This window comes from Mytilus californianus, unplaced genomic scaffold (genome assembly GCF_021869535.1).
Source record: "Mytilus californianus isolate M0D057914Y unplaced genomic scaffold, xbMytCali1.0.p SCAF_12, whole genome shotgun sequence".
NCBI lineage: Eukaryota > Metazoa > Mollusca > Bivalvia > Mytilida > Mytilidae > Mytilus > Mytilus californianus.
In genome coordinates, this window is record NW_026262604.1 from 64,596,216 (window position 1) to 64,668,304 (window position 72,089).

The window sequence follows — 72,089 nt, forward strand, 5'->3', positions numbered from 1 at the left end:
ATCGAAATCTCTGCCATTTACGGATGACTTTTTTTTTTTCGAAAACCAAAGTTCAAGAAATGTAATGCTTTTTCATTTTTTTTTGTATATCCTGTACACCAAATTTTCATCATCTACATTTCCTCCTGCTTTCAAGTCCTCGTTAGGGTAGGTATTAAATGGACAATTTAAGACGTCAATTTTGTTCTTATTTTCGTAAACCTTTGCCCGAAGAGATCGTCTGTCAGAAACTTTGAGAAAACCAAGTCCAATATAAGGTTCAATTGTTAGATTAGTTGACAAAAGGATGATGACAGTAAGGGTATATATTCGCTCCTCTGCATAATCCAGATCCAGTTCAAAATCATAACGTTCAGCAGAATATATAATAATGTTATCAACGACAGTCGAAACAACCTCAAAACCATCGGTTTCTGTAACATTCAACTTTTGTTGCTTGATATAGTCAAGTCAATACTCAGTTTGTAAGTTTTTGTGGACTAACCTTGGAGTTCGGTGATTTTGTTTTTACTTTTTTTATATAAATAACGGAGAATACACTGTCTTACATTATTACGTCAACCGATATGTTGACGTTCCTATTTAAAATGTTTAATTAGAGCTATTTGTCGCATACCTTGATAGTATCTGGTTTAGTACGAATAATAACAAATATTTTGCAAACATTATTTTCATATAACGATTAAATAGCAACTGATTTTGACTAATGCCGGTAGATTTTACTAAAACTAATTGTAAAGGGACTCCTTAAAGACCTACGATGAATCACGTTATCCATAAAATTACCATAAAATGCCTGACGGTAAAAAGGTATTTCTTTCTTTGTGTTTCAAACTTTTATAAATTAAACAGGACACGTTTGGGCGTTTTGAAAATGTTGAATTGATTAGAAGTTATGAGCAAAATATATATATCTGCTATACAATTGAAAATTTGAGAATACGCAATATTTGAAAACAGGATTGTCAACATGAATGGGAAACAAAATTAAACACGTAAAGTCAACATGTGTATTTTTTCCTAGTATTAACTGCATATCTTAACTTGTATCTTAATAAATATAGGTAAACTTTTCAATTTTCAGAAGCAAATATTTAGAGGAGGATTTGTGATTCGTTCAGATACTTATAAATAAATTGTCGCGGTGATATTTTTTGTTGGGATTTACAAAATCGGGAGCCAACTATGTGATACTGAATAGTGTTCCCTCCCAAAAATCTTGATGGGACAGATCTTGTTCGATGTTTTCTATGTTGCCTGCTATCAAAACCAATATGCTTGTAGTTTCAAATAATTTAAATATTTACATGTAATACGAAGAACAAAATGTGTCCAATCCAATTATGGAGTATTCATTTTCTTCCTTTCACAACAACATGGACAAATTGATTACTTGATTGGTTGTTGATTTTTTGTCCGGGGATAAATATTTTAAGAATGCTTAATTCACAGAAAAAAACTTCGTTAAGTGGACAAAACTACTGAAAACGATGGCATTTAGCTTTGGAATAGTGCTATACACGACACGACAAAAACAAGTATCCAACCAAAAAAGGTCGGAAGAAAACCAGTTTCTCTTAGTAATACAATAGGCGCTATGGAAAGGTGAAAAAACATTCCTTTTACATTTGTTTCGTTCTTTCAATATTTACTAGTCTTAGGGGTGAAAGACATACAGTGCGATAATTATTTCTGGTATGGAAGTTTGTGCACTGGCGTTAGATCCTCAGATTCCTTGCTTTTTCTATAACAAGTGGTCAACAAAGGGATTGATTAGTGTTATAACTTGACTAAAACATCACGTTCATGCACTCCTTTAAAAACACAGAAAGTAGCTCATTTGAAGAAAAATAGAAAAATTACCATTCATGTCACAAAACCAAATAATTCACCCAAAGAGTTGTTTTTTCATATATATATATACGAATAACCTTTCAACCGAAAGTGTCTCGTTCCCGAATATGACATTTTTTTTAAATTTTAACATCGATAACTTACTGTTGCCTGTTTGTTTAATACACACTGCAGCTCTTACAAACAAATAAAATTATTACACTCAAATGTTGAACAAAAATTCAGCTAATGTTAGCTCAGTGTGACAAATTTCAGTGAAATACTAAAATAATATCTTGCATCTTATGTATCGTGTGTTTGTGTGTGTGTGTGTGTGCGTGCGTGCGTTTGAGAATTTTATAGGAATATGGATGCTGACTAATTTACAATAAACCACACATGCGTACGGTAGTGGAGCTTTTTCTGTACACAGCACATACCTGATGAAGAGTATAAGGTAGTGGAGCTCTCTACGACCATAGTTCAAGGTTGCTGACTAATGAAAGAGTAAAAAGTAAAATCACAATACTGAACTCCGAGGAAAATTCAAAACGGAAAGTCCCTAATCAAAAGGCAAAATAAAATGATAAAACACATCAAACGAATGGACAACAACTGTCATATTCCTGACTTGGTACAGGCATTTTCAAATGTAGAAAATTGTGGATTGAACCTGGTTTTATAGCGCTAAACCTCCGTTATATTTACAACGATGCGTGAACAAAACAGACATAATAGGTAAAATAGTCACAATATGGGTACAGCAGTCATCACTGTGTCATAATCTCAAAACAAACAAGTATTAAACAAAAAAGCACAAAAAAGTAAAATCACATAAAAAAAACAACAAGTCAACTACATATGCATTAGGTAGTTGATTTATACAGCGTATAGTAATGTTGCTGACCGATAAAATAGTCACATATGTATAAGGTAGTTGAGATTTCTATTACCGATCAATGTAAGTCAATACCATACATAACGGAGGTACATGTAGTTGACTTGACATGTATATAAACACCACATAATTGCTAACTTTTGACACAGTAAACCACACAGACACATACATGAACTAATGGATCTCTCTAGGACTTTAACACATAGCTACTTCTTGATGTAAGTGTGAATATCATACATTTCAAATGTAGTTGACCTACATAACACTATAGCACATAATTGTTGACTTATGAAAATGTAAACCACACATCTATTGGGTACTGAAGCTTTGTATAACTTTAGCACATATATGCTGACTAATGTAATTGATTGATTGTTGGTTACTTAACGTCCATTGTCTGACTAACTAATGCAAAACTATATCATACATTACTTAAATATTGAAACTATAGTCAGGTACATTTCTTTCAAATTGCTCTTGTTCTATATAAAAAGGAGTTAACATATCGAAAATCAAATGCGCATAGGCAAATATAAATTGGTGAATTTTTTTTTTTTTTTTTTCATTTAAACAACACGTTAGTTCAAGGCTTATAATATAAATTTTTGCTGGATCATACAACTCGAGTGTAGTCAGTTTGAAAATCGACATTATTTACAAGTTCTACACTTAAAGTCCTTATAACATATAGTTATTGTCATATTGGCATAATATGATTTGGAGGTAATTTTTTTTTCTTTCAATTTATTATTTTTTTGGGTCGAACATTTTGAATTTAGGATGTATTTCTTTTTTATTTTATTTAAATTTTTGTGTGAGGGGGGAAGCCAATTTATTTTCCTTGGTATTTTCTTAGGTTAAATAATGCAAAAAAAAAAAAAAAAAAAAATATTTTGGGGGTGGGGGGGGGGGGGGGGGTGGAAGGGGGAGCACAATCTTATTTTTAGAGGTATGTTTTTTCTTCTGACGACCCAAAATTAATGACATTTTGTAGAGTTATCTACTTCCCTCTGGTGGTATCATATTTTTACCTTTCGTACGTCCTGACATTTCTATATCTCACGAAAAATCAAGTTTAACACGTATCGCTGCATGCAGTGAAATGGTTCTTAATAGGCAAAAATTTAGGTGAAACACAATCGAAGTTTCATGACGCTTCGATTAAGATTACATAAATATATCAAAATAAAGGATCCCTAAAACGAGTCTTACGTGTGATTCGTCAATTTATAAGAAAGCTCTAATATAATTAAAACCGGATATCTGACACACACTTATGTAACACGATAAAGACTTTTATTCTGGTTAATATCTAGTGTTTACAGCTAAACGATGGTTTTCTAACTAATGTGTTCTCTTTGAAGAATCATTGTTGTCGGAATTGGTTTGTCTACCAAAGTTGACCTTCTCAAGAAAACATGTTCAATTTATAATGCTCAACATGTATAGAGTCTGATTTCACACAATAATGTAAGGATAACTGCATGTTGTATAAACATGAAGCATCTCATAATTAATACAATTATAGGTACATGTGTTATTTCAAACCCTAACATAAGACCAAATACTGTCTTAAGGTGGTACCCAACACCTTGACTAATATTAATTTGGCTCGTTTAATTTTCATAAAATTTTGACAAAATGTTTACTTTGACCCTTTGACAAAAATATAAAAATTTCAAAAAATTTGAACCAACCACTTTATCAGAAAAATTTCGTTGGTTATATAGCAGTTTGACAAACACTAATTTTGATCATTGAGAAGCTTAATATTTCCTTAACAATACAACGTAATTAAAACGTTTAGCTGATTTTTACAGAGTTATCTCCCTGTAGTGTTAGGTACCACCTTAATGAAGAACAGAAGAACGTCATAACATATACATGAAGAAAATTTGAATTCAAAAGCAGCCTACAGCACAGAAAATTAAGCAAGAGAGTCATGTCCTAACTTAAAAATAGAAGTTATTTAAAACCGTAACAAAAAAACTGAAAACAACTCTTTATGAACTGCATGCGTCCAATGCGCATTTCTGGATTTACCTTCATCAGGAGCGCTCAAAATATTTGAAAGCCTATAATATATAAGAACCGAAACTGATTGAAAACATGTGCCGACCTGCTATTATTTATGGATACAAATACAATATTGACACTTCGAAATCAGCAAAAGAGGACAATATGAAAGTTGTATTGCCTTTGCAATATAATTTTCCAGTATTCATAAATGTAAATAAAAATTGTCCTTCATATTGATTGTTTGTCTATCAAAATGCCGACTATAAAGTATATGTGGGATTAATTACACTGGTAATTATTATAGTATGGTGTGTTAGATCCAAGATGTACATGAGACAATGACGCTACAAATTGAAACTTAATTTGTTTTGAAATGGGAAAATTAATAGGTGAAAAACAGTTGAACGTTGAGAAAAAATATTGTGTTGACGAAATGGGTAGCGAAAGAGAAACGAGACTCAGGGAAAACCCTGTCTAGATAATACAATAGTTGTTTTTAGTTCTTAAGCAATATTTGTTTTCTTTTTTTTTAGAGTTAGACGACAATAGAATAAAGATGTAAAATATGTGGTTTTGAATATTTGCCTTAAAAATTACGACAATTTCATTGTCTTCAAATATTTAACCCCAAAAAACAGTATCCAAATCACCCTTTGGGGTTTTAAACTTTAAACAGTTATATTTTCATGGTATTTCAATGTTCGACCTGCATTATCACCTTGCGGTATGGACAAATGATTTCAAAAACATGTTACTATTAACGGTGACCTGTAGTATACAATCAAATTTTTAATTACTGTACCAGACATTCTTTTAACTTATTTATTCCTCGAAGACAAATCTTCTCATTCTCTCATTTTCTTAAGTTTAAAGTTCGTCCAGCTATTCTCTGTGTATTAAATACGTGCCTTCAAACCTTCAAATGTATATTCAATTTAAAACCTCCACGGCTGGTGAAGTACTTGTTTTAACCGATTATCATGGAAAAACCTTACCGATCATTATGTAAAATAAACTAGTCAGTTTGTGTTGAGTATACGAAATTTTAACTAAGAAAAAGAACAGATGATGTAAATTCTACATATTTCTATGACTGTAGGTAACAAACGAAGTCATGTTGTGTGTGTGTCTGAAGTACACATGTATCAATAAATTAACGAAAAAGAATGAAAGATTTTTAAACCTGTTATCTCTATGAAGCTTCGATTAGTTTGATATCTAATATCCTTCATATTACTCCCTGCATAGTAAGTATTCCTGCTGCATCGTACTTTTATCGTTGATTTATATGTGTTGGATACTAAACAATTATTGGTTCTTTGTTTCACATGTTTGAAATGTATTATACTGTAACAGAATAAAATTAGTATGACAAGTTATATTAATGCATAGTTATTGTCTATATGTTTAAGACATCGTATGCCACCATGTATCTCCAAGTGTACAGATAGAAGGGATGTGCATACGCCTGATAAAAGAAAGAAACAACTTTAATGGAATATTTTGTTGTTTTTTTTTTTATTATGAAGACAACCAACTGACAGGGGTCCTGTATACAGTCTTAAGGAATATAATCTGATTTTAAATTATATTAAAAAATGGAAGAATTATAATCCCAAAATTCAACAGAAACTGCATATAAAATATATATCTCCAACTTAATTAAACATTCCACAGCTTGCGAGACCTATCATGTATTCATTGATACAAGAATGGTTCATACATAGGAGATTTTGAAGCAAAGGTAAAGCAACGACCGTAATGACAATTGGTACCAGATATTTGTTCTGCATGTCGTATTAATAGTCTTGTCTGTCTTTCCTCGTATGTTGCTTCACATAAGATGCAATTAATACATATAGTTGGACTGTTTGTCATCTTGTAAAACAGGATTTACTTTTCCTTCCGGAACACCTGCGTGTTGCAAAATATTTGGTATGTGGTTTTCTGATAATGCCTTTCAGGGTCCAATTGCATAAATATTTTCTAATCAAATCATATAAAATATGGACCAACCTATCTAATCCACAACTCTGGTTTTTTTATAAAATAGTATGCGTATTTAAATCTCAGACGTCAATTCCATCACGTATAGAACTGAGAATTAGCCCCTACTGGTTTATAACATTAAATGAAATTGTGAAAAATCCTCTCAGTGTTGTTGTCTTTGTTCACTGCTGTTTTATGTCTATATTTCAGCAATGTATGTATGTATTTTTTGACTAGCGTGAGGGTAAGGAGATTCTGCTCCACATGTGGCATCCATCATGTTGCTCATGTTAGTACAAACCCTGTGATAAGTCTAAGTAGGTAGGCCACATTCGGGGAAAAGGGGACGGGATTGAAGTTACGACAATTGGAACATATCCGACGCATGATATTTTGAAAGTGTTGTTTTCACTTTTTGTAGCACTGGGTCGATACCTTTGCTAGGGACTATCATCAGCTCAGTAGTCAGTCCTTCGTTAATGACATGATTTATATAAAAAAAACGTTCTGAAATTGTTAAATTATAAAGAAACTAAGATTTCAACTCCCTCGGGCAAAGTTGACCTCATATGAATTTGACTATTATCTCTAGGTCATAAAGCTCTTCAGCCGTTTAGATACATAAATATACTTGGCTTTTAAACATCATGTACATGTAGACCAATACAGCTTGCAATACTTTAATTTATCAAATTTAACGGGAAACACCGCAGGTGCCATACGTGGAGCATTAATTATACATCCCTCCCGGAGCACCTCTTTATAAGTTCTTCCTAGGTTTTCAGTGGGGTTAGAATTGTTCAATCTTTAGTTTTTGGTGTAGTATTTTGTTATTTGTCTTTCAAATGTTTTACCCTTCTGCCATGGTTATGTGTTTTTATTGGTCTGATGATTGTTTAATGAGTATTTTTTCTCTCTTTGTTAGCGTGTATTTTTTCTGTTGTCTTTTTAGACCTTGTTATATATAAAGGCAACCGTAGTATACTGCTGTTAAAAAGTCATAAATCGATGGAGAGAAAACAAATCCGGACAGCAAACAAAAACCGAGGGAAACACATCAACTATAAGAGGAAATCAACGGAACAACAGAAACACTGAAGTGCAACAAATACAAACGCCAAAATACATAAAAAAACAAACTATTTGATAACAACTGCCATATTCCTGACTTGGTACAGGACAGTTTAAGAAAAATGGTGGGTTGAACCTGGTTTTATGGCTAGCCAAATCTCCCGCTTATTTGGCAATGTTAAAAAATAACAGGCATAATTTTGGACTCTTCTTCGCGTGCCTCTTTCTTTCTTTATTCTTAAATATGTGACAGAAGGGAATCTTTTCATATTTAATTGTCTTTTCCTTGATGATAATGCTTTAAGAGATTTATAACGTACCTTTCTTATTTAGTTGATTGATTGGTGTTTCACGCAACTTTCAACACTATTGTGCTATTTCATGGCGGTCAGTTTTTATTGGTGGAGGAAGCCGGAGTGCAAGGAGAGAACCACCGACCTTCGGTAGGAAAACTAACAATTCTTGTCAATTAAGATTGGAGTCGATTGCACTTGCCACGTGCGGGATTCTAACTCACAACCTCAGTGTTGACTGGCTAGTGATACAGTAGGTCGACTACTAAGACCACTCGGAGGCCCCTTATTTCGTTGAAACCTCAAGGTACCCACTGGGATAAAGAGTATAGACATATGGTCATTTTGCGGCCTCCAATATTCCAGAGGTTAAACTCTGCTAAAGGTCATCTTGCTTTGGGGAAGTATAAATACGCATAACCGCCGTGTCCAACTTGGAGCGTTAAATTCAATGCATCATGTTGAAAGAGTTCCATGCTCTCTGCACGTGGAATAACCATTTCAACAACTACATGACAGGCATAAAGGTGGCCTGCTTAATCCACATATCCTCATTCTCCAGTGGCAGTTCAAAAGGGAATGTTCATGATAGGTCAAAATTGCCTCAACAATTCTGAGAAATTTAATTTTAGTAACATAAGTTAACATTTGATGAAAAATATGTAAGAGTATCTTACGAAAACAGCAGGCTTTGACGTATTAGCCCACTTAAGATTTCACGATAACGTTATAATTATATATGCACTCTTATGAAGAAATTATAATATGACTAATTGTTTGATGAAAGTTCAATAGTTATAAAAATAAGAAGAGGTGGTATGATTTCCAATGAGACAACTCTCCTCAAGAGACCAAATAATACAGAAATTAACAACTATAGGTCAATGTACGGCCTTCAACAATGAGCAAACCCCATACCGCATAGTCAGCTATAAAAGGCCCCGAAATGACAAATGTAAAAAAATTTAAATGAGAAAACTAACGGCTTGATTTATGTACAAAATAATAAACAAAAACCAATATGATATACAGCAACAAACGACAACCACTGAATTACAGGCTCCTGACTTGGGACAGGCACATACAGAATGTGGCGGGGTTAAACATGTTAGCGGGCGCCCAACCCTACCCCTAACCTAGGACAGTGGTGTAACAGTACAACATATGAACAAATTATAAAAATCAGTTGAAAATGGCTTAACACATCAGATAGATACAATGCACAAACAAGTAACAAAAACACAGAGTGGACGTGGTAGGGTGCTTATACATCCCCACAACAAAAAGACACTAAGTACAGATCTGAGAGTACTCGTAGTTACTGGCAGCTAGTTCAAAGCCAATAATAACTAGTAAATATTATCATGCATCGAAGAATAAAAAATCAATCAGTACATATCCAACATACTTCAAACGACATTGGTCACATGCATGGATCCCATTTTTTTTTAATAGTTTCTACATCTGACCCATATTCATTTTTTATAACAAATGTATGTTTTGTCGAAGGTTGTGGACAGTGTTTTTAGAAGGAAAGAGACCTTACATATGCATGAAACATTTATTTGGCTAGAACACTGTGATATATCATATCATTGAATTCGTCAAAATCGTTAAAACAAACGACAGACAAAAATTTAAACGGTTACATACTATCTAAATTTCCATACAGGTTTTAAAAAGTAAAATAAAAAAATATCAGACTCCAAGGTAATTCAAAACAGAAAGTCCCTTAACAAATGGCAAAGTCAAACGCTCAGACACATCAAACTAATGGAAAACAAATGTCCTGACTTGGAACAGGCATTTCCTTATGTAGAAAATGGTGGATTAAACCTGGTTTTAAAATATTATAATCGGAAGTTCGATGTGTTAGGCCAAATTCATTCCATCGTAGCCATTCTCATTTTCCGTCTTTCATGTTGACCCATACCTTGCAGATTATACCTATGGTATAATAAGTTAACATTTTCTCACCTTAACATTGCATCAAACATTTGCGATTGAGACGTTCATTAAATGACAATTAAACAATCAATTTATTTGTTTAGACACAATCGTCTCCGTAATAACATACCGTATGAACTTTATATTTCCATAACGTAATAACTTGTACAAGGGCTTTTGATGTCATGAATAAATCAACCTGTTTACCAAATGTATCCCAAATATAGATTTATAAAAGGAAGTATTGTTTAATTCTAAGTTCAGGTATTTCAAGTTCATTTTAACTAGGAAGTCGAATGGATCACGCGAGAAGTGACACTCAACATAGTACTTCCTGCTTTAAATGATTTTAATGCTGGATTTATTTCATTGAAACTGCAGTTACTGTGATAAAATGCAAGTACGTATTGAATATAATGCAAAAATAAATTCTGCAATTTTGCGACTTTAGTTTCCACGCCCCGTTGACGGCTTCTGTTATTTTGCTTGCTTCTATTTAGTGAAATGTATATCATACAGTTTGTTTCTAATCTATAAGACTGCAATGATTAACTAGGTTGTAGGATAGAAAAACAAAAATAGACTCAAAAGTTAATTAAAATATGGGAAATCCATAAAAACTGACAAAATCAGACGTAATCAAAACATTTGATTATGAAACATGTCAGCGTTCCAATTTAAATCAACTTAGCTTAAATAGAATAAAATACAAAATTGTATTTATTCATGCTGATATGAAAATGAATGTGTATGAAAATACAGAGAGAATACATTAAAACTAATGATTCATTGCCTAAATACTCAGCGAACAGTTCTCTTAATTGATATATATATATATATTAGGTTTAGGATATTTGGACCGTGTTCAGTATCTTATAAATGTTACTACATGAATATGACACCGGCGTATATTTGTGTGGCGTCCATTAACACCTTGATATTAGCTCTAATTATATGTAATAACTGTACTTAACCAAATTATTTTTGTAGCTTTTGTACATCAAAGTTTGTCAACTTGTTATTCAGCTATTGCTGTCATATTTGTTTTTCGTTATTATTTTTAACACAAATCAGACTTTTTATTTTCTCGTTTGACTTGTTTAATATTATTTCATGTTTTGACATTAAATAGCTTACTGTACAGTATGGGTTTTTCCTATTGTTGAAGGCCGTACGGTTACCTAAAGTTGCATTAATTAACGTCATTAAGTCTACGATATATAGTGGTCGCATTGATAATCATTACACATCTTATGTTTGTATGTATTCTCTCTGTATTTTCATACATATTCATTTGCATATCAGCATGTATAAATACAGTAACTGTTTTATTTTATCTAACTGAAATTGATTTAAATGGGAGCGCTGACTTGTTTCATAAAATAAACCGTCACGGTATTATATAAGTGCATTTCATTGTAGTCAAAGCAAATTTCAAACAATCGTTCGACTTTCCTATATTTAAAAAGCAGATTACATAATGTGATAAACCAGTAATTATTTTGGAATTTTATAAGGATATATATAAATAAATCCTCACTTTTTTTTTATATAAATGTACAGTTGTTTGATATGTTTTAAAGTGTCTCATAAGTCTATTCTAAGGCTTGATTATGAATTGTTGTATATATATATTGTTTGATCAAATATGTGACACTATAATAAAATACTTATTTATTTATTTTTTATTTTATATTATGCAAATTTAATATAGCGGATTGAACTTCTATCATGCATATTACGAATTTACACAATAAACTATTATAGGCTACCTTTATTTATATATGTGTATTTTAATTCATTTAAACAATAAAGGCTTCGAAAGATCTTAACAAATATTTTGTTAAAATCCATTTTTACATACATTTAATTGTGTCAATTCTAGTATTTTTAGAAATTTCAAAAAGACCTTTACCTCTTTTTTGTTCTTTTCTTTTTTTTTTTTTTTTTTTTTTTCCATTACCAATTTCAAGTTTTATATTTCAGATTCACGTTATTCTGTCTACTTTGTTTTTTGGCAATATATTATCTATTTCCCTGAAATTTACATCTTTTCGTCTGAACAATGAATGGAGCCTCTACAAGAAATCATATAATAAAATATATAAGGATGACAATGAAGAATTGCGACGGTAAGCTTTCAGTGTTTCGAATATTCATAATATAGTGTTGCATTTGATATTTCTAACATGCCAAAAAGAGAGGCGAAAGATACCAAAGGGACATTTAAACTTATAAGTCGAAAATAAACCTACAACGCCATTGGAAAAAAAAAGACCAAAAGAAAAACAACAGTATACAAAACACTACATAAAAAAGACTGAGTAATACGTACACCGACAAAAACATGGGGTGATCTTAGGTGTTATGGAAGGGTACACATATCATGCTTCATATGTGACACCCGTCGTGTTGCTCATGTAAGTACAAACACGGTGATGAGTCTAATTCGGTAGGTTACATTCTGGAAAAGGAAAGACGGGATTGTGTTTACGACCAAATTATCATTAACCAATAGATATAAGAAGATGTGGTATGAGTGCCAATGAGACAACTCTCCATCCAAGTCAAAATTTATAAAAGTAAACCATTATAGGTCACAGTACGGTCTTCAACACGGAGCCTTGGCTCACACCGAACAGTAAGCTATAAAGGGCCCCAAAAAATTACTAGTGTAAAACCATTCAAACGGGAAAACCAACGGTCTAATCTATATAAAAAACGAGAAACAAGAAACACTTATGAACCACATCAACAAACGACAACTACTGAACATCAGATTCCTGACTTAGGACAGGTGCAAACAAATGCAGCGGGTTTAAACGTTGTAATGGTACCAAACCTTCATCCTTTTTCTGAAACAATAGTGTAACATCACAACATAGAAAGACACACTATAAAATATCAACTGAAATAGCTTAACTCAATCAAAGGACATATTAACACCATTGAACATACACTGAACAAATAAATTTGACCTATGATACAATGTAAATACAAAATAAATAAACTAAGGGAAGAATAATAAAAGTAACATGTTATATCGGTAAGAAATGTAAAACAATTAAAGAAAAACAATATGCTCGAACAAAAATACCATCCATTTGCAATAACTTTAAACACAGGTAAATGAAAATAATTTTGTTGTTAGGTATACCTGTACAGTACCAATAGAGAAAGGAAATATTTTTACAAAAAAAATAATTTTGAATACAAAATAAATAAACTAAGGGAAGAATAATAAAAGTAACATGTTATATCGGTAAGAAATGTTAAACAATTAAAGAAAAACAATATGCTCGAACAAAAATACCATCCATTTGCAATAACTTTAAACACAGGTAAATGAAAATAATTTTGTTGTTAGGTACACGTGTACAGTACCAATAGAGAAAGGAAATATTATTACAAAATAAATAATTTTGATGTTCATAGTACGAAGTGAAAATTTATAGTTATACCAAACACTTATCAAAGCTGGTATATAGACCAGATATAACCCTGAATAACATTAAATAACAAAAAAGCAATACAATTAGTATCAACAGGTCAAATAAACAAGAAAGTACGATTTGAGAGTACTCGCAGTTACTGACAGCTAGTTAAAAGCCAAAACAATTAATAATAAAAAATCATGCATCAGAGACTAAAATCAACTAAAACACATCCCAGGGATTTAGTATTTTAACGTCATGGACAGTCAAGGAAGACATGACTAGTGCAATGCCAAAAATAAATGTATCGACAGACAGTAGGATAGTTAGGAGTTTTACCTCTTTATAGATCTAAACGAACGTGGGTGTGTGTTTTTATGTCCATTTTATTCACATTTATACTTAAAACATGATAATACAATTGGTAACTATGCAATTTGCTTTAACGAAGCAATACACGATACACGTTGCTTTGAATAAATGGAAGACACACAATTAAGGGTAAACGAAAGACTTCCAATAGGTGGCAACATACTATAGTAGGGTCACTCTTTCTTAATGTTTTATTTATTGTTCGTCATCTATGATCATAAACTTTAAGGATATAAATTGCCACATGTTCATTCCATACATATATTGATAAGAATTAATTTTTTTCTTGATATATAAACAGTTGTTCGTGTGTATTGTACGAAGTGTGATATTGTTCATTTAATGTCATTAAAAGCCATTTATTACAACCATTGTAAGCTATATCGTTTTCATATTTGATGAGTATTCCATTTGTCAATTTAGGAGTTTGGAGATTATAACGATCGAAACAGAAGAGAAAGGCGTATCATGTGCTCGTGATACAGATTATATATTTGGGTCTTTGTATAGCTAAGTTGAATTTTTATCCCATATCTCTTCTTTTTTGTTTTGTATTTGTATTTTTTGTCACTCCCGATCGGGACAGAAATGTTCCGTATAATTTATGTGTGTTTGGCCGTGCAAATAGTGCACAAATTAAAAAAATATGTCTCCAGTCAAATTGGCAAATAATTAATTAACATTAACAGAAAAATGTTTTTAGACGAGTGATCTGGGAAGACAATGTCCGTTTTATCGAGCATCACAATATGGCAGCAGATCGTGGAGAACATAGTTACTGGCTTGGAATTAACCATTTTGCTGACTTGGTAAGTGATTTATAAACGCCAAATTTAAAGTGAAATACAAATTTTGATTAAGTCAGAAAATATGTTTTTTAATCGACAAGTTTTTCCTACATGGAAAAAACACAAAAATCGACTAGTGCTAAACACGTTATGTGTTGAATTTGTCATTTAGAAAAATTACAAGACATGTTTCGTCGTAATCATTGATTATTCCAAATATAGAAAAGAACGTAGCTTCTAATAAATCGAAAAGAAACAACAACATCAAATTAAGTTTTAAAAAACAAAGTGTTTTGAAAAGACTATTATTCTATGGCCTATGCGTTAATTTTTTGTCAGTTACTATACATTGAGTATTGATGACAATACGACCGTCTATTGCATTCAAAGCATCTTGTTTAACAAAAACATAATGTCAACTTGTATTTTTCAATTTCAGTCAGAGGCAGAAGTGACTCAAAAAATGAAAGGATACAAAATGGCGAACGATGTCATAAATTACAGCTCTACATATCTGCATCCAAACAATGTCAAACTTCCCGATAAAATTGACTGGCGACAACAAGGCTATGTTACTCCAGTAAAAGATCAGGTCAGTATAATTTTCCTATATCAGACTTGTTTACGTGTTTGTCGTTTTCCTTTTCCTGAAACCTTTCTTAAACCTAAATGTCAATTATCCTAAACGCATGAAAGCAAACAATAGAGCTGATAAGAAGTGTTGTTCAGATTAATGGGTTATTGCACTGATATTAAAGAGTGTTGTTCCGGTTTTAAATGGGTTATTGCACTGATATTATGGATGTTATTCCGAGTAAATGGGTTATTGCATTGATATTAGGGAGTGTAGTTCCGAGTAAATGGGTTAGTGTATTGATATTAAGGAGTGTTGTTTCGATTTTAAATGGGTTATTGCACTGATATTATGGAGTGTTATTCCGAGTAAATGCGTTATTGCACTGATTTTAAAGAGTATTGTTCTGAGTAAATGAGTTATTGCACTGATATTAATGAGTTTTGTTCCGATTTTAAATGGGTTATTGCGCGAATAATAAGGAGTGTTGGTCCGAGTAAATGGGGTATTGCACTGATATTAAGGAGTGTTGTTCCGATTAAATGTGTTATTGCACTGATAATAAGGAGTGATGTCCCGAAAAATTGGGTTATTGCACTGATATTCAGGAGTGTTCTTCGGATTAAATGGGGTATTGCACTGATATTAAGAAGTGTTGTTCTGATTTCATGGATTATTGCACTGATATTAAGGAGTGTTGTTCCGAATAAATGTGTTATTGCACTGATATTAAGGAGTGTAGTTCCAATTAAATGGGTTATTGCACTGATATTAAGGAGTGTTGTTCCGATTAAATGGGTTATTGCATTGATATTAAGGAGTGTTGTTCCGAGTAATATACCATATTGCATCAGCTAAAAATTAGTCAAAAAGCACTTTTCTAATATATCATTAAACGATTTTAAATGTAGATACGTCTAAGTAAATCATAGGTTAATACAAAAATCCTTTATCAGTATCAGTTTTCCGGTTACAAAATGCAACTTAAGAATAAAATGTATCTTTAGAAACCCAATATTGCATACAAAATAAAATCTTGATAACAATATATGTTTAGAGTGTGAGATAAAAGGTGTTTGTGTTTGTTTTTGTTTTTGGTTTTTTTTTCTAACGTTAAGAAAAGTAAAATCTATAAGCATTAGAAAGAACATTTTTCAAGTACCTTAACGTGCGCTTTGTGTATTGTGGCAAATATCATGGGGACACAACACAGACGTTTTCTGCTTATTCTTTCTTCGTAGTTTCTCGCACACCACTATACGTTTGCTATTAACATGATTAAACAATTAACTCCTTCTTAAATAAAACAAAAATACATGCCGATCTCGATAAATAATTATTCAAAGGATTTGAAACGTGGTAGGTGCGTCAGATGTCATTTTTTCCAGCAAAACGTTTATTGAATATAGTTCTTACATTTTATCGTGAGTCAATGTATGACATTTTTGCAGGTGCATTGATTTTGAATTAAAATGTGTACTAGTATCTAACGGATAAGTTATATCATCCGTAATAAATGAAAGTATTAGATTTTAGAAAAAACCCTGGCGGACAAATGAAAATATATCATATAATTATTTTTGATTATCTATTGAATTTTTTGTTAGAAATTGTCGCAAGATATATTTAAAGATAACTTTGGGTTTGGCTTTAATTACATTTCACGTTTTTACCATAAGTAATATCACCAAATTGATGCAAAAAAGTATTTTCTAAGGTTGAGGAAGTTGTTTGAAGGACAGATGTTATGTCGATAAAAATCTTACGATGGGGGTCATACGGTGTAAATATAAAAATAAGAAGATGCAGTATGATTGCCAATGAGACAACTCTCCAAAAGTGAGCAAATGACACAGAATTTACCAACTATAGGTCACCGTACGGCCTTCAACAATGAGCAAAGCCCATACCGCATAGTCAGCTTTAAAAGGCCCCAAATGACGAATGTAAAACAATTCAAACGAGAAAACTAACGGCCTAATTTATGTACAGAATAAGGAACGAAAAACAACTATGTTACACAGCAACAAACGACAACCACTGAATTACAGGCTCCTGACTTGGGATAGGCACATACAGAATGTGGCGGTGTTAAACTCGTTTGAAGGCGCCAACCCTTCCCCTAACCTGGGACAGTGTTGTAACAGTACATGTACAACATAAGAACAAACTATACAAGTCAGTTGAAAAAGGCTTAACTCATCAGATGAATACAAATAGAAATACATCTAACAAAAGCACAAAGTGGACGAGGACGGGTACGTATACATCCTCACAACAAAAAGACACTAAGTACAGATCTGAGAGTACTCGCAGTTACTGACAGCTAGTTCAAAGCTAATAACAACTAATAAAAAAAATCATACACCTAATATAAACAATCTGTATAAATCTTTCCTTTATTCAGGGACTATGTGGATCATGCTGGTCATTTTCATCGACTGGTGCCCTGGAAGGTCAACATTTCAGAAAAACAGGAAAGTTGGTTTCTTTATCAGAACAGAACCTTGTGGATTGTACTTTTAAGTATGGTAAGCATCAGGCATATTTGTAATTACACAGGTCCACGGTCACTTAAATAGCGAACACACAGACTATAGTTAACAAAATGAAGACTAGTATTAATTAAACCATGTTGAGATTTACACATGTATAGATCTGTAGGGTTAATAAAACTCTTTTTTTTTACTATGATTTTAATGAAAAGAGAGAGAAATCTTTCCACATGTTTGTAAAAAGTCAACATTTCTAACATTATTTATCATACCTTCATTTCAGTGACGATAAAAATTGTAATTGATCTCATAATAGATAAGCATGAGACACTTCCAACCATATGTAAAGCAAACAATCAAATGCACAGCATGCCTCCTTCTGTAGTTATTTCACATTTTTTTCCACAGCGTCAATTCAAAACAGATAAGCAGACTAAGTTATAGTTGACCTATGTATAACACTTTTCAGTCATATGTATACTGTATTTACATTAGGTGATGGGACATATTTTACACTTTGCTTTTTGTTTTCAGTTGATTTTCCATGATAAACGGGAGACCCTCAAAATAGAACTATGTGCAAACGCCCATTCAATACGCGTTATTGATGTGATAACTGCGCTCGGTATGCTCCTGAGACGAGACAAGATACGACGGGTGCCACATGTGTAGTAGGATCTGCTTACCCTTCCGGAGCACCTGAGATCAACCCCGGTTTTTGGTTGGGTTCGTGTTGCTCAGTGTTTAGTGTTCTATGTTGTGTTCTGTATATTGTTCTTTGTCTTTTGATCTTTTTCCCTTTTTTTTATTGCCATGGCGTTGTCAGTTAATTTTCGACTGATGAGTTTGAATGTCCATTTGGTATCATTCGCCTCTTTTTTTTAACTTATGAATAGTAGGCATTTTTCCAGACCCGTGTCTCCCTAGAAACAAGACCCTAGTGTTGGGCTTGTAAATCTTATTTATAAACAAAGTCGCTTCTCTTGTCAATCTTCATTTTAGATACTGCCCAAAGTCGAGAGACTTTTGTAATGGACAATATATATGGTAATTTATTTAAAGTGAGTAGTTGATAAAATTGTATAGCTTATATCCTCTTTTATTTAAAGGAAATGGTGGTTGTAATGGAGGGTTTGTGTTCAAGGCATACCAATACATTAAAAACAATAATGGAATAGATACAGAATCATCCTACCCTTATGAAGGCCGGGTAACTATATCATTATACAACCTTCTTCTTCCTTTTTTCTTTATTGTGTGTATGTTTTGTTTTTGTTTGTTTGTTTTGTTTGTTTTTTTTTACTTCTTTTAAAACTCTGCTTTCGATCGAAATGCATGCTAGCCAACAGAAACAAGTTATTAATTGTACTGATCTTTAACAAAAAATTATAGCAATCTATAGCAAGGTATTCAAATATGTTGTTTCTGTGATCATATGCAGACTAGGAATCTGTAACAACTTGTTAGCATTTTAGGTATATTAACAAGATATGACTGCGGAATAGGACACATGTCAAACTTCTACTTTTTCTAAGCCACAAATATTTATGGTATGAAATCTACATTTATATTATTAATGAGTAAAGGAAATTTCATCAGCCTCCAAGGTTTCATGAATGATTAATTAATAGTAGATGTTTAACGCCACTTTCCGCATTATTGGCTATATCACGGTGGCCAGTTTGTATTGATAGAGGAACCGGAGTATCCGGTGAAAACCACCAAACTTCGTCAAGAAAACTGAAAATAATACTTAATTTAAATTGGAGTCAAACACGCTTGTCTCGAATTGCGTTCGAACTTACAACCTACAAATTGACAGGCTAGTGATCCTGTAAATGAACTACTTAGACAATTCATCTACCGGGGAACCGGATTTTAGAAAGAAAACTTAATTCTGAATGTTAACACGTACATGTGCAAAAGGTATAACTCATGTATTTGTCAATGGGCCAGGATTTCTTACCAAAAAGCATTTTTTTTCATATTCGGAATTAACAATATACGCATTCAAAGCATTCCTGTAGAAACATGTAGGAGGAGTTTCGTCTACAAAGCATGGTTTTATGAACACTGAAAATTTTAATCAATTTCAAAAGTATATCCAAACTGTTAACTAAGCCTTAAAGGATTAAAAAACGTGGGGGAGGGTTGAGATCTCATAAACATGTTTAACCCCGCCGCATTTTTGCGCCTGTCCCAAGTCAGGAGCCTCTAGCCTTTGTTAGTCTTGTATTATTTTTAATTTTAGTTTCTTGTGTACAATTTGGAGTTTAGTGTGGCGTTCATTATCACTGGGCTAGTATATATATTTGTTTAGGGGCCAGCTGAAGGACGCCTCCGGGTGCGGGAATTTCTCGCTGCGTTGAAGACCTGTTGGTGACCTTGTGCTGTTGTCTGTTTTATGTTCGGGTTGTTGTCTCTTTGACACATTCCCCATTTCCATTCTCAATTTTATTTCCATTCTGGTTCATGTAATTTCAATTCATTGTTTCTCCCTATGTATTAGAATGGTAGCTGCAGATTTCAAAAATCCGATGTCGGAGCTACAGTTACAGGATTTACTATCATAAAGAAGGGGGATGAACAGGCATTACAATCTGCCGTAGCAACAGTCGGTCCAATATCAGTAGCGATTGACGCTGATCACAAATTTCAACTTTACAAGAGCGGTAGGTTCTTAAAACACAAACACAATTAAAAAGCAAAACAATTTAGTTCAAAACTATTTCAGAGCTGTCTAGAAGAAAACTTCAAATAATCTAAAATAATTTTATTAATATATTAATATGTTAAGGTCATGTGTTTCTCTGACTTTTAATGACGTCTTTTGCACTACAGCCTTTGGTTGTTGTATGTGAACTGATTTTTTATTGTCTTGATTACATGATGTTTGTTTATCAGTTGTTATTTGCTTTGAACTAGCTGTCAGTAACTGCGAGTACTCGAAGATCTGTACAATGGGTCTTTTTATTTGATTTTGAGGGATGTATAAATACCCAGCCACCCCCGGTTTTTGTATTTGGTAGATGTTTTTTTCTGCTTGTGTCAATCGGATGAGCTAATACCCTTTCAGCTGATTTTAATAGTTTGTTCTTATTTCGTACTGTTATACTACTGTCCGAGGTTAGGCGAGGGTTTGTGCCTTCAAACATGTTTATCCCCGCCACATTCTGTATGTGCCTGTCCCAAGTCAGGAACCTGTAATTCAGTGGTTGTCGTTGGTTCATGTCAGTCATATTTGTCATTTGTAAATTGTTTTGTTTTAAATTAGGCCGTTAGATGTCGCAATTGCATTGTTTCATATTTTTCATGTCGGGGCCTTTTATAGCCGACTATATGGGATGGGTTTTTCTCATTGTTTAAGGCTGTACGGTTGCCGATAGTTGCTTACATTAACTTCATTTAAACTTTTGTGGTTAGTCGTCTCATTGGCAATCATACCACATCTCCTTTTTTAATATAGGTAACAAATAGTGATTCGCATATTTGTAATACATATATAATAACTGTTTATTGTCTTTAAATATCAGCTGTATTTGTACGAGGCTAAGAAACAGGTGTAATGCGAGCTTCAACGAGCTATTACTCCTGTTTCGAGCCGAGTAAACATACAGCTGATATTTAAAGACACTAAACAGTTTTTGTCTTTATCCTGCAATTAAATTTGTACATTGTTTTCCCATCCCAATCGTTGAATTTGTGTTTGAAAGAAATCGACATGACTTAAACGCGGACCGCAATGAGGACCCCACATTGAACTGTGAAGTAAACAGTAATTTGACAGTACCGTTCGCTCGCAACAGAAGCAGGATACCAGGAGACTATATACGTCTAGTATACGTATATAGCTTCGTGTTATCTGTACACCTGTATTAGTATAGTAGAAAGGTCGATTGCAGGATAAATGTAATACTTCTACGAGATTTAGCATACATGTATGTACAAATTGCTTAATATAACTGTATACTCTATATTGTATGTAAACCTGTATATTGCTGCAAATTTATCTTGACCTATGTATGTGTCTTGAGTTTTATTGTCAATATGCTTGCTGGCTCATTGTCTTCTTTGTTTTTCATATCCATCTACCATTAATCTTTAATCATTACTCCGATGTTTACTTATATTACAGGAGTGTTTAACGAACCAGGATGTAATACCACTTTCACTGACCATGCAGTTTTAATTGTGGGATATGGTGTAGAGAATGGACAAGACTATTGGCTCGTAAAAAACAGGTAAAACAAGTGTATGTTTCAACAACCATAACAAGTACAATTAAAAAGTTGCACAACTTCATTTGTATAGAATCGATATTATGTCGATGGACTTTATTATAGCATAATACCAAGGAAAATAGAAAAGACATTGTAAACGGAAATGAATGTACAATGTATTCTTACAAATGATAATTACTTTAAAATTTGAAAAAAAAAGAAAAAAAGTTCGATATTAAGTCAGGTGTTAAATGTTGTAGAAGGGTATACTTTGGAAGTTGTATTCAGCCTTGCCCTTTAATTCCAAAACCATGATGTGACTTTCGAATGCATTTTACATATATTGTATTGCAATAATCGATTGATTTCATACAAAATTTGTAGTTTCAGATCAGTGAACTTGCAGGGAGTTACAATTTTGAAATTTCATTTTATTGATCAAATTGATCAAATTGGGAAGTATTAATGTCGCAACATAGTACCAACGATAAAAACATGATATATATTTTTTCAGCTGGAGTGATAGCTGGGGAATTGATGGATATATCAAAATGTCGAGGAACAAAAACAACCAATGCGGTATAGCGTCTTACGCCATGTACCCTCTCGTTTAATAGCATCTTGTGAGGACCAGACGCCAATTAAACTTTAATAGCATCTCGTTGGGACCATTGTATTGCATATTAAACTTTCTGTGTGTTTATAAATCATTTTATATTGTGCTTGATTTTCATATGTTGAAGACATAATCTTTCAATCAGTTGAATTGAAGTCTGTAGCTGGCATGTCTGTAACTGATAGTAGTCCTTTGTTAATACAAATGTATAAGTTTATCATTGTCATTTTGCTTAGTTTCATCTTGTACTTATTCTAAAATCGGACTCGGACGTCTTTTGAACTAAGTCGTACTGTGCGTTTTGCTGCGTGTTTGTTATTCCAAATTGGCTAAAGGTATATGGGAAGGCTTGAGATCTCACAAAACATGCTTAACCCCGCCGCATTTTTGCACCTGTTCCAAGTCGGGAACCTCTAGCCTTTGTTAGTCTTGTGTGTTTTGTTTTCAAATTTTGGTTGATTTGCATCTTTTGTAGTTTTTATGTGACTTCCATTTCGTTGCAATAGTATACATTATTGTTTTTGGTCTTTGGTCTCTGCATGGTCGGGTTTTTGTCTCTTTCCCGTTTCTATTCTCTATTCTATATGTCATGTTCTAAATCCTTGAGAGTCAGCGTCGGGCCATGGTTGACATTTCTTTACGAACTGTTAAAACGGACGATTGGTGTCGTTTTGAACTGGTAATTTAAAATGTTTATTTATGCTATGTAAGTGAACACAATAAAAACTGTTTTTTATCAATTTGGAAAGAATAATTATACTGTTCCAACATTTTGGTATACAAAAACAAACAATTCCAAACATTGGTCGGAGTACATGTGACATTAGATTTGTATATATTTACTGTGTTTTTCATTATATATGTATTATGATTACCGTCTATCATGTTTGCTACTTCCGAAAGATTTTGTAAGCGGTACTACATTAATATTTCAATATCCATGTGTCTGTATTGTAAAAAGGTCAAAATATGCTAACCGTGAACACAAATGAGAAGATTATGGTATGATTACTAATGAGACAACACAGACCAAATAATGTAGAATATATACCAACAATTACAGATCACCGTACAACCTTCAAAAATGAACAAAACTTATACCGAATAGTAATCTATAAAAGACCCGACATAATATATATAAAACAATTAAAACTAATACTAACGTTTCTTATGAGACAAATCTTCAAACCGACCCAAAAAAAAAGATAAACCGATAGGCGGTAAATGAATAAATATAACATATTTGTTTAATATACGAGGATTAGACAATTGCATTTGAATAATACTGTTTTGTTTGAAAAGTATTTTATCTATATATTCATGTATTTGAAAGTGAGGACACTTCAACATTTTATAATTTCAATTTATATAGTTTTATCATTAAAGGAAAAATAAAATTGTTTGTTTTGGTATTTTTGTATTTTTGTATGGCTGTGTTATACCTGTCTGAAAGGTTTTGACCAAAATTTCGAAATAATTCTGATGATATTGTTAATAGAGGACTACTAAAGTTTTTGATTTCAAAATTGATGGATTTAATTTGTTCCCCAAATACCAAGAGTTGGAGCTACATGTTTAAGATTTACAATCACGCACCATCCGACAGCTCTTTGTTAGCACACGTTATCACAGCAACAGTAAAGTTTTACACAATGCAATTACCAGATTGCTGTCAATAATCGCTAAAATAAAGACGGTTTTATTGACATAAAGTACTCACATGTAATTGAAATAAAAGGACCTGGTGGATCAATTCCTGACACATTAGTGTTACCTGCACACATAAAACAATTCATAAGGAAAAGCACATCTCAAAGTCTAAGTGAGTCATTCATCATAGAGCTCATTTTCCTACCGAAGGTCGGTGGTTTTCTCCGGGCACTCCGGCTTCCCCCACCAAAAAAAAAACTGACCGCGATGAAATAGCACAATAGTGTTGAAAGTGGCGTTAAACACCAATCAATCAATCAGTTATAGAGCTCACCCTTCAACGTAACCGTAATAATTATACCCTAACACAATTACCATAATTTCAAAATCCGGTCTTTTTTTAATGCTGTTGTCTTATATGGTAAAATTGAAGAAGAGTTGTTGTAGAAAACATGTATTACCTTTTTTTTGAGAAAATAATTACCAATTATATATATACATAATACTCTCTTCTCATTTGCTTTACTAAAATTAATATTCAGGCCGATATTTTACATTTTGCTATCCCTGGCCCGGACACCTTATTATGTGGTATGAGTTTCACATAGTGTTGAAACCCTGACAGTGTCATGCAGTTGTTCAAATCGTGGTCCTTTGGTATCTTGTTAATAGTTGTCTCATTGGAAATCATACACATCTCCTTTTTTTTTTATTCAAGCTGTAGATGTCCTCATTTTAGTCATTCAAAATTTTGTCTTGTCGGGACCTTTTATATCTGACTATACGGTATGATATATGCTCATTGTTGCAGGCCGTATGGTACATGTAAGCTATAGTTTCTTATACCCAAGTCCGTTAGTCTCTAGTGAATAGTTGTCTTATGCTTATGGGAATCACACTATCCAGCTAGCTCTCTTTGGGATTATTCAAATAAAATTCAAAAAAATAATATTTTCAAAAAGCCTGTCAAAAGTCGTTGTTTATCTTTTTTTACTTGAATAATTTGAAGATCGTCTGTAGTATTAAGTGTGGTATACGCTAATATTCACAACATGTCTCAATTCGGAAACCATTTAGTACTTAACTGAATTACCCATATCTATCGTTGCAAACATGAAGGAACATCTAGATGTGTTTGAACCTTTAGGATTGTTGGATTGCTGTTTTATTAACGTTTATTCCTACAACTACTTTTATGATATCTTATATTTCTATTAACGATTTTTCTTTCAAGAACTCACAGAAGAGATACAAAAAAAATGTCGTTCAGATTTCGTTACTTAAAACTAAACATTGAAGGAAAATATGTCATGAGATATTGATAAAGTAAATTAACGGAAATCATAAGGTTCAATTACATATAATAAGCTCTTCCTTCTTCCTGTTGATAACTACGATGAAATTCAATCATAAAAACAAGTAAACATTAAATATAAGACAGCTTACAGATAACATGTCTTTTGTGGCGAACATACAAAAAAGTTGCAGAATGAAGGTAAAGGTTATATGCATTTTCTTCGTTTGTTTTGATACGTAGCTGTCTACGTGATATTTTGTGAGATATTGTTTTGGCAATTGTGAATACTGATGTTCTTGAAATTAGAATTGAATTTCACAGTTCAAATTCAGGAAACACGTATCTCAAAATTTCGCTTTGATACCGATGTATTTAATGGACTTTTAAACAAACAAATGTATTACAATAATATTCACTTTTGAATATAGAAATCCAGTCTTCATTAAAATTAATTATGTATACATTTTCAACAACTACTTTTAAACTTACAACTGCCAATGTATTTACATGGATGTACTTTTACTTGTACATATGAGTTAATTTAAATATTCTTTTAAAAGAAAACTTTCCTTGAACATATAAAAACTATGCTCGTATACCGACAACTCTTGTTTGACAGAAATATTATTTACAAGTTTAATAACTCGGTGACACGTTTACCACAAACCAAGAGTTATCATCCTCGCTTGAAACAAATACGACCGCATGTACCGTTTTGTTTCTAAATAAAAGAAATATAACTATAACAGGTTGTAGTTTTTTCTGTTACGTTTATGAGTCAGTGTTTGAAATAACTACTGTAGCATTGTGTTGGACAGCTCGATAGAAGTGGCAAATGCCTGTAATATCTTGTTTACCTTATTTTGGAGTGAACACCAGAAAACAGTATACCACCACCGCATGTAGGTTGGCTATGTATGTAATTTCAAAATTTGGTTTCATTATAGAAATAAGAAGATGTGGTATGGTTGCCATTTAGATGACTATCTATAGACCTAATGAAGTGGATGTCAGCATAGGTCGCAGTAAGGTCTTCAACTATGAGCAAAACCCATACTCTACAATAAGCTTCTCTTCCATGTGGCATTTAACAATAGGCATTTGTAATTCATTTTAGTGTTCTTTTCAGGATACTAGGTGACATATGTTTGTCTTATAGTTTTACATGTAAAAATTAATTCGATTAATCAAAGACTGTCTATAATATTATTTACTTGTTTTGAAAATTGAAAGTTTAAAATATTTACATAAATACATGTACTACAGATGTTCACACTTGTACAAGTAATTAATCCGCATTTTGATTAATAACAAAAGCATTTAACAACTGTGTGTCATATACATGTCGTATCCACAACATTTCCTCCTATTTTAGAACTAACGATTGATATTTACTAGTCATTTTGATAAATGAATTTCTGTTGTGTTATATGGGGGGGGGGGGGGGGGGGGGGGGGGGGGGGGGGGATTAAAGGCTAGAGACCTGTTAGGAACATGCAGTAACCATATAGTTTTGATCTTTCATAAATACTAACCTAAATATAACAAGGTTCTCCCTGCATAATAATTTCCCTAGAATCACACAAGAATAAAGAGATGTGGTAGTATTGCCAATGAGACAACTATCCACAAAAGTTCAAATAAAGTGGATGTAAGTAATTACAGGTAACCATACGGCCTTCAACATACATTCAATATGTTTTTCTGCTGACTGGTACTTGTATGATCTTTCGGACCCTTATTATAAAATTCTGTGAAAACGACGATGTATTTAACGGTAGTTTTCGTTTTGTGCGTAATGTCGTATTTGTGTGTGCCTTTTTTATTGTGATTTTATTACAGCTTCTTGATAGTGCAGCGATTAATATAAGAGTGAAAGAAAGTATCTAAATTAAAGCGTTGCATCTATTTTCAATTCTATTGATACGGTACTGTATGGGTGGATTCTTATTTTACTTTATTTGACATTGGACGTTAAGCAGCCAACAAATAATGAATCAATCATTATTTTCTTTCTTAAAAGTATCTTATATATATATCATGAGGTTGGAGTTCAAAAGGAAACCGACGGGAAGTTCGATTACTTGTTTTATCCCACCATATTGTCATTTACAAATACAATCAGGAAACTAGACACTGTTTTATATTATACACGTTATATACATGCATGTCTTAATTTTTTTTAACGTCTTGTTTAAAGAAGCTTTATTGTTTTTGCAATCTCTTTAAATTAATGCATGATTTGTCTTAACACGGGCCTATTTAGGGCGGGACATAATTTATGCTATATTGTCTTTTTGTTTGTTCCCTTTTTGATACTTTTTGAGGTTTTGTGTATTGTTGGGTTGCTTTCCAGTTAACGTATGTCCCTTTGTTTACTCTACTAGTTCAAAGTGACCGAGGTAAAGTCAGTTTTCACCGAGTTTACATTGTACACGAGATTCACATATGGGCGATTTATAAAAATATTATATATCTGTGCCAAAATTCATAGAATCACAAACTAATATCCAATGCTGATCCCGTATGCCCGATATTCCCTAAGATGTACTGTAGAATGTGAGCAATGTACCTTCAAATGGGATAATTGAAGCGAGTGACAAAGGAAAGCATATAGACTCTAGTGAAGAATATGTTTTTATTTAGTGTTATATTTTAGAAACTATTTAGCATATTATCTCTTTCATTTGAAATATATTGTAACTAATATCTTAATCAAGCAAGGATATATGGTCAAAATTTCTTGAACCAAACTATCGTTTCTGTCATAAAATGCTTCATAACATGGAAATAGCCTTCTTGACAAAACACGTAGTGTACTGTCGACTGGTGTATTATGTGTACCGGGTATTCCATAAATTAGAATTTTAGTGTACTGTAAATTATATAACAACGGCGCTCGTAAAATGTATATTGAGGGGTATTCCATCGTAGTTAAAGTTACATATAACAGTAAAACCCTTGCCAAAGCGTGTGGTCCGTTTGGCTGTACTGGATGTATTAATACGCAGCCACGTCCAGTCAGATTGTGGATAACTCGAGTAGAGAGAATGCCAAGCTCTCTGCACGTTAAGAGCTCTTGGTTCAACTCTTTGAGGGGTTCGTATGTGACTTCTTGCAAGGCTCAATTGCTGTCCCTATCCAATATACCCTCATTTTCCAGTGGCATTTTGAGATTCCCGACATTCATCCCGGGCGCCCCTATTACAGGACCTACCTAATTTATTTATTGTTAATTTGTTCTCTTCCTGAATATACATGAAATATTTGCCCTTGGACGTTAAGCAACCAACAATCACTCAATCAATCGATTTAGAATATACTTTATATCCCTCATCGTTCAAATTCAGATAAATATAATAGATGATGATCAAATAACATTTTTTTTTAATCAATGGATATATAAAAAAAAATATTTAGATTCTACCACTGCATCGAGTGAGATACGAGATTTCTCCACTCGAGACAATTCAATTTTGAATTTTTCAAACGCGAAGCTCGCCGTGCGTTTTAAATATTTGATATTGAACTATCGAGAGTCGACCGGAGAAATATCGTATTGCACGAGATTTGGTGGAAGAGTTTGTTTCTCTTATGATTTTTAAACGATATGCAGACAAACTTTGTTTTTCTTTTCCAATGTTCTGCAAACAGATGTGTTCTTTTTATGTCATCAGGAATGTTCGCCTTTTTTTCGTGGCGCCACAGTAGGAAATTCAGGGGCAAGCAAGAACATTTCCATCATAATTGAGATCCAACGAACCACAAATTGAAAATCCTGGATTGGTAAGAGCTGAAAATAATAACCTTGCATAAAACAGGATGAAAGTAAATAGTCTACAACATAAAATGCAGAAAAAAATTGTGCACAAACGAGAAAAAAAAATTAGATGAAAATGAGTAGTCAATCCGCAAAAAAAAAATAAAATACCTAGAGTTAGACTGAAAATGTATAAAACACAACTGACCTCTGTTTGGTTGTAGTTTATTCATCGCTTCGGCTTTCCCAATATAATTTAAGCAATATAATGTGATATTTCAGAATATTATATTTATTTTTTTTTCAGAGACAAAACTATTCATTTTGATTTAGAATATCCTTATAGATGCAATATTTTACAAAACGATGTTGATATTGTACCACAAATCCGTAACAGGAATGTAATGCGCTGATAATTATACACCTTATATCAATATTTCGGATTTTAGATAGTTGATAGCCAGTGTATTTGTCATGCATTTTGTTTTATCGAATGTGTATCGTTCATTTCTCACCGCCGGCGTATATGCACAAGGATATGCCTTGTTTGCCCCCTCTGTCGTGGTATTAGCCAAAACGCATATCCCTTTTTTCCTTCACGGAGACGCTTGATCGTGTGTGCGTTTTTATCAAATGTAAAATGATGTTTTTAACTACGTTTTAGTGATAGAATATGGAATTAAATCGAATGTTTATGACTTAATTATTTCTTTTTTATATTCAGTTTACTCAAACATATAAATCGTGTTAAGGAAGGTTTTTTTTTCAAAAATGACCAGTCTTGAGAAGAAATTTTTTTCGCGTAGCAGCACATTACTTTCTCTGATACCATGGTTTATTCTCTATGTAACGATTACGAAAAACAAAATCTTATCACGCTTACTCCGATATCTCAACGTCTTATTTCCAAATTTCTCTTGATTATGTTATTGAAATCTTTATTGTTTAAAAGTCATACTGTAAATTCAGAAATTATTGCGAGGTTTTTATTAATGCGAATAATGCGACTAGATGAGTATCGCAATAATAAGAACTCGCATTTTGATAACTAAAACATAAATCTGTATGTAGATTTTTCTGAAATCGCAATAATTAAACTCGCATTCTTGTCCATTTTTGAAAAATCGCAATAATAAATGCACGCAATAATTTCTGAATTTACAGTATATACATTGAAAATGTAGTTGTCGTTATGGTACCCCACATCTCTTTTCCTTCATATCATTTGGAATAATATTTTTTATTATGTTGTTGGATTGCTGTACATGATATATTTCCTCGTAGTGTCCGAAGTCCCGAGTTTATCCCAGGGTCTTGGTGAAATTAGTGTTGCTAAATATTTAGCAAATATTTCTGTATATAGTTTTGTTTTTGTTGTTTGTCTTTTCATCGATTTTCTTTTGTGGGAAGTCTTTGCTGTTTTATTCGACCTTTGGATTTTGGTTGCTCCTTGATGTTTTATTTCTTATTTGTTATTTCTATAAGTACTGTACTTAGTTTCAGATGCGAGGGGTTGTGACGGTATTGTGTGTTGGACATACTCTTTCTGGTTTGATGGATTGTCGCCCATTATTTATTTAGTTCAATCTTTTATTTCTATAATTAACTTAGTTTCAGATGAAACTATTTTTGATATTAGTATGTGCTGGACAGACTCTAGCTGGTTCATTGATATTCACATCAGCAGACCTCGACAATGAATGGGAACTATTCAAGACATCTTACAATAAGACCTATTCAGATAATACTGAAGATTTGAATACGTGAGTATGGAATATTATATCTGCATAAATCGAAGATTAAAAGGGCACAACCAAGAGGAAACAAAGAACACACATCATGCGTAAAAAATGAAAATCGTTCAGCGAAAATTAGTGTCTAATGCTAATTATAACATTCCGCTGATTCGGCTTAGTCTATAATCCAGTTTTTATACAAATACTTAGATAATTAGACTATTGAATTTTGATATACTATTGGTTCACTGGAAATGCAACTATATACATATATTCAATGTACATATCGCTACAAAATGGTAAAAATGTACATGCTTTTTTTTTCTCATCTCCGTTTGAATGAAAACGTCCACAAGACAGGCGAAAGATACCAAAAGGGACATTTAAACTCATAGTTCGAAAATAAAAAGACAACACCATGGCTAAAATGAAAAAGACAAACAGACAAACAACAGTACACAAAACAAAAACAACAAAACTAAAGACTGAGCAACAAGAACCCCCGTCAAAAACTGGGGGTGATCTCAGGTACTCCGGAAGGGTACGCTGATTTTGCTCCACATGTGGCACCCATCGTGTTGCTCATGTTAGTACAAACCCTGTTATAAGTCTAATTGGGTAGGTCACATACGGGGGATAGGGGACGGGATTATAGTTACGACAATTGGAACATATCCGCTGTCATCTGTGAAACCAAAAGAATGTGTGCTTTAATTTACTTTGCAGTCGGGATGGATGCCTGGCTTGTTGAAAGTCTAGTGGGAACTATGCATAGTATGGCCAAGAAAATATTGTGTGGTATAAACATGAACCTAGCTTTGCATAATAACGAAATCCTGTGCCGATATTTTAACGCGTAGGTTCACAACGAAAACAAAAATCTACAAGAAAATATGTCACTACATACCATTCTCGAACTTAATGCCGAATGCCGCTTGTTTAGCGATTAACCGCAAATAACAATGTTTAAGTATATGGTGTGACCACATCGTAAACAAAAATCATTAACATTTACACTTCAAATGAGTACGCTACGCTAAGACTAACAATTGTGATATTTGAAGTTTGGATTTTTCCATACCCTTTATTCAATGACATTGAGTTACTTTTTTTTTGTTGCCTTGCAGGCGTTGGATATGGGAGGATAATGTCCGCTTTATAGAACATCACAATATGGCGGCAGATAGAGGCGAACATAGCTACTGGCTTGGAATTAATCATCTCGCTGATCTGGTAATTGTTATCTTAAATTACTTTTGTTTTGGCAGAAGGTAAGACACAATTGCTTAAGTAAAATTAGTACTATCATGAGTTGTTTTTAGCCCGAATGTCTTTGATAAACTCTTGCCCCCTACACATGTATCAAAAGTTACCAGCTCGGTTCAACGTCCCCATGAGACGACTAGTGAATTGCATTAAGGTGGTACCCAACACCTTGACTAATATTAATTTGGCTCGTTTAATTTTCATAAAAATTTGACAAAATGTTTACTTTGACCCTTTGACAAAAATATAAAAATTTCAAAAAATTTGAACCAACCACTTTATCAGAAAAATTTCATTGGTTATATAGCAGTTTGACAAACACTAATTTTGATCATTGAGAAGCTTAATATTTCCTTAACAATACAACGTAATTAAAACGTTTAGCTGATTTTTACAGAGTTATCTCTCTGTAGTGTTAGGTACCACCTTAAAATTAATTGTTAGTATAAGTCTCCCTATGTTCTAGTCCTATTTAGTCAAACATTCGAAGAAAATAATAATAATATTGTGCAATAACTTGATTAAAAAATTCTTTAAAACACAATAGTGAGATAAAAAAAATTCAGCCACGCTGTCTCACAATTCAATAGATCGTAACAGATAATATTATTGAAAGAATCGATAACGGTAGAACAAACAATAATTTTCCGTAAATATCACGACACAGCATGATTAACATCTATACTTTTCTATGATTATATGATTTTATGATTATAACGTAATTATAGAAATAAAAACTGTTCTATGATGACTATGTAAAAATTAAAATATTGTTTTCTGAATATTCTATATTCTCCATGGATTTTCAGTATAAATGTAACTAGGATACTTGATGGAATGCTGTACATTAAGTATTTTGTAAAAGCAACAAGGAGTACAATAAAGAATTAATTAGTGTTAAAAAAAGAGATAAATTTCAGAACATGTACAAAAGCGCCCTCAATCTCACTAATTAACACTGCGTACAATGTAAGAAGGACAACTGTGGAAATCGAAGTGCTAGAATGTAAGCGTTTGGAGAAAAATCCTACCTACGCCAAATCAATGATGTTAACACTTTTTTAGTCCTTAGGTGAAGTAAATCAGATGTTGACACAATACAGAAACAATCGTTCATCAGATGGATCTACTTACCTCCCACCGAATAATGAAAAGAAACCGGAGGAAGTCGACTGGAGAAAGCTAGGATATGTCACAGCTGTTAAAAATCAGGTATCAAATCTCATTAGTATTTTACACGAACCAATATACAGTACACAAGGAAATCGCGATATCGTACATGCACACGATTATTTTTTTAACCATATTACGGTACATAAATCATTATTTTATACATGCTTTTTTTTTAAGTATACACATGACTGAAAGTGAATACAATTGGAAAAAATATTTCAGCAATATTAATTTTGTCAAGAAAACGGATCATTTCATGAATACCAGTCATATTTTTGTGCATTGAATACGAAAAAAATAATATTTTTCTTATCTTGTGTGCATCGCTTTTTGCATTCAGGGACATTGTGGATCATGCTGGTCGTTTGCAGCCACTGGTTCATTGGAAGGTCAACATTATAGAAAGACCGGGAAACTTGTGTCATTGTCGGAACAGAATCTTGTGGATTGTTCATCTAATTATGGTAAGTATTATAAGACTAATGAGATGTTATAGAATCGACTATGTAAAACTATCATCAAAAGAACAAAGCACAAGGATCGGAACAAGAACAGGGTACCACAGGGTCTTCAACAATGATTACAACATATAACGTAAAGTAAACTTTAAAAAGCTTAGGAATGACAAACTGTGAAGTATAAAAAAAAGAGATCACGAAGGACTGCAACATTAAACAATAAACGGTAAACAATTATGACAGACAGCAACCAACGACGAAAACTGGATGACACGCTCCTGATATAAGAAAGCACTTACTGAATGTGACATTTGTGTAAGCTCTCTCCTTCTTACCTATGCTTGGACTGTTGTGTAACGGTACGACTTGGATCAAACTGTAAACACCAGTTTGAATTACTTGACAATTAGATGGTTAGTTAATCCAAAATAAGTATATAAATACGATTTCCACATACATTAATAAATGACAGACGCCTTCCCTCAAATTGAGACATTGATTGATTGATTGAATGTTGGTTGCATAACATCCAGTGGCAAATATATCGGGACGATTTAGACTATCACTTGAACTGGGAGTATATTAGACAGGGGCAGAAAATATGCCTTGCAAAATGGTCACCTACGGATCCCGCAAAAAGTTGTTGTAAGGGTTTTAAATGTGCAAGGAGCGTGGCACTGACTTAAAACGATGCATCAGATTTAACGTCTACATTCAGACCATGTGACTGCGTACTTGTCCATCCCGCAAGGTCAAAGAGGCGCCCCACTTTGGCAAGGGTTTTACCGCCGGTCGGAAGATAACCAAGAGTGACCATATTTCCAATACCAGTCGCCCTTCAGTCGGCAATGATTTATTAGCACAACACAAGAGCAAAAATTAAAAAAAAATCAGATGCAATTTGCTTAACTTAATAGATCGATACGAGGCAACCCAAAAAATCATGAACATTAAATAAAGGCACTAAACACCGATATAGGAGCATTCGCCGTTACTGAATGCTAGTTCAGAGCCAATTGAAACTTATATATCAATCATGATTTCCAAATTTACAAAGTACTCATAAATGTACGAATATAGCAATACAAATTAGTTATGTTTTAGTTTTTTTTAAAAACGAAATCAATGTCAGTACAGCAAATACCACTATTTCAAGAATTTACTAAAAAAAAACTGTTAATTTTGTAACTTTTAAGAATACGTTTTTTCAAATGATCAATCAGTTTTCACGGATCGTTTCTAAATTTACCGGTTCAATAATCAAAATATAATATTTCCCACTGTACATTAAATCTCTCAACAGTCAACCAATCATTCAATTAATCACCTCTCTAAATTTTAAGATAGTAGAATTACCATATTTATAACCTAATAAATCGTATCTAAATAAACGGGGCTCAATTTTCAACTTTTTATATTTGCCGCTGGATTTTAAATCACTCCATCGGTCAATTAATCACTCTTTTTAAAGTTTAAAAAATAATAAATTGATTGTAATTATATAACATTTTCTATAAAGTTCCTGATTATGCATGTTCTAACTGTAGGTAACAAAGGGTGTCACGGCGGGTATGTGTCTAAAGCATATCAATACATTAAAGACAATGGAGGGATAGATACTGAATCCTCTTATCCTTATGAAGCTACGGTTAGTTGAGTAGGATACATTTAGTAAAATATCTATATTTAGAATACCCAAGATTGTTTACAAAGAACAAATCGTCTAGATATTATTCAGATGTTGAAAAAGTAGGTCGCCTGGTGTCACGGGATATTTTTTTTTAGTTCAGTTGTAGAGATTTAATAATCAATTCTTTAGTAAGGTTTATTACCGAGTTTGTACTAACTCTTATTGATTTAGGGCAATGGTCTCCCCTATTTAACAGGATACTATAGTATTCCTAAATAAAACATTATGTGATGTTAGTACAACCAAATAATTTTACAATTGTAGGATGACAAGTGTAGATTTAAGGAGAATGATGTTGGAGCTACAGCCACAGGATTTACCAATATTGAATCTGGAGATGAGAAGGCTCTTCAGTCTGCAGTAGCTACCGTTGGACCAATAGCTGTCGGGGTTGATGTAAAGCGGCCTTTTCAACTCTACAGATCAGGTATGATGCATATATCTATCATGTATTATTACACATATGAATTAATTAATTACTCATGCCTATATTTCTTGAACCAATGATGTATGTCTTTTAATTTAAGGCAGTTTGGTACGTCGTATCATTGTATAAACTTGTATATAATGCTTGTGGTACTTGTATGTCCTTTCATTATTATTTGAGATATTCTCGTATTCTTGTCTTTCGATTTTGCTGATGTGCTTTGTCTGTGTGCCTTTTTGGTGTTGTGCTTTATCTGTATGCCTTTTTGTGTTTCTTTGTTACATATATGACGTGGCTCTGTACTTATATATTCCGGCATTGTGTTATTGTACTATGGCAAATTTGTGTATTCTTGTCTTTAATTTTTGCTAATATGCTTGGTCTATATGCCATTCTGTGCTTCTTTGTTACATATTTTTTTTAATGATTAAGATTATAAAACAATGTTGACTGCTGTGTATTTGACATTTTTACCTATTATGTCTGTTTGTTTTGTTCACGCATCGTTTTCAATATAATGGAATTTGATGCGACTGTCATACAATTGAGAGGTTTAGCTAGCCATAAAACCAGGTTCAATCCACCATTTTCTACATACGAAAATGCCTGTACCAAGCCAGGAATATGACAGTTGTTATCCATTCGTTTGATGTGTATGAGCTTTTGATTTTGCCATTTGATTAGGGACTTTCCGTTTTTGTTCAGTGTTTTTGTGATTTTACTATTTTCTGTCTAACACAGTAATAATAATTCTTAGAACCGAAATAAAGAAGTGTCCGAAGCAAGACTTTTTTTTGTAAACTTCCATCAGGAAGTTCAACCGAAAAAATGAGCAAGCCAAGGATATGTAAATATACACAACAACAAAAGAACGCTTTTGTATGATTGATATGAGTCAAAATTTTGACACAACGTTTCAGCAGTCAAAACACTAAATTCTGTGAAAATAAGAATTTTCAAGCTTTTAATTTTTGACATTTCAAAATACTAAAACAATCTTGTAAAATTTGTTAAGAATATAGCTTTGTGTATCTTTTCACCTGAAAATAACAAGAATGACATGGATCTTCACTTTCTTAATCGATTTCATGTCTAATGTCCAAGTTGAAATTGACTTTTCTCAGACTTCGAATAACTGAATTTGTGTCTCCATTATTATATGAAATATTCTTTTATGATTTACCTCAAATAACTCGTTTCTAAAGATTTATAATAATTTTAGGTATATTCGACGATCCAACTTGTAGCTCTGTGACTTACAACCATGGTGTTTTAGTTGTTGGTTATGGGACGGAGAATGGTCAGGATTACTGGTTGGTGAAAAACAGGTACGCTATTGTTCTATTGTATTAACATAATTGTAGTCAGGTGTTTTATGGTGGTACATTAAAGTGCTATATTTCCTTATTAGTAAAATAGCAGTCTCCTCATATAGGGATAATCAAAATACGATAATAGCATCAGACGAATAAGACATATGAAATACATTAATTAATGTAATAAACTATAAATTATGAAACATTATTATCATATTATCATAGGATACAATAGCATAATACTCGCGCTAGCACGGTTTAACAAATCATTCTGTTTCATTGGTAAACATTAAAACAGGAATGCGGTATTATCAGCACATAGAAGACGTATATATACTCAAGAAGCATGTTATGCTATATATAATTCATATTGTTATGAAAATATTTCAAATTTAAATTTATCACAGAATTATTATAACGCTTTAACCCTGGTGTTATTTTTAGAAAATACTAACTGTCCATTTGCCTTTTTTCTTACAGTTGGAGTGCTTTCTGGGGAATGGATGGATACATCAAAATGTCAAGGAATAAAAACAACCAATGTGCAATAGCCACCGATGCACTCTACCCTCTTGTCTGAACTGATTTTACGTTTTAATTATTTACCTTTCATTATAATTTTTCATTTTTGTATTTATAGAATTATCGCATTGTGTTTATTTCATTTGTATGTATAGTAAATAAAACACCTTCACATATGTAAAGAGATACAATGTAACGAGATAATATTGTATTCCAGGGTAGAATTGTAACGATTATGTATTGATTTTTTTTTGTTGATGTTTTTCCATTATTTACAGTAACATAAATATGACATGCGATTTTTTTGTTTGTATACAAAATCAGACAAAACATGGCATTATACCAGTTACTATCATATTCATTCGCAGATATAAACATATCAATTGATTTGTATTAAAATGTCATGCTATTTGCGTCGTTTACAAATGTGCCTTCTAATACAAATTTAATTATTTAAATGCCAATTTCAAGACATCTTAACAAATTTAAGATAAATGAAATGAACTTTTCACTTGTATTTTAAACTTCGACCATACACTTTAACTAATGACGCAATCGAAAAATATCTTTGAATTCATATAAAATATTCCAAAAAATTTAAATCTCTACAAACAAAGTAACGTTTATTTTAAGTTATTTAATGTGGTTTTTGTTGCAATTTTAAGAAATGATTTTATAAAGAATACTGATATGTATTATGGAATTTATTACATTCAAGCTTCCATTCATTATAATGAATAGTTTCTTTGTTTGTCTTTAATGCTTGTTCATAAGAAAACTACAACCCGCAATATTATCAAAATTGTCTTTCCCTTTAAATGTTTACACGTACTGGAAAGTAATCCAATCTGAAAAGATTATCATTAGTTTCGTTCAAATCCATCTAATCAAAACGTGTTATTAAAGATATTGCAAGATTACCTTCATTTATTTTGCTTGTGGATTTTGTTCAATTTTAACCCCTTTATTCAGATACCTTAAAACAACTTTACATTAAATCATCAATTAACTCAGTTGTACACGTGAACCGAGCGGAAGATGCACATATTTATTATAATTATATTGTCGTCAGATACTGCAAACACTGTTCTCGTAGTGAAATAAAATGTTTGTTGTGTTTTTCTGACTTTCCGGCGGTTGTGATATACATAGGGAAAGCCTCGAATGGCAAGTGATTACTTTATATTTTCCCCCTTTCTATGAACTATTTTCATATTACCGACTTTTTACATCGGAATATATAATTCTCCAAAATGTTACCTCTTAAATGGTAGGACATCCTGATACTCAGTCAAAAAAGAACAGACAAATGAAGTAAATTCAAACTTATAATCGGTGTAATTAAGGGGGAAAGTTTGTTATTTTCTGATGATTTTTTCGTCTACAGAAAACACGCATCAGTAACACTTTCCCAAAAAATTGCTAGATTCGACTTCTTAAACTTGCTAACTTGACAGAGTCCAAGATTTCCTAACACTGATTAGGTAACCCGTCGAGAAAAAATAAACTCCGGAGTCAAAAGTCGGTTATATGAAATAGTCTATTTACGTCCTCTGAATTAAGCAACTGTTTTTTTTATTTTTTTACATTAATTTATCATTATTTACAAGTTGATTTACAAATACATGATGATTATGTCCATTTTCCTACTCCTGGTTTTAAGACACTGATTAGAGTTCTCGAGGTTATAGGCATGATCGTTATTACAACAACAGTTATTACTATCGATGAAAATGTAATACATTTAACAATAGTAGTTAGGTCTTTTACCCTCCTTGTCTCTTGAGATAATGAAAAATGTTTAAAATTATGTTACTCTACATTAGAAAATACTTGAGTATGGTTAGTTTCTATAAGGAAATGCAATTTGAATCAATAGACATTTGCGGAAACTGACATACACCTACGAAAAGGATTACAAATGCACATGTATATATTGGGTCGTCTGATTAACCATGACAGCAATTCTAATCCTGATGCAGACTCCACCAGATGCTATTTATTTCATTTGTCATCTGATTATAAACCAGTTAGTACCAGCTAGACACAAGCCATATCCATCGTCATCGTTTACAATCAGGGCAAGGATAATAGGCAATGATGTACTCTTTTGGAATTGGAGAGAAGTGTTCACCTATTTCGCATCACCCGGTATTCCTTCTTTAACGTTACCACTGAAACTCAGGAAATATTACTTCAAACCAATGTTGATGGTCTCTTCAGACAGAAAATCGGTAAAAACAAGTTCTTCTGTTTATGTCACGGTTACGATAACAACTGCTTTCTGCATATTTGACGTAAGTGTTTTGACTTTCAAAGATGAAATACATGTTAGACAAGAGAAGATGTGGTATTAGTGCCAATGAGACAACTCTCCATCCAAATCACTATTTGTGAAAGTAAACCATTGCAGGTCAAAGTATGGTCTTCAACACGTAGCCTTGGCTCACACCGAACAGCAAGCCATACAGGGCCCCAAAACTGACACACATGTATAACTATTTTCAAGGAAACATATAGCGGTCTTATTAATAAACCTTGTTTTGATTAAAGACATAACTTATAAAGTGGGTGGCAAATACCTCCTTTTTAAGTAAGGAATACTGACGGAATTTCGACAAAATGTATGAGCCGATAATAAGACTAAAGGCTAATTCAGGATAAAATCATTGTAAATGCATTTACACTCAAGTGAAATATTGGACAAGAACTATCTTCCTCGGCTGAGCTGTTTTTCCTGGGCGAAAAAATAATTCAGAAAAGACACTAGTAATGACTCCATAAATAAAGGCAATAGTTATATACAGCTATTCAATAGTCATTACTCGATTAATGAAAAAAAACAAACGAATCTGGGTAGCAAACACATAAACAAAGTTAACAATAGTATACCGCTGTTCAATAGTCATTAATCGATTACGGGAAAACAAATCCGGGTCACAAACGAAAACCGAGGAAAATCACCAGCTATAATAGGAAAACACTGAACTGCACAAAACAAACGCCAACATACATAGAAACGGACTATTCGATAACAACAAACAAGTTCTTGGCTTCTGTTGTGGCTTGATGCGCTGCATTTGTGTGTCGTCGAAATAAATTATTTACATCATTTGGTTTTACTAGGTAACTCTATAGTGTTTTTGAGGTCTTTGGTGATGTTTATTTTTCAACTTTGATGGTATGTCTACTTGTAACCAAGTTGTAGACCTAGTTTCCGCATATATTTATCGTACCTTTTAATTCTATTTATAAATTGTTTATTAATTGTTATTGAACGATATCAACTCTTTTATTTTTCACACTTTGAAATATTTAACAAAATTTGGTTAATCTGACCTCGATCTGAAACAAATTGAAGCGTTGCGAGGAATGCGATAGACGATTTATTGACTATACTGAGCACTGTATAACATATAAACCAGGTGTGTTTAATTGGAATTTGTATTCATTTTGAGTAGCAAAACGGACGGATAAAATCAGACGCAATCAAGGGCAAATATTTATAACAAAATTACCCAATTTACGTCAATTTGGTATTCCTTTACTGCCGTTTTATTTTCACAACAATTTGCATTGTTTCATTGTAACTTTTATTGTTGTAAACGACACCCTCTGTATGCATGAGTCATTTTAGTGAACATATATATATATATATATATTTACATATATGGCTGGTGCATTACGGCTAATATCAGATCTGTCCCGATGAAGCTAGCGTTTTACTTCATTTGCTTGTTTGATTTAGTGCCTTATCCAGTTTTGTATATGTTTTGTATAATAGTATATGAGTTCTCTTGTAAATATGAAGACTTTTGGTTGAATGCGTTTTTGATGATTTTAGACCCGAGGATAGATTGAACATTGTACGGTTCCATGATCTTATATAATCAACATACGACTAAATAACTTGCATTTAATTGTATTTCATTGGGTTTTTTTACTACATGCACTGACATATTGCGTTCAAAAATGAAAACGAGAATTGAAAACTAGAGATTATAATGTTCATGTGTCGTTCATCGTAGTATATGTGCATAATCAACAAACAACTCTCTCCTATATTGTGAACAAGAATATAATTAATGACAACAATATTTTTTTGTTGATCCTGTATTGCAGATCATTTTGTCTGTTTAGTTTCTCTCTATCTTCTTAAGTTTTTGCTGAAAACACAGAAGTAAACATCCTCATTTAAGGGCAGCCAGTCATACGAGGAATGACAGTCTACTAACTTTATCAGCAAAATTCGAATCTGTTGTTGATATTGGGTTGTTCATAATTGTTCATAATTTAAAGTTTTTTCTATCATACTTTTTATCTTTTAAGGCAAAACGCAAAAAACATTGGTAAAAAATCACCGTTAAAGGCCAATATCTCCAATAAAGAGTCGTTGTAAAATTTTCCCCATGGTGTCTTAATTGAGATAATTTCTTGTTGATAGTTTTTGTTGAATTAAGATTCTATCCATCTATTATAACTTTTAATATATGAGTCAAAAATGCATATAAAAACAATTGTAAAAATTGTCATCCAAGGGCAATAAATCTAATTATGAGTTGACTGGCGATTTATGCGTGGATCTTGTCTTGCTTATAATTTTTGCAACTTAAAATTTCTCTGTATCTATAATAATTTTGAGGATATAAAGGCACAAATAACACAATATTGGACATTTATCATCTTGGTCAGCTAGTGAGGTGATTGGACACCGTTTCGTTTTAACTAAATACCCCAATTATGATTATGGCTTAGCTTTGTAAAATTAGCTTCAGTAATTTTGTAAATGTTAACGACGACGACCGCCAAATGATGAGAAAAGCTTGTTTGGCCCTTTATGCCATATGAGCTAAAACTGAATAGCTAAACAGACTATACAGCAATTTATATATGACTCTTTTAAAAAGGACACATCAGAAGAAGAAAACATCGACAAACAGAGGGTATAGATAACCAGACTGAATTGATACAGCCGTAACCCCTTCGTGCATGTCAGACTTTATCACAGATTACAGAAGTTTCAACCTAGAACAGAACAACTTTAATAATATATATTTAGGTAAAACGCTTTTTTTTCTGCTTTTTTCGTGTTTCTTCAATAATTATATAATACAGTACTCACTGTATCTAAACTACCCCGGCAAAAAATGTTTGGACTCGATGGTATCTAATATCCAGCACGGTGACGGAACATCAAAAGACAGAGAAAAGATAGGTTTCTGTTTATTTATTTGTTATTTTTATGATATCGAAGAATAATTATACATATATAACTATTTTCTATTGTGAGATGTAATATTTTTTACAACCGTTCTAGATTAACGGAGAAATAAGTTAAAATGCACGTCAAAATCACGAATTGAGTGAACCTTGCCTCGAATTTGTTTAATTTCTCCTTAAATTGTTCACATTGTACGGAATGAAAGACACGAAAAGAAAGATATTGACAGGGAGATTGCAAAACTAGTCACTTTGAGCACCTCAATAGTTGTATATTTGTGTATGGAACGAAAGAAATGGGTCATGTCAAAATGGAAGGACCCGGTTTTGTCAATGTGTACAACCCGGTTTTGTCCTAGATTTCACAAGGCAGAACCCGGTTTTGTCAAACAAAAAACAATGCATAATCGCAGAACATAATTGAACTTCAGCATTTAAAAGGAATTTGGTGGCTCGTTGGAAAACGATTTCTTTCAGAGGACAACTTATTATTTATTTGAATCTGTAAACACTTGAATTCCTACTTTATTGGAACAAAAATAATTATAATTTTGCTTTGCATTTTAAAAAAAAATACTTTAACTGCGAAATTGCAATAATGATTATTTTATTAACAGTTCTATAAATAAACGGTTCTGTTATCTCTCCATTGTGTTATGATTATCGTACATTGACGGTTGGTCATTATTTTATTGACAATATATAGGGACGGAATCAGGTTTTTTTTTTAAGTAGGCGTAATTCAAACAACTTACATACCGCCGAGCGTAGCGAGGCGAACAATTTTTTGGACGATTTATGCTTAAAAAAATCGTAAAAAACATGATTTAATATTTTTTGGACCATCAAAGGTGGGGGTGGGGGCGTGCGACCTATACGCCGCCTGGATTCGTCACTGATGATATAACTAAATCGTATACCAACTAAACATTTTATAAGAAATAAGAAAACAGGGACACCCGCGAAATCGAATGTATGTGAGTAGGATTATCATGTTTATTCTAAAAATTCACATTGATATTTTGGAATCGTCGGAATGCGATACCAATGGATGCAAATTCGTGGCGGCTTGAACTATTTGTATGAAGCTTCATATGTCAGAAGTTAGAAGGTTTGACTGCAACATACCAAGCACACAGATCTTTTATGTTACGATGTTTCTATCTGTCATATGTCCATTGCCCTTGACCTCATTTTCATAGTTATCCTTTTACTCACAATGAGTAAGAAATTCATATGACAAAAAAATATGTAATTTGTTTTCAAGCAGTCGCTGAACCATATAAATGAGGTCAACGACAATAGACATCTAACAGACGGCACCGTCGTAACATAAGGTATCTGCATAAGAGGCATAAAGCATCCAGGTCTTCTACCTTCTGAAATTTAAAGCTTTATACAAATAGTTAATGACGCCCACACCTCCGGATAGTTTCCTCAATGTCTCGCATTCGGCGAGTTTTGTTGCAGGCTAGAGATAATTGAGGCACTAGAAGAATTTGGTATCACTCATCGTCCCGGTATGTAATTTTTCTTTCATTTAGTTTAACCGTTTTTGTTACAGTGACCACCAATTTGACAAGTTATCAAGGAAACGAGGCAAGCAAAAACGGAAGAAAGGAGACGTATCCCAACCAAATGAACCTGCACGAGGCATTAGACCAGTCAGACAATTTCATAAAAGGGACGAAACAAAAATATTGCCACATGTTCGACGTGGTCTTTTTTTAACTGATTTTCAGTAACACTCTATGTAAAGAAATAAAACGTTTATTGCATAGTTACATTATTTGAATTAATTTATGTTATATCCCCGATCATAAAGAGGGGGATACTGGTTAACTTCTGTCCTTCCGTCAATGCGTCCGTCTGTCCGTCCGTCTGTCCGTCCCATACAACACATCCATCCACATGTCGAAGTTAAATTTACTTTCAAAAAACCTAATACTATGTGGTAAAAAGTTGGTTTGTCGGTTTCAAACAATAAATGAAGTACCCAAATGAAGACGGGCAGTGGTTGCCATGGTTATCATTTAAGGAAAAGACACACTAGATGTCGTATGGGTATAAAATAGATCTTTCATATGTGCGTGTTGAAGCACTGAGTTTAAATTCCCAATCAATTTTATTACAATCTTCCAATAGATTTAACAAACAATTGTAACCAATAATAATAAAAATGTGGTATGAATAACAATTGTAGAAAAAAGAAAGTGTTTCTCTTACTAACATTTGTATAAAAAATATTCAAATAGATTGTTAACAGTATAAGAGTTCTCTATAAATATAATTGAGGCCTGAAAATAACAATACGACTTAACAGACTGTTCATCCTCATTGATGATAATTCCTAGTATGTTTAGAATTGCTAGATCTGTATCGAAATCCTTTGTTACATATTTGGCAACGATATTGGGCTACACCTTGTTTGTGCTTTCCTGTCACATGGTCAGATAGAAGATATTTCCTCTCGAATATCTGAGGACACATTGAACACTGGAAACTTTTTGCAATAAGAGTGGTACAAACTTTCAAGTGCCTCTTGTATGAACCTTTGTAAGTGTACTGTTTTTTTTTACATTTTTCACACTTGAAAGGTTTATTTCCCATATGCGTGTTCATGTGGTCAAGAAAGTGGGCGTTGTCTACAAACTGTTTGTGACAGATCTGGCATTCACGTCTCCTTTTGTCAGTGTCAGAGTGACTTATTTCATGACGTCTGTGGCCACTTTTTGTTTTTAAGTTTTTCCCACAAAAACAGCAAACAAATCCAGGCTGATCATTGGTTCTGTTTAACGCAGCTGTAACAGCTGTTGAGTTTTCATTGATAAGTTCATGAATTGACTCATCTAATCCGTCAATAGTCACGTTTTCTGTCATCTGAAATAAAAAAAAAACGATTGTTTATAGGGTGATAGAAATGTCTATCAATATGATAAATTCATACATTTTTGGATAATTGTAATATTATCACCAAGAGGAGTTTGAGACCAAATATCCCCTTACCCCAAATAAATCATCGAAATCCAAACTTTCTAACCTTACATACATTTATATATTATAGTAAGGGGTAATCTTAAAGATACAACTTTAGCGCAAATCGCGCATTTACTATACATGCTATGTAATCGGAGGAGTTAAGCTCTTTTCAACTTTTTTGATAGTTTGTTCTTTTGTTGTGCTGTTGGTGAGAGGCGCCAACACGTTTAACCCCACCATTCTGTATGTGCCAGGCCAGTCCCGAAACAAGGAGCCTGTAATTCAGTGGTTGTCTTTGGTTGCTTTATAACATATTCGTTTGGTACATAAAATAGGCAGGTAGTTTTCTCGTTTGAATTGTTTTTACATTTGTCATTTCGGGCCATGTTATAGCTTGATATGCGGTATGGGTGTTTCTCATTGTTAAAGGCCATACGCTGACCTATCTTTGATAACTTTTACGTCATTTGGTCTCTGAAGGAAAGTTGTCTCATTAGTAATTTTTACGGGGTAAGTGGCTACTTAGGTTGTTCTAAATAATACGTAGATATTATGACGATAATATTTTGCAAACCAACTTTTATTCACATTGAAAACACATAATTGTAATATATATTTATTTCAAATGTTATCTCAAAGTTTCATTTGAATTTGAACTGTGAATATGATATGGATAACATGCGTTAAAATGCCTATAAAATTAAATGTGCTTACCTGAAATTAAGGAGAAAGTTAAAAATCCCACAGCTATGTTATGTGCGTGCACAAGTGTGAAAACTCGCATTAGTACGCGAGTAACATATAAAATTGAGAGTGGAAATGGGGAATATAGTATATATAGTACCAGAAAATCTGGCGGGGTTACATACATGATTAATTCGTGCAGAATAGTATAGACTAAAGTCTGTTTCTGACTGTTCGTCAATGATTGAATGAATGAATGAATTAATTAATGATATTAAATATTGTAAACAAAGCGTGAAGTATAGTAAAACATTCTAGCTTTACCTTTAAATAAATTAAAATGATGACACAATCATGCCACATCTTCTTATTTTACATCATTACATACTTATATAGTAAACAAACAAACATCATAATGTTATAAAAGAATTATGTAAGTGCATGCTATTAAGAATTTATATTCCATTTAAACTTAGTTCGATGATTAGCGCAATAAAGGATACGTATAAAATTAGGAAAATGTGTACTACCTATTTCGAAAAGTGCCCGTTTAAAATAAATTTTTACACGACAGGTTTGTTTTACAATAACATATATGTTGAATTTCTTTCGATGGACAACGTTCAGATCCGTGTTAACGTTGCTTTACATAAATTTTTGGTTTCAAAACCAAACAAAACCGGGTCCTATACATAGACAAAACCGGGTCATTGTGTAGTAAACAACATTGACAAAACCGGGTCCTTCCATTTTGACATGACCCATTTCTTTCGTTCCATACACAGAAATACAACTATTGAGGTACTCATAGTGACTAGTTTTGCAATCTCCCTGTCAATATCTTTCTATCCGTACCTTTCTTTCCGTACAATGTGAACAATTTAAGGAGAAATTAAACAAATTCGAGGCAAGGTTCACTCAATTCGTGATTTTGACGTGCATTTTTACTTATTTCTCCGTTAATCTAGAACGATTGTAAAAAATATTACATCTCACAATAGAAAATAGTTATATATGTATAATTATTCTTCGATATCATAAAAATAACAAATAAATAAACAGAAACCTACCTTTTCTCTGTCTATTAATGTTCCGTCACCGTGCCGGATATTAGATACCATCGAGTCCAAACATTTTTTGCCGGGGTAGTTTAGATACAGTGGTACTGTAATGATAAATTCCGAGCTTTTCGAATCTACACATAACGTTTTTATAATATGACTTATTACCAAAAACAATTAATTGGCATCTAACTTTTTAACTTGTTTTGAAAAAGAATAGAGATATGCTTAGAATAGGGTAAATATTTAAATTTTAATTAAAAGATGAACATGTATCATTTGTAAGAATATATAAAATACGAAATATTCAGATAAGCTGGCACAATACATCACGTACATTGTATAAAGGAGAGAAACTTTATGTTAATGTTAATAGTAAAATAATTCTAAGTACTCGGCGGTTGCATTTCTATATTATTGGAAGAGGTGGGGGTTGTTCTCCTTTTCCATATAATATAACCAAACAACAGTAGGACAACAACTGCCAAAATACCGACAACAGCATATAGTACATTTGTTGATCCTAAAATAACAATGAAATACTATTAACATATAAAGCTGCAAATATCACAGTACTGTTCTTAAATGTGTTTTCACCATTTTACTATTTTTTTCCTTTGTTAAATATGATCTTAAATCATGTGTGTAAATAAGAAATATGAATAAATGGAAAATAAATGTTAGTTATTCAAGAATTGATATTCATGTACATATGACACATGTCTTAAAATACGATAATTGATTGATAAACAGAATAGATCTTGTCATTGTGTTTAGAACACATTTCTGTTAGCAGTGTATGATATCTATCTAAACAAGCTTAGATCTCCCCGTTTATTTTATGATGTTTGTTTTACTCTAGTTTCATGGTAGTATGTGGATCGTTGGATGTCTTTTCGTCGTTTTCGCTATTTATCCCATGGTGATGTCAGTTTATCAGCGACTTAAGAATTTTTTTTTTTCTACCAATGTTTAAATCACATAATTTTTCAAATCAATACGAACGGTTCTCATTCTAACACGCTCGAATATCCGCTCAAAAAAAAAAGAGTCAACAAACTAAACATGACCTAATTGATACATATGTAATTGCAAACGAAGTTCTGCTCAGTGATTTCAAAAAGTTAGACATCAGAGAACGCATATTTTCATTATATTTTAGATACTTAATTTTTCAACAGCAATTCATAAATCAAGCATAGATAATAAACATTCGTACATTATTACAATGTATAATGACTGCTTAAAATATATGACCTATATCTAGTTTATACAATGTTAACGTTATTATTTCTGTTGAATAGACTTATGATCATTACAACCAATTTTCAATTTAAAAAACTACGAAATTTAGAAAAAGGGTTTACAGAAAATAATAATGAGCCTTTGATTAACCTGAACCTAAGAGCTGGGTACTGATATCTATATTAAGATAAAATTGATTTGCTAATGCAAGTTTCAAACGATTCAAATTGGCTTCCCGATAAATGTTTCATAATCATACCTGTTTTAGGACTTGTTTGAGGTGCAAATGTTGCGCTTAGTTTACCAGACATTTCCGTCAGATAGCTGTGACAAGTTGGTAATCCGTTTGGAATATGTCGCCCAGTGTTCTCGAAAGATTCATTCAGCATTAACGCCATACCTTCGACCATATGTTTATCAATGTGACAATGCATGAACCACACGCCTGGGTTTGCAGCTTTTATTTTAATTATTACATATCCTCCGTATGGTACCACTATTGTATCTTTGCGTACAGCATCAATTGTATTAATACCAGGGATTGTATTGTAATCATTCCATGACGAATTTCTCTATCGTGCATTATTACAACTGCTTTTTATATTCGGAAGAGTATTGCTGAATTCTATATCTTCTGTAAAAGTAAAGTTTCCATCAATTGTAACTTCGGAAAATTCCATTTTAAGAACTTTGTAAGTATGGCCATGCATGTGAATAGGATGCGAAATGGCAGCTCCCGTACCGAGATTAAGTAAAACCATAATGATGTCAGACCCAGTTTTTAAGTTAAGTGAATGGCTACAGTGACACGTTTCTTCATCAGTGTATTTACTACAGTCGGTATCAACCTCAGATGGCTGTGTAAGAGCGGATACGGTTGGCTAACGAAATATTCGGCCATTTATTGATGAATCACCTTTTGGAAAACCGAAATTTAAGAAATGTAATGCTGTTTCGGTTGACTCTTGTGTAGTCTTGAAAGCAAAAAATGTTTCATCTTTTACAATTCCCCCGTCTTTTAATTCATTAACAGGAACGCAAATTATGTTTTCCTCGTGAGGGTAGGTTTGAAACGGACAATTTAGGACTCGACTTTTAATATTTTGTTCGTAAACCTTTGCTGGCAGATTATTACTGTTAGAAACATTAAGAAACCCAAGTCCAATAGGCGGTTTAATTGTTAGTTTTTTGGACGAAAGGATGCTGACTGTAATGTTATATATTCCCTCATCTGCATAATCAAGATCGAGTTCAAAATCATAACGTTCAGCAGGATATATAATGATTTTATCAACGACAGTTGGAATAACCTCAAAACCATCAGTTTCTGTTACATTTAACTTTAAACCAGGTATAGAAAACAAGAGTACATGCATTGAACCTACGCCTATAAGTCTAAACAGACATCGATCCCCTTTTTTAACATGAAATATTTCTAGAGGTGCAAGGTTATCTTTTAACTCTCCTCTCCCATTAATCAAAATAGAATTTGGAGATTTAACCTCGTCTTTCACATTTGCATACAACAGGTCCATTGCGTTATATAAATGATTCCATTCTTGTATCTGTACAATATGTTGGAGTTTAAATGGTACTGGGTCCCTTTTTCTGAGAACAATAAATGCACCGTACATGCCCATATCTCTTTGATTACCCACGTGTGAGTGATACCAGTAGGATCCTCCAAATGTTGTTTGGAAGGTGTAATTAAAAGTCTGTCCTGGTAGTATAGGACATTGAGAAACAAATGCCACACATCCATTGCGGGCCAACCAAGTTGGTCAATACCGTGCCAGTGAATAGTCACAGCTTCATTAATCATATGGTTTTTAACTAGAATTGTTATTTTCTGGTTTTCATAAATGATAATGGATGGTCCTGGCATTGATCCATTTGCAGTAATTAAATGTCTTGTATGATTCCATCCGTCAGCAGTTATTATATCATCTATAGGGACTGGGCCGTTTATTGCTGTATTTATTGAATAAATTGCTCGATCATTTACCTACACTTGACCGATATCTTTTTCACCAATCATAGTAAAAGCGGATTGTATATCAAGTGATGTAAAACAGTGAGCAATATTCTCATCACAATGAAAGCAAACAACGGTACCAATCAGTCCATACATGACACATAGAACAGCACTTAAAACCTGCAAATGTACAGAAAATAAAATAATTGTATGATATTCACAAAACATGGCATATTTCCGTTGTATGACCCTTTCATGTACCAGATTGTGGTTTTATTTAACTATTGACCTTTTTAATGTATCGCTTAGGTTAATGTACAAACGTTTTGTTTATTTAAAAATAAACAGCAAGTTGAGAGCATGTGTATTTGTAGAATTTGCACATTTTGTAAATCTCGGCATTCTTTAATATTTTTATGCTGAAAAAAAACTGTGATATCAGAAGATTTTCAAATATTTTTCATCGATTAGGAAGAATAAACAAAAACCGAGAAAATGGTATAATTTTCAAAAGGAGCGGGGATTCGTGCGTTAATTTGAGTAAGATTCTGCTTTTTATGTATTAATTACTTCTACCACACATATGAGCTGACGGCCACGAAGTAGCACAATAGTGTTAAAAATGGAGTTAAAAATCAATCAATCAACCAACGTTATGACTACATCAATTCATCAAAAAGCCACACCAAATCAAACGCGAAGTTCAAAAGCAGTTTAAACAGAAAACATGTAAGACTAGCCCTGTAGGTATTGAGAAAACTTATTCAAGTTAGTGTTTCGATTAATATAGCATTTGCAAAACTGTAGTTTTACAGGAAAGGCATTCATTAAAGATAATACTAGGTTGGTGACGCACGATACAACGAAACGTCTACCAGCATTGGTATTGAACAAATGATTAAAAAATCTCATCAAAGATACCCGGCGCATAATTGAGTATGTCATACATGCTTGTTATCAATATAAGACGCATAAGTGCTGCATCAACCTACACAGTAAGATGGCTAAAACAAATATGAATCTACATTGTGTATACTGTCATAACTATTTACTATACAAATATAAGTAGTTTCATTTATTAGATGTATGCTGTTCCCTGCATGATATTCTGAACAGAACAGCTTGAATAACACGTTTATTTTAGAGTGTTTTCTCAGCGGTCGTAACATGGAGTATATTTCAAATGATAAATTTGAAGTAATAGTCAATGTTAAATGTTCGAATAAAAGCACTGCAATATAAGCACAACATGTATCATAATAAGTAATATATTTCTTATGGCCAAAAAACAGTTGAGAACAATCGAAGTTAAAAAGCCTTTGTTTCATTTCCTAAAATGTAGACAAATGAATTTAGAAAAAAAAAACAAACCTAACAGTCTACAGTATTCGGAGTCAATAATAAAGTAAAGCATTGTATATTTTAAATCTGTGAAATCAATTGGTATTTTAACAAAAATATTGGAATACGTGTTGACTAAATTTGAAACGTCATCTTAATTTCAAGAATAGCTATGCACGATTAATAATTGACAAAACAATATCTCACTAAAATATATAGTGTTTATTTCATTTATGCTTTGGTAGCATCGTAGATACCAACAGGATAACGGAAGAGTTTGTAATATGTAATAATACCATATAAGTTTCGTCTTACGCCATTAATTAACATCATCAACATCCTAGAACATAAATCCCATGTTTCCTGTTAATGTTTGGTTTTACAAAATGCACATCTTATATCTTTTCTGTGAGTTAATGAAATAAAAAAAAACATATTTCTCTTTTACGAAATTCACTAAGAGACAAATGCAAGACCAAGTCGTTTAGGGTGCTTTAAGTCAAATTACATACATTGATCTGTTCTGTTCTATCTCTATTCCTTAATATGTATGTCTGTTGTATGCAAATAAGTTCTTATCTGATATATGTACTTATTATGAAAGTAATATCCTTTAAACCAAAAGATTATTTGTTTAGGGAAAAAGGATTTCATTAAATTGATATACACGTACTTTAAATAAACATACGCATATGCCTAGTAGTACTATTATTAATATGTGTACACAAATATAACCTAACTGTGTTTTAGATGATAGTATTAATCATAACAAAAACAATATATTTGGAATATGATTTAAGCTGATAAAATAATTTCAAGAAAAAAAAGATTTCTACAAATTAGAGGCAAAAAAACACCTATTGTATGGTACAACAAAGGAAATCAACAACATTGTGAAGCTGTACTCTATAGATGAGGCTAGCTTTGCTGGGATTTGTTAACGTTAGTTGCTCAAATTATTTAGCATTTGACTAACAGTGTGTGTACATGAAAGGCAGTCGTCAATGATACTATTGGGCTGGTGATGCCTTATGGAACAAAGCTACTAACAGCAGTGACATCGACCAAGTCATGGTAAAAACAAAGGTTTGTAATGTGAAATACAAAACTGATTAATATAAAACGCATCAGTGCTAACCTCAACAGTTGGAAGGCCAATTAATAAACAAAATGGAAGGGCATTTAAAACGAAAAGATGAAGATCGATAACATGTTAAAACTGCAAAATGAACATGTCTACCATCAGTTTAGAATGTCCCAAACAGAAATCACATATTTGATCTGTAACCTCGCTATTTTAAAATAGGACACATAAAATCATGTACATTCATGTTATGAGAATCAAAAGAGATGTGGAATGAATATCAATTACACAGTTAACTAACGATAAAAATAACCAAACGAAGAATAATAAAGGGCCGCACACAATTCTCGCCAAAAACAGTTTTCTCTACAATATGGGAACTCTAAGTTATCCCGACTCCATTAGCGCCACAATGAAATTAACAAACAGAATCAAAGATCTGCACAGTCCATCGACTGTCACACATTTAAAAAAACAATCAATCAAAATACGACATATAACTACCCATGCTGAAGTGCCTTGTAATGACACATACCGGTGTTATATTTTGTATTTTGTTTTAGATGAAAGTATCTATTATTTCCAACTCTCCCCTCACAAACGAAAATACAAATAAATAATGCCTAATATTCAAATAGGAAAAGATCTTTACTCTACAATAACGGTATCATCAGGATCATTAAAAACACAACATAATTACAAAATGTTATCGTATTAAAGACTGCTCGTAGTTCCTGAACACAAGTACCAGGTGTCTTCTGAAGAAATAATTGGTTTTTTATAGTACTTAAGTGAGGTAAGTGTTTGTTATAGTGACTTGTGAACATGGATTTTAGTGTGACGTCCATTTCCACTTAATTAGTACACAATTTTATTTAGGGGACAGCTGAGGACCACCTCCGGATGCGGGATTTTCTCGCCGCGTTGAAGACCCATTGGTGGCCTTCGGCTGTTGTCTGCTCTTTGGTCGGGTTGTTGTCTCTTTGACATATTCACCATTTACATTCTCAATTTTATGCATCTACAAATATGTGTTTGAATTCCATGTTGCAGATGGCATATTGGACATGTAATTCAACTATTATACCAAGTAGGTAAGTTTATACATCCGTATGACGCACAGTTTATACTTCGTTTGAGGTGTTCTTGTGTACTGTTGTAAATCCATAGGAGGTGTCCGTTGTTATTCTGTGGTTTACATGTTCTAATGTACTATTATATTATATAATTTATGTATTTCTCTGTCATGAGTGTTCTTATGTTATTTATACTGTATTTCTGTCACGTAATGTAATGTTGTCTTTTTAACGGAATTTTTATCACATAAGCGGGAACTTGATATTTCTCACAAATTTACACTAAATTTGAAAATAATAAAAAAAAGAAATGGATTGTACAGCAGCTGTACTATATTTATATTCTGCTCTATACATGTTGTATTTATCTTATCACAATTGTTTTTATAATTTTTTTATATTCGAACGACTAAAGTTACCATTACATACATACATATTTAGTCAATGTCTACTATATAATTTTCATATTAGACTATGGTAAATTAGTATAGTGAAAGGTAACCACATATCATGTTGACAATTTAAATGTGACTTTAGAATCATTTAATTGTTGGGTGGAAGGTGATAGTGAAATTGATGTATATAACGTCCATGGGTGCCTTTTAAAACTTTTGTCTGCTTCAAATATGTTTTTTTATTTGTTAACCTGATAAACAAAAAAAAACAAATTTATTTTCAAGGAGAACGTAATAAGGCTATGCCTTTTAATAAAATTGAGAATGGAAATAAGTAATGTGTCAAAGAGACAACAACCCGACCAAAGAGCAGAAACAGCAAAAGACCATCAATATTTATGTATTTATATACACCTGTGGGAGCTTTGCCTTTTCAATTCATTTGACATTAATATGTAAAACGTAAAAAAGGACTCAAATCCATAAACATGACAAATCAGTTAAGACAACAAAGATAGAAAGATATCTAATATGCTGGTATAAAAAATACGCCCCCCCCCCCTAAATATTAGAGTAGCCTAGGTAATATAAAACATGGTACCTACAGTGTTGTACATAAAGACAACTGCATGCAGAAAGTCATTCTTATAATGTTGGTATGTTATTCTATTAAGTCTACTAGTTAGTAGATTGATGGCTGAATTTGATAATGTGATGACTACAGTACACAAAAGGGGAATTTGTAAAACATAACTATTCTTTTTAAGCAAGGCTTCCTAATCAATATTTCACCATCAACCTTGATTTTATTTATTCCTATTTCAGGCATATATATTAAACTTTTTAGATATTCAGTTTACTTACTAGTGCAACCGTATATATTTGAAAATATATTTTTGGACATAACATTTTATATTCAAGTGGTATTATTAAATAATAATACATAATTTCAATCAAGATCATAACAGTTGTATGCACAAAATTATTAAATTGTTATATTTATCATAATTCAAATTATTTATGTTAAACGTTTTATATATTCAGTTTAATTTTTAACGCCACCATATATATTAAAAAAAAAATGTTTTAGACATGACAGTTTATAATTCATATTGGCATTATAATTTAATAATTCATAATTTTATTCAAGACATTGACAGATGTATGAGCAAAATAAAACAAATTTTTAAGACTTACCTTCCAAAATTCCATTGCCGGATGCAAGCAGTTCCGGTTGCTTTTTGTGAATGAAATACATTACATCCAAAGGGTGCTTTATATATACTACTCTGTGAAATTCCCGATGCTGTTTTTAAATACTTTTCTAAGAAAGGCGTCACTATATCTATTTTTATTCATATGTAAAACATGTTACATTATATTTCGGAATATTTAAAAAAATCATCTCACAAAAATAGATTATATATAAAGGTGAAAGGGATAATTCATAGGTAAAACTAGGAGTTGGAGCTCAACTGAGTAATATTCAGTTCAGTCAATGTGGTAACAATAAAAGATAAAGAAGTTTTAAACAATGAAACGGAAATTCGATTAAACAATTAAGTTACGACCAAACTCGTAGTTCTTAAAAGTAGCAACTACATTGCATAATTTCTTTGTTTTTGTATGCACTCAACTGAATTGATGTAAAGGTTTCTATATAGACTATAGTTTTTTTCTGAAATAAAACCGAAAACAGTAGACTCAGAATATAAAATTGTTAAATAACCCCGCATTCAACTGAAATTTTCCCATATATCAGCGTTCAACTAAGGAGTTTAAATGACCGACGCGTTGATACATACAACAGTAATAGTGGTTTATTAAATTGTATAGGCCTTTCGTTATACTGTAGAATTCAACATAAATCCAATTATGACCATGTATGACTGTCATGTTCGATTTTGTGGTTGAAATGATACTTTTTTCTATTGGTTTTCCTTTAAATCCTTAGATTGCTAAAATATGGATGTATTTAACATGACATTTTACATTCAATCAATTTTGATAACTACTAGTATATCAGTTAATGATATTACAAATTATAAGATAATAACACATAACACTGACGAGCAAAGGTAACACTAGGCCAACGAAAGTGAAAATTTTTAGTTCAGTCTAGGCGGCCGATTGGTTTAGACCGATGGACAAAGTGCAGCCTCGGGTGTTGTCTTGATATCCCAATAGTTTGAAACCCGGTTAGGGAAGAATAAAAAAAAACTGCTTCCAATCGGCAAATTTGTAGATTTAACATTGTTATGCTGATAATTATAGTATTTATGAATATAACATGTGTTATCAATATCACTGGTGATCAAATGGATGGATCTGTCGAAGAATTGTTAGATATAAGAAGGTGTGGTATGAGTGTCAATGCGACCACTCTCCATCCGAGTCACAATTTGTAAAAGTTAACCATTATAGGTCAAAGTACGGTCTTCAGCACGGAGCCTTGGCTCACATCGAACAGCAAGCTATAAAGGACCCAAGAAATGACTAGTGTAAAACCATTCAAACGGGAAAGCTAAAGGTTTAATCTATATAAAAAACAAGAAACGAGAAACATTTGTCACTTGTTTAGACGTACTTATCAATATAACTATTTCTGTGACTGTATCGTACGATCCTATACGATATATATTAAGCTAATCTGCAATCAATTCCATCTTCATGCCTAATATATCATGTACTGTGTTACAACTCTATATTCTTCTGACGAGGAAAGGTATCACTTGGCCATCGAATCAGAATTTTTAGTTCAATCTAAGTGGCCGAGTGGTCTTTAGCGATGGACACAGTGCAGGCGGTGTTGTCTCGATACCCCAATAGCATAAGTTCTAACCCCAGTAAGGTTAGAATACAAAGTTTTTTCCGCAAATTTGCAGATTTAACATTGTTGTGCTGATATTTAGAGTAGTTATGTATAGATATATGGTTTTATCGAGCGATACTCGAGTACTCACTCGGAAATATATTTACAACACGGAAACACAAAAATACGTTTTTTACATTCTATGGTTTGCTGTTCAACTGACGAAAAACCATCTACATAAGAATCTGGTACAAGGTATTACACATCATAATTATTTTTCATCCGAAAAGTTGAAAACTTCAAATGTTTAGTTTTGTTTGGAGTTTATAAAGGGATAGACGAGATACCAAACGGGTATACATTCAAATCTAAAATAAGCTACTGAATAGTTGGAAAATAGATGCAACAGATCATTGTTGACTGCAAGCGAAGTGTCTGAATAGAAATGAATGTTTTATTTCAAAATTGATATATAAGAGTACATTACAAAGAACCAAATATAAAATTTAAGGGGAGCCAACACAATCATTCGAACTGATACCTTTCGTAGGAAGTTTGAATGCCTGTATAATATTATTAACTTTAGATACAGTCAGTGTATAACAATGAATATAATTTTGAAGTAGGTTATACGATATACCTTAATGAAAAGGGTTAAAAGATCATTTACAGGTTTTATACGTTTTGTCTGTACTCACTGTACAATGTCCTAATCCGGGTATTTAGTACTGAAAATAATAAGATATAGAAGGACTTGAACTTAGAGATTTTATTTATTTAATAATAAGAATATGGTTTTTGATTGCCATTGCGACAAATATCGATCTTGTGATCTGAAGTGACTTAATAATTTATTCCCGGGTAGTAGTCGTCGAGGTTGCACGCTTTTTGTTCGAGGATCCTACCAAATCAAACTAATAACTTGACATTTCGTTTTTTTTTTTTTTTAATTAAAACGACACACAACATCGTTGGTCTATGACTTTATAATTTTATAATAGATGTTTATTGTTATTGTATTTCAAAAACACATTCCGTATCTTGATACTTGTAATCATTATTGTGAAACAGCTATTTGTGAAAATCCGGAATCCGCATTAGTTACTTCGTTGAACATAAAGAATTTCTTATTTTTATCTACTACAATGAAAAGAAAGCGTGTATAATGAAAAAAAAAATAGATTTAAAATGTAGGTTACCCGGAACGTATCATATTTTATAGGTTTGTAACATTATATTTGAAGTACTATAAAATTATATACGAATAAATATAACATGATTGTGTAAATTGATTATCCCTATCACACCTAGGAATACTATAATAACGTATTGTTAACTTATTTTCCTGATTATAGGAATTTGCAAACTGTTTTTTCGGTAATTTCCGATCTGTCATATCCTCATGCGATATTGAAATTATATAAACAAAAGTTTGTTGTTTAGTTCTACAAGTTAGCGTTTACAAATTTTAAAAATCTTTTTACTTATCGGAAATATAATTAGACAATATACGTATAGTGTCTTGAAATATGAAATTTATTTGTATGAGGCCTATAAACTGGGGTAAATGCGAGGTTTTACCGAGCATTTCCCCCTGTTTCGTGCCGAATACAAATAAATCTCATATTTCAAGACACTATACGTATATTGTCTTTATACTAAAATCGATAAAAAATATCAAAAATAAAATACGTAACAAATTTATTGTTAAAAAGAAAACAAAAGTGTTCAGAATTTCCCTCTTGGGGTACCATTGTTGGGTATTTCCCTTTATAGCGTAGTAATTCATAAATTTCAGGCGATAAGACATTGATATCTTTAAGAAATAGAGAGAGAAAATGAACTAAATTAATAACAGAGTGACATTTAATAAACATTGTATGTAAATTAACAATTTGAAGACATAAAAAGGTTATTTACAAAAGTTTGACAAATGTTACTACACGTTGTGATCTGACGGAATTTGGCGTGCGGCCATTATTACTGTTGTGGAGATTTGTCCATGTAAACATTGAGAGAGTAAATGTGGAGGGTAGCGCCATAAAACATGGAATTGATACGGCTGGACATGTTGGTTTGCGAGCTAATGGAAGGTGCCATCATATCAAGGTTGTTTTGTTGGTTGACAGGCTCAGACAAAGATGAGAGTCTTTAATAAGAAGTAGATAAACAGTTCACCCAAAGCCAACAAAATGATTCAAATTGCGATTTTTGGTAAAATGTTGGACTCATATTACACTAATATTGCATTAGTGTTTTAAACACAATGATTAAAACATGAAAAAAAGATTTTTAGAACCGGATATCTAGTATTGAAAGGAATAAGAAACGAAAGATGCTCGTGTTGTGCTGAGCTTGTCTTACTAAGTGAGGTAGACATGAACTTATGAGGCAATTGTATATTCAATGACACAATTATCCATTACAGTCAAAATGAGGTAGATGTAGGCAACAATGGTTCAACGCGCAGCTGTCAACAATGAGCAAACCCTATACCGTATAGTGAAATGAAGCAATTAAACAAGTAAAACCCGTATATAAAAAGGTTGAACCTGAATAAAAAAGTTAAACCCGAATAGCAGTTTCCGAATTCACATATATTCTCATTCGTATTCTGTTTTTAGGAACTGACCAAAATCGAACTGCCTTTATGACAGGTTTCTTTTTCAAATTAACATATTTCAGTGGAAACCGGTAGCCATTTCTTTATATTTACATAAAATATGTTTATTAATATTTTTATTTAAGAAAACAAGTGTATTTTGATATGTGTTTTTAGGTAAATCAGCTATTTATGAACATCTTGAATTCGCATTAGCTGCTTCAGTGAACGTCCACTATTTTTTACCAATTATAACTTTTATGATTTAATACACCAACAGGTTTTTCGTTGATAAAGTGAAAATTTACCTTGTACGTTGTATATAGCTTTGACTGTTATCATATAGTTTAGTTAGCATTGTTCTTCAGCGTTATGCATTTTTTTTCTGTCTGAACTGTTGGTCTCGATCAAAATGAATCTAAAGGCACAACGTTTACGCTAACTCAAATAAAAAGTCATTATTAATGATAAAAACCGAATACAACGAAAATCTACCTAGATTATAACCGAAGAATTCAAACAAGTTCTAAGTACGAATATACCTCGGATTTAATCTTTAAACAATATACAATCATTGCAATGTATATACACTATGGTATAACATATTTTATTTCGGTTTGGAAACACCTTAAGCTTTTAATTTTTTGGCTTTGAGCTCTCGAAAAAAGTTAAATACAGAAAAGCATGAAGCTTCAAAAACATATTTTAAATAGTGATTTTGTGAAAGAAAAAGATGTTTTTTTGGTGGTTTTTTAAAGATGTGCTCTACGAACTAAACAATTAAACATTTCTAAAATTCTAAAATTAATATTGTTCATTTGATCATTTAAACTTAAATACCGTTCCGGATATAAACTTATAAATCCACTAACCGACTTCGTTTTTGGCATGACCGTTATTTTCATTTTGGCGTTATTGGCGAATCATTGGTAAATGACTGGTGTATTAAATTATAAATTCATACATTCAAAACAGTACATTCGACATGTTAGAAAAGAAAAAAAATGCAAGTTATATACAATTGAGAATAGAAATAGTAAATGTGTCAAAGAGACAACAACCCAACCAAAGTGCAGAAAACAGCCCAAAGCCACCAATGGGTCTTCAGCAAAGCGAGAAAATCCAACACCCGAAGGCGGGCTTCAGCTGGTCCCTAAATAGAAATAATTTATTTTATTTTCAGAGATTCCGATTTGCTAGCTGCAAGAATTTGAACACCAAACCATTCACTTACAAAGGAATACATGTACATTTACACATGTCTGAATTTGATACATATTTGTGAATGATCTCAAGGATTGTGCTAGAATTACTTATAGAATTAAAAACTCAAAGCTGTGACATAAACTTTTTATTCTATGATGCAAAATTTCACTCGCAGTAGTTTATTAAAGATGGAAGATGTGTCACAAATATAGAAAATTGTATAGAATGTGGTTTATATGCATGTATTATTCAGTGAATCAAAAGCGACAACCAAATGCAGTTTGTACACTAAATATGGACTTTGTAACTGTTCGCCACAAAACATGTTTAACCATGCGGGCTGAAAGTGGTGTTAAACACCATCAATCAATCATCATATAGATGCTTTTGATGTACAATGTATTTACATTGTTTATTCACCTGAAGTTAGAAAATTTGACTACACTCTAGAGCAAATGTGCAGTAAAAATGATCCTTATGGTTTCTGAATATTTTATAAAAATAAAATTTAATTTATTCCTCTGAGTTTTTTCATGCATGTTTAAAAAAAAGAAACAATGTGATGTGATATGATTGCCAATGAAACAACTGTATCGACGAGATCTAGGAGATAATGGTGTGTGATTTATGTATGTCATATCGCTTATTGTTCTTTTTTTTTGTTGGTTTTTTTAAATTCTCTGATATCAATTTGTTATTGCATTTAACAATACCTGTCTAAGAACTTTAATATTATTTCATGTAAAAACATACCGAAGTGAGTAATGTTCTAAGACGCCTCCAAGTAGTATGCAATAGTATGTATGAAGTTGTTAGTTGGATTTTTCGTATCATCATATCTGTCCTTATATTGATATGTTTTCTGTCTGTCTGTATGATCATGTGTTATGGTATAGATGTAATTCATTAAAGGTTGGTGGTTTCAGTCTGTTCTCTGGTTTAAATAACCTTCGCCTAACTAAAATGTTAGATAACAAAAAAAGTAAATGCTGAATATTCTGAATTAATTTTGCACTCTTAATAAATATTTTTTTTTGGGAAAATCATAACTACATAATAAGAAGTACATATACAGTTCACCCAAAGCCAACAGAATGATTCAAATTGCGATTTTTGGTAAAATGTTGGACTCATATTACACTAATATTGCATTGGTGTTTTAAACACAATGATTAAAACATGAAAAAAAGTTTTTTAGAACCGGATATCTAGTATTGAAAGGAATAAGAAACGAAAGATGCTCGTGTTGTGCTGAGCTTGTCTTACTAAGTGAGGTAGACATGAACTTATGAGGCAATTGTATATTCAATGACACAATTATCCATTACAGTCAAAATGAGGTAGATGTAAGTAACAATGGTTCAACGCGCAGCTGTCAACAATGAGCAAACCCTATACCGTATAGTGAAATGAAGCAATTAAACAAGTAAAACCCGTATATAAAAAGGTTGAACCTGAATAAAAAAGTTAAACCCGAATAGCAGTTTCCGAAGTCACATATATTCTCATTCGTATTCTGTTTTTAGGAACTGACCAAAATCGAACTGCCTTTATGACAGGTTTCTTTTTCAAATTAACATATTTCAGTGGAAACCGGTAGCCATTTCTTTATATTTACATAAAATATGTTTATTAATATTTTTATTTAAGAAAACAAGTGTATTTTGATATGTGTTATTATGTATATCAGCTATTTATGAACATCTTGAATTCGCATTAGCTGCTTCAGTGAACGTCCACTATTTTTTACCAATTATAACTTTTATGATTTAATACACCAACAGGTTTTTCGTTGATTAAGTGAAAATTTACCTTGTACGTTGTATATAGCTTTGACTGTTATCATATAGTTTAGTTAGCATTGTTCTTCAGCGTTATGCATTTTTTTGCTGTCTGAACTGTTGGTCTCGATCAAAATGAATCTAAAGGCACAACGTTTACGCTTACTCAAATAAAAAGTCATTATTAATGATAAAAACCGAATACAACGAAAATCTACCTAGATTATAACCGAAGAATTCAAACAAGTTCTAAGTACGAATACAATCGGATTTAATCTTTAAACAATATACAATCATTGCAATGTATATACACTATGGTATAACATATTTTATTCCGGTTTGGATACACCTTAAGCTTTTAATTTTTTGGCTTTGAGCTTTCGAAAAAAGTTAAATACAGAAAAGCATGAAGCTTAAAAAACATATTTTAAATTGTGATTTTGTGAAAGAAAAAGATGTTTTTTTGGTGGTTTTTTAAAGATGTGCTCTACGAACTAACCAATTGAACATTTCTAAAATTCTAAAATTAATATTGTTCATTTGATCATTTAAACTTAAATATCGTTCCGGATATAAACTTATAAATCCACTAACCGACTTCGTTTTTGGCATGACCGTCATTTTCATTTTGGCGTTATTGGCGAATCATTGGTAAATGCCTGGTGTATTAAATTATAAATCTGGTATATTCATACATTCAAAACAGTACCTTCGACATGTTAGAAAAGAAAAAAAATGCAAGTTATATACAATTGAGAATAGAAATAGTAAATGTGTCAAAGAGACAACAACCCAACCAAAGTGCAGAAAACAGCCCAAAGCCACCAATGGGTCTTCAGCAAAGCGCGGAAATCCAGCACCCGAAGGCGGGCTTCAGCTGGTCCCTAAATAGAAATTATTTCTACATTGTAGTTCAATGAAAGCGAACGTCAAAGCAATATACTCCAAACATATAAACGAATTAAAATTTTAAAATAGAACTTACAAGACTACAAAGGCCAGAGGCTCCTGACTAGGGACAGGCGCAAAAATACAGCGGGATTACAAACAATCGTTTGGTTAGTTTTTTCTGTCATAACAAAGGTTGCATCTTCATTGCACAATTTATAGTTTGGTAAATGTATTCATGCGTCCTTCCGTTTAGTTGTTAACCAGATGGTTTACCGTACAAGAGATAATATGTGGTGTTAAGTTATTTTTATTTTAACAATGCAATTATCTTACTATTGCTATATCTTTAAACAGAAAATAAACAATTATATTTATATTAATCGTAACATTAGACATATTGATGGATTATCATATGTAAAATATTAAAGCCTCTCTATCTTAAATGTCAAGAAGTCATCTGTTGATATAGTGTAATTCAATTTTTTTGGTTTTGGTTTATTTTATATTACAATACCTAGTATATAAGTGTAGTAGGCCATGGCCAGCGTTAAATAATCTATTTCCTGTTACAAAAATGACTGGGAACAGGCGCAAACATACGGTAGGGGTTAAATATGTTGGTTTTGTTTGGGTTTTTATTTTGTCATTACAAAGTTTTAATCTTCATTGTTCAATTTATAGTTTGATAAATTAATTGCATGCGTCCTTCCGTGTGGTTGTTAACAAGATGATACACCGTAAACCAGAAAATATGTGATGTCAATTTCTTTCTATTTTAACAATGCAATTATCTTACTTTTGCTATTTCTTTAAACACCAAAACAAAAAACAAAAAAATAAAACGTAACATTAGACATACCGATATATTATCATATATAAGATATTCAAGTCTGCCTATCTTAATGCCAAGAAGTCATCTATTTAATTAAATGTTTTTGGTTTATATATAAGTATTAGGCCATGACCAACGTTACTCTATATACTATTAAAAAATGGATATAATTTGATCATTTATTCTTGTATGTGTCAATGTTAAACGTAAACAACACCAATAAATCAAGAAATGGGCGTTCATTAAGATTTTATGTCAACAATTCACTTATCAATTTTAAGAGTGTTTCAAAATGATGCTGATTAATAATGCGGATATGCTAAACATTTTAACATCAAGCCATGTAAAGAAAACATGTATTGGACGCATTTAAACACCATTGGGATTCTGCATCAATAAATTTTTATCATCACAACTTCATTATCCGCTTGTGTTATATTACATTGGAGCTATTTATTTTCACTGCTTGTTAATTCTCTAAAATGTTTGAGAGATTCTGCACTTGACAATGGGTACATGTACACACTTTCTCCGATATACAGACTGGACTGTATAGTTTGTGATATTGCTCATTTCCGTCTTCATAAATAAGTAAGATACGAACAATCAAATGATAAAAATAGGAATCGATGCTATCAACATCAGTAACATTCATCACAAAGAGGCAGTCCTTATAACGTAAAAGTTAACACTTTCGTCGATCGGGAATTGTTCGTATAGAGTTCGAGCATCGTCAGAACATCATTCGTATAGCGTTCGTACAACGTTTGTTAATTATTTGTATATCAACCGTTGATCGTATGGTAACCGGTATCGTTAAGAGTTGTATATAGCGTATGGCACATGGTATCATTAATCGTTCTATCATTTTGTATATAGTCACGTATCGCGTTTTATATATCGTATGGTATATCGAATGGTTAAGCGTATGGTATATAATGTTTTCTATATGAATTATTATATTCTGGTCGGAAGAAGAACTGCAGTGATCAGATATTTATTCCCTAGTCACCGTTGGGGTTATATTAGATTAGTTGCCTTAAAAAAAGCATACATATCAATTGTCAATTAAAACAAAAAAGTTTGATGAGCCATCATCATTTCTTTGTTTAATATTAGTTGCAAAATTCTTTATTTGATTGATACTGATTAAAATGGGGGAACATGTTTTTATATGTTGCAGCATTGTGTAAATAACGTTTTAAGGTCAACTGTTACTCTGATTGTAAAAATACAGTGTTTCATTTATGAGTAAAATACAGAATTAAAAAAATCTTTACCTTTTTTATCGTTGATATTTCTTATTATTGAAGATTAGCTCCTGTCCAAGTTTTAAAAATTACCGAATCAAACGCAAATCATTTCGGTCGAATTTCCTTTAATAACCAATCAATTGTATTCTTGTCATGAATACATGAAATATTTGTCAATGGACGTTATGCAATCAATGATCAAATGCTAGTACAAGTAGTTGAAGGGTCGACATAATCAGTTCTACAAATTGGTATTGACGAAAAATTTACTACAATATTGCAAATATTACCTGCCTCTATAAAATTTACTATTGACGGAATAATGTTTTTCTATCTTAATACAAACAGCTGAATAATACATTTTACGATTAATTTTAGTTTTTTGTCGATATATTTATTTGATCATTTTCATTTTAAAGTAACAAACCTACAAAAATTGCCAAACATTTCTTTACCATGATAACACAAGACACAAATGGAAAGATAGATACACTTGTGTTAGTGTTCAAACTGTGTCTTGACAAACTGTTACATTTTTCGCCCGGGATATGAATTTGACATTAAACTTCCTTCAGTAACTTTACAATACCCAGCTGTGCCATTTTCGTATATTGTAGATGGTGCGTGTGACATATATTCACCAAAAAAACCCGTACAAGTAACATTGAACACAAATAAAAATAACATGAAAGTATAAAGTGATAATGATAAGATAAAATGTTGCTTTATTAAAGAAATTATTTCTTAAATGCACTAACTAGTATGTAGGAACATTTGTATATGTAAACTAATATTATATCTTTAATTTATTTATCTTTTTTGTCTCCTTTTCAAAAACTTTTTCCTTTCCTGAATTTCTTTTTTCTGTTTGACTTCTTCGTAAATTGAAAGACGCACTAACCTTAATAGAATCACATCGCATTACATGATTTATTCAACTCAAAGCTAGTTAGACGCCTCTTAAATGTTTTTTTTAGTCGTTTGATTGCCTGTCTATTGACGTTTACCCATGTCTTTTGGTACGTCTAAAAATTGTTCAGCAATAAATTTCACATGGAATCTTAAGGGAAAAATACTCGTAAGTCATGAACATTAAGGTATGTAACTGCGATCAATTTTTGTAGCAAGATTCTTTTTGAAAAGGGGCCACCTCAAGATTTTTACTAGATAACATTTTTGTTCGCTATGGAGATTCCGTATATCGTCAGGTTATCGGAATTCCCATGGGGACTAACTGTGCACGACTTATTGCGGACCTGTTTCTGTATTGTTACGAGTTACAATTTATGACTACAATCAGCAAAGACCCATCGAAACAACATCTGATTCAAAAATTTAATCCCATTGAACTGACTTTAAATAAAGCTAATACTAACAATGAACACTGCCCTTTCCTGGATCTTGATATCTATATCTTTAACGGGAAGCTTAATACCAAAATTTATGATAAAAGAGATGATTTTTCATTTCCTATTGTTAATTATCCATTTTTAGATGGTGACGTTCCTTTGTCATCATCTTATGGTGTTTATATATCTCAACTTGTTCGATTCTATGTAACAACGTATTTGATTTCAACGAAAGAAATCTCTGTATTACTGAAAAATTATTACACCAGAGTTTTCGATATCACAAACTAGTTAAGCATTTTCTTAATTTTATCTTCGGTACAAGGACATCATTCGTAAATATAAATCACATGCAGACATCTTATACGTTCGGGTATTTCACATCCAGTATTTTATGGTAATATTCTTTACAAATCACAAAAATGTCGGCATTCACCTCAAAAGCTAACCAAACCTTTAAACAGACTTATTAAGGATATAGTTACGATACTGTTGTCAAGTCATTAAGGATTGCATATTTTGGTATTAATATTGATTCACTCATAGGGTCTTTGCATCGGAAATAAACACATTTATTCTAAAACCAGTTATTGGCATGATACGGGTTATGTTCTTCTCATATATTTTATGATGGTATGATACTAAACCCTTACGGGAGGGATTGTACTTGATTGTCATATGATGAAGACATAATCTTTCAATCAGTTTAATTGAGGTCTGGAGCTGGCATGTCAGTAACTGCTAGTAGTCCTTTGTTCATTTATGTATCATTGTCATTTTGCTTAGTTTCTTTTGTTATCTATTCTGACATCGGACTCGGACTTCTTTTGAAATGAGTTTTACTGTGCATATTGCTATGTGTTTCTTTATTTAGGGGCCAGCTGAGGACCACCTCTAGGTGCGGGATTTTCTCGCTGCGTTGAAGACCCATTGGTGGCCTTCGGCTGTTGTCTGCTCTTTGGTCGGGTTGTTGTCTGCTCTTTGGTCGGGTTGTTGTCTCTTTGACAAATTCCCCATTTCCATTCTCAATTTTACTTTATGGTCATCATATATGCACACAGAAATATATAAAACAGTTTCAAGCTGTTTGCATAAGTAAATTTTGACAAACTGGTAATTTCTAGTGGATACTTTCCCCACCGCTTTTTGTAACAATTAAGACACGTGCCACTGATTATATATCCAATACTCATGTATTTCTTGTTTAGAAGTGCATTATTGCATTTAGCAAATTCACGATTAGAAGCTTGCAATGTTAATTAATATGAATACACGCCTAGTTGATATTTAATTTATTGTAAAAAAACCCGATTATATCGTTATCAACTGGCACATACATATATTATAGTTATTGATTAAACAAATCGGTATATATCATTTAATCTGCAAGGATGACCTTACTTGACCCGAACGAAGTAGGAGTTGGGGTCAAAGGGTAATTAAAAACGTTCCGATAAAATTACATATCGATTTGAATTGGCAAAAATCTGTTCTAACACATGACGGCATCATAGCACCAGCCCAGTAGTCAGCACGTATTTGTTGACATGAATTATCATTGATAAGGTCATAATCATGAATTGAATGTTTACAAAACTTTGAATGCTTGGATTTCTAAGGCTTCTCTACCTCAGGAATAGATTACTTTAACTTTTGGCAAAACATTTACGAATGTTTGGTCCTGGATGCTCTTAACTTCGTGCTTTATTTTATTTGACCTTTTAAACTTGTTTTGATTCGAGCGTCACTGATGGATCCTGGTTTCTATGAAGAGTGTATTTACATGACCGTTTTGGGAATATTCGGACGCCATTAAATCAACGGTTCATGGGAAAGTTATCTTGTAGGATAAGGATTTGTAAAGTGATACTATAATTCACGCATATATCATAAAACGATCTAAATGTAACAACCATACACGTATATTATTTATATTGTATAAAGTTCTGTTCCAACAATATTTCTACAAAGAAACAAGAGTCATATTGGCCTACATCTTTTTTAAGATGGAAATGTTTCAAGCTGATGCAATATTTTTAATTGGAAGATATATGAAATCGTATAAACACATTATCGCCATTTTTGCTTCTCCTTTTCTTAGCAATAACATTGATTATTGGAACAGATGTGAAATTGTATGAATATTTTGTCTCCGGTTTATCTTCTCCTTTTCTAAGCAATAACATTGATCATTGGAAGAGATGTGAAATCGTATGAAAATATTATCTCCAGTTTTGCTTCCACTAACTCGGGGTTATAAATATCAAACGCTAGACAGAGTTGGTCAGCATATACTACCTTTTTTAAGGTGTACAATGTTTTCGTAGTGTCCTTGTCAATAACTGAAAACTCTCTCCGGTTCATATTAACAAAAAATCCAAGTCTTCCTATGGCAGCTGTCCCAGCTATATTCTCCACACTCATTACTTTAATTTGTTCCCATGTATTCGACATCATACTCATGGCTGTAAGGCATATGTAAGAAAAGCAATTATGAATAGTAAACGACCATCCAATGTTTCCGGCATAAAAATGGTTGTTTATTTCTTTACGACTGGTCACTCCTACCTCGACCACTAAATTATTTGAGTTATTGATAAAGGACGATAAAAGTTCGTACGAGAACTTAATTTCAAAGTATATTTTACTTGTATTAGTTAGACATTTATCTCCAATTGTGCCTCTGTACGTGTTAAACTGTTCTGGATGATAAACAGCATTCGGAGTCTCTTCACTGAACGAATTAGCCATTACAGTGTTATCATCAGACAGGAACAGTAATGAATGTGTTGATTTCCTGTCAAATCTCAACGAGCATGCGTAATCGATCTTGTCATCTGAAATGAACGTTTCATAATATACAAAAAGTTAAATATAAAATACAAATATCACAAACACGTTTTTAATTGTATATTACATAAACTGTTATTCACAATAGTCTTTTCAAACTAAAAAAAAGAAATAGATAATCGAAATAACTTTCCAAATACAAGCCATGAGGGGAATACGTTAGTGAGCCAACACCTCGTTGAAAATAAGGCATACTGACATCAAAATACAGAAAAATGGAAATATCAATGTGTGTACAATATACCTTACTTTTAATTGCCCCATTCTAGTAAATATTTTAATGAATTTTAAATTACGTTTATCAAAGTACTAACTTAATTTGCACCTCCAATTGTTACTTCATGCAAAAATTTTTGTTTGGTTACTATGGGACGAAATGAACTAAATCACTTCATCATATATGCACACTTTAGTACATATAAGTTCCTGCTTCTCTTCATAAACCCGTATGTTATGGTCGTAATACCTTTGGTATTTATATGAAGTAACAATGTAAATGGCAATTTTGTATAAACATTAGTTGCACATATAACGGTATAAGTGTAAGACTCATCTGTATCTCCTCAAGGACCCCCAAGGATCGAGAACCGGATCATTGACAGAATAATCATCAACGGTAACACTATACATTTTCTATAAGACATATATATGCTATACATGAGAAGATGTGGTATGAGTGTTAATGAGACAACTCTCCGTGGTTTTATGTGTCCTGAATTAAAATGTATACAGGGAAACAAATATAAGTTTACCTTTTTCCGAAGAAGAAGATTTTGATACCATCAGTGGAACAACAATCACCAGCGTCAAGACTACACCACATACAAAAGCAAGTATTGACCACTTGTGCGGCTTTGTTCTTATAAATATGTCTCTGATAGACACAAAGTCTTCCTCTGGAGCCATCTAAAAAAAAGTAAGCAATACACGAATGAAATAAATATGCAATATGGGTACATTTGTTTTATCTTGAAATTTAACCTGGATTTTTAAACAATTTTGTAATTAAACTCTATATTATTAGTTGCATTTATATTTTGAAATATATAAATATATGTTTACTTAACATATCAGCACAACAAGGTTAAATCTGCAAATTTCCTTGAGCATATTTTTGTTCTTCCCTCGCCAGGATTCAAACTCATGCTATTTGGATATCGTGACAACACAGCTTGCACTGCACTGCAGAGAGATCAATGTGCTAGACGCCATCTACTTGGTAACTAGAGCATGGAACAACACAAAAAAATTCACAATTCAGAAGTGCTTTCGAGTGGCAGGCTTTCCATCTTCTGATCCAGACACAGTTGATAGCACCGCAGATGATAACGACGACGACGACGACGATGATGTACCACTGCGTGAACTTGCTAAACAACTTAATTTGTCATAATAATCATGGCAGAACATGCAGAAGCGCCGCAGAGTACGAAAAGAAAATTTGCAAGTAGACTGAAATGAGTTCTATTTGAATTCTTTTTTTATCTAAACCAAAATAAAATGTTGTGTTTTTGTTTGCAATATAACGTTAATCTTATTTTATATTTATATTTTCAATAGCATGTTAAAAAATTTGCAAAATCAAATTTTAAAAATACACAGAAAGAAC

At 32.3% G+C, this 72,089-nt stretch overlaps 2 protein-coding genes and 1 pseudogene across 2 annotated transcripts; 2 read left to right on the top strand and 1 right to left on the bottom strand.

Moving 5' to 3' along the window:
* The first annotated feature begins 10,304 nt into the window (after positions 1 to 10,304).
* On the top strand, positions 10,305 to 23,961 carry LOC127722191 (procathepsin L-like). The gene is made up of 9 exons (XM_052229090.1): positions 10,305 to 10,450; positions 12,037 to 12,182; positions 14,560 to 14,665; positions 15,084 to 15,236; positions 17,626 to 17,749; positions 18,823 to 18,923; positions 20,223 to 20,385; positions 21,849 to 21,954; positions 22,448 to 23,961. Exons 1-9 carry the CDS (start codon positions 10,445 to 10,447, stop codon positions 22,545 to 22,547), a joined length of 1,005 nt encoding a protein of 334 aa, XP_052085050.1. The 5' UTR covers positions 10,305 to 10,444; the 3' UTR covers positions 22,548 to 23,961.
* Positions 23,962 to 25,555: 1,594 nt separating this feature from the next.
* Positions 25,556 to 38,539, top strand: LOC127722190 (procathepsin L-like). The gene is made up of 9 exons (XM_052229089.1): positions 25,556 to 25,694; positions 30,868 to 31,019; positions 32,120 to 32,225; positions 33,324 to 33,470; positions 33,772 to 33,895; positions 35,437 to 35,537; positions 35,844 to 36,006; positions 37,229 to 37,334; positions 37,803 to 38,539. The coding sequence occupies exons 1-9, from the start codon at positions 25,653 to 25,655 to the stop codon at positions 37,900 to 37,902; spliced, it is 1,041 nt and encodes a 346-aa protein (XP_052085049.1). The 5' UTR covers positions 25,556 to 25,652; the 3' UTR covers positions 37,903 to 38,539.
* Positions 38,540 to 49,215: 10,676 nt separating this feature from the next.
* LOC127721171 (uncharacterized) lies at positions 49,216 to 56,152 on the bottom strand (annotated as a pseudogene).
* Positions 56,153 to 72,089: the final 15,937 nt, after the last annotated feature.

What these genes read in the sequence shown, in the direction of transcription:
- LOC127722190 (XM_052229089.1), top strand. Translation starts at nt 25,653, where the DNA reads ATGTCTTTTGTGGCGAACATACAAAAAAGTTGCAGAATGAAG. An exon ending in TTAATCATCTCGCTGATCTG is followed by an intron (nt 32,226 to 33,323) that starts GTAATTGTTATC and finishes ACACTTTTTTAG; the next exon opens with TCCTTAGGTGAAGTAAATCA. An exon ending in TACTGGTTGGTGAAAAACAG is followed by an intron (nt 37,335 to 37,802) that starts GTACGCTATTGT and finishes TTTTTCTTACAG; the next exon opens with TTGGAGTGCTTTCTGGGGAA.
- LOC127722191 (XM_052229090.1), top strand. An exon ending in TTACTCCAGTAAAAGATCAG is followed by an intron (nt 15,237 to 17,625) that starts GTCAGTATAATT and finishes TCCTTTATTCAG; the next exon opens with GGACTATGTGGATCATGCTG. An exon ending in ATTTCAACTTTACAAGAGCG is followed by an intron (nt 20,386 to 21,848) that starts GTAGGTTCTTAA and finishes CTTATATTACAG; the next exon opens with GAGTGTTTAACGAACCAGGA.